At 32.5% G+C, this 72,089-nt stretch overlaps 5 protein-coding genes across 7 annotated transcripts; 2 read left to right on the top strand and 3 right to left on the bottom strand.

The window, feature by feature from the left end:
* Nucleotides 1-6,769: 6,769 nt before the first annotated feature.
* Nucleotides 6,770-7,210, bottom strand: LOC129918175 (acanthoscurrin-1-like). Its single transcript, XM_055998549.1, has one exon. The coding sequence runs from the start codon at nucleotides 7,208-7,210 to the stop codon at nucleotides 6,770-6,772; it is 441 nt and encodes a 146-aa protein (XP_055854524.1).
* Nucleotides 7,211-15,261: 8,051 nt separating this feature from the next.
* LOC129918174 (shematrin-like protein 2) lies at nucleotides 15,262-15,591 on the top strand. Its single transcript, XM_055998548.1, has one exon. It carries the CDS (start codon nucleotides 15,262-15,264, stop codon nucleotides 15,589-15,591), a length of 330 nt encoding a protein of 109 aa, XP_055854523.1.
* A 39,636-nt stretch (nucleotides 15,592-55,227) lies between these two features.
* LOC129918373 (FAM172 family protein homolog CG10038) lies at nucleotides 55,228-56,771 on the bottom strand. Its single transcript, XM_055998861.1, has 7 exons — nucleotides 56,627-56,771; nucleotides 56,471-56,549; nucleotides 56,281-56,396; nucleotides 56,032-56,219; nucleotides 55,706-55,967; nucleotides 55,455-55,644; nucleotides 55,228-55,388 (listed from the first exon to the last, which is right to left on the bottom strand). The coding sequence occupies exons 1-7, from the start codon at nucleotides 56,729-56,731 to the stop codon at nucleotides 55,276-55,278; spliced, it is 1,053 nt and encodes a 350-aa protein (XP_055854836.1). The 5' UTR covers nucleotides 56,732-56,771; the 3' UTR covers nucleotides 55,228-55,275.
* A 1,455-nt stretch (nucleotides 56,772-58,226) lies between these two features.
* Nucleotides 58,227-62,444, top strand: LOC129918400 (uncharacterized). The gene is made up of 7 exons (XM_055998905.1): nucleotides 58,227-58,357; nucleotides 58,420-58,525; nucleotides 58,598-61,036; nucleotides 61,094-61,267; nucleotides 61,331-61,452; nucleotides 61,509-62,167; nucleotides 62,229-62,444. The coding sequence occupies exons 1-7, from the start codon at nucleotides 58,322-58,324 to the stop codon at nucleotides 62,398-62,400; spliced, it is 3,708 nt and encodes a 1,235-aa protein (XP_055854880.1). The 5' UTR covers nucleotides 58,227-58,321; the 3' UTR covers nucleotides 62,401-62,444.
* A 392-nt stretch (nucleotides 62,445-62,836) lies between these two features.
* Nucleotides 62,837-71,040, bottom strand: LOC129918399 (uncharacterized). 3 transcript variants are annotated; one of them, XM_055998902.1, is made up of 2 exons: nucleotides 70,535-71,040; nucleotides 62,837-63,484 (listed from the first exon to the last, which is right to left on the bottom strand). In XM_055998902.1, exons 1-2 carry the CDS (start codon nucleotides 70,592-70,594, stop codon nucleotides 62,927-62,929), a joined length of 618 nt encoding a protein of 205 aa, XP_055854877.1. In that variant the 5' UTR covers nucleotides 70,595-71,040; the 3' UTR covers nucleotides 62,837-62,926. The 3 variants fall into 3 exon arrangements, with proteins under 3 accessions (XP_055854877.1, XP_055854878.1, XP_055854879.1); XM_055998903.1 differs by lacking the exon at nucleotides 62,837-63,484 and adding an exon at nucleotides 63,919-64,782 and having other exon boundaries at nucleotides 70,535-70,840; XM_055998904.1 differs by lacking the exon at nucleotides 62,837-63,484 and adding an exon at nucleotides 67,374-67,949 and having other exon boundaries at nucleotides 70,535-70,821.
* Between the last annotated feature and the right edge of the window lie 1,049 nt (nucleotides 71,041-72,089).

Here is a 72,089-nt window from a genome sequence, read left to right as displayed (position 1 = left end):
ATATATCTTGCAAAAAATAGTTTTCTGACTTTTGTATGAAAATCGCTATTTCGCGAATCTTCAAGGACGTCTGGCAAGGGTAATGCCGCGAATAAAACGTCTGGGACCGAACTTTTTGCAATCAAGGTATCGCCCTCTATCAGCTCTATATGAATTAAAGTGGTTATATACTCGACACAAAAATCGGAAAAAATGCATTTTTCAACTCCCCATAAACCATAGAATGCCGTGAAATAAACCTGCCAGACTTTCGAATTCTTCATCAGGACGCTATTACCTACACATACATATGACTCGTTTTCGGTTATCCAAAAACTCCCAAAATCTGCTCTGGGCTCTCGGTCTAATAACATTGAAACGGGAGAAGCTATCAAAAAAGGATATAAATGACTTGCAGGTTTTTGTAATTCCCTAAAAAAAATGTTTTGACATTTTTTTTTCTACGAGATATCGTTTAGAAGATATCGTGGTTTTAAAACGCGTCAAATCGTCGCCCTAGTATTGAAGTGCCGTATATGCCATTTTTACATTTTTGGGAAATCGCATTTAAGATAATTGCGAAAGAACTAACCGCTGGTATTTTTTGATATTTTAGTATGATATATAATTAAAATGTGTCTTTTATATACATGTTATTGAACATCTGCAATTCGTTTAGTTTTCAAAATATTTAAATTTTTGTCCAAAATGAGTTTGCCGTATGCGCCATGAAAATCAGAAGTTTCTTTTCATATTACACGTACGTCAAAAAAAAAAACATAACGTACGTCTAAACAATTCTCAAAATTTTCTTACATTGCATGAAAAATTTGACGTAAATGCCAAAATTTCTTGTTTTTGTCAAAACAATAGTGAATATCTCGGCAAACGGATAGCAGATTTGAAAAGAGCAACTTCGAAAACATAAGACTGCATACTTAGTTCAAAAAATGCAATTTGGCGTATACGATACGCGACGAAATGTTGAAAATATCGGTTTTATTTTCTATAACTCTTAAACTATGAGTCCTGTCAAAATACCTATATTTTTAACTCGTATCATATTCTACAACGCATTCCAGAAAATAGCTGAAGATATGCTTTAGGGGACTTTTGACATTTTGCTTTAATCGACATTTAAATGCTCTGTACCAATTTTCAGTCCTATGCGAATTATTTCTGGGTTTGCCCTTTTTTATGTTTATTTTGTCTGGACTATGATTTTTCAATCGTAAGTTAAATTATGAGAAAAATAATATCAAAATAAAATAAAATATACGACTAGGTCGCACGTACTTGCTCTTATAATAACAAATACGTTAATATAAGCTTACCAATGGATTTGGTAAAAAATTAAAATTAAAAAAATAATGTAGGTACAAACTAATTTTTTTTTTTTTTGAAAATTTTATCTTTAAACGAGATATGCGTAAATAGCCAAAATGTCCGTTTTCGCAAAAAAAAAATGACAACCCCATATTTTCACTATCCGAGTTGAACTAAAACGTAGTATACATATGTACACAAAATTTAATCGAAATCCGTAGAGCAGTTTTCGAGAAAATTGCAATAACTCAAAAATTTTTTATGGGAAGTACCTACACTTTTTAAGTGAGATATTCAAAAAAAATGTACGACAGGGGTCGCACGTACTTGCTCTTATGGTAAAAGTAACTTTAACATTAAATATTTTTTGTTTAGCAATATGAGCTTTTATAACACTGTGTTACAAAAACAAGGTTTCAAAAAATACGCGGGCGGAGACCTATCAGGTTTTGTAGAGCTAGTCGCACTGATTATGAAACGGTATTTAAAAAGTCCCTCAAACCCCCAAAATCTGGAGTTAGGGGTAAAAAACGTTTTTTTGGACCTTCACCCATTGAAAAAATTCTAGCTTCGTCAAATTTGTCTCCGCTCGCGTATATTTTGAGTGTTACACATTGTAATTAATTAAACACCGTTTTAAATGATCTTTTACACAATAAAAGAGTCCTTCGAAAAAAATTTCGAAAATCGTTAGAGCCGTTTAAAAAAAAAAATAATTAGTAAAATAAAAAAGTTAGTATTCCATTTTTAAGGAAATATTATTTAACACATAAAAACAAAGTTTTAATAAAATTCATCAACCCGTTTAAAAAAAAAATGATTTTTCAAAAAAAAATTTCAAATATTTTTAAAAATCCAAAAATGTGTCTTTTGTAAATTTTATAAAATTTTTGTATTACGTATATTTTAATGTTTCTCTATACAAATTTTGACTAAAATCTGATTTGTTATTTTAGAGAAATTCATAAATAAAAAATAACGGTACAATAAATATTTTTTTCTATGTGTAGGTAACACTAAAAAGAAAAATTTAACCAAAATCGTAAGAGCTGTTTTTGAAATAAATTAACTTTTCTATGTCCGTTATATGACAGATACCGTTAGTTTTCGTACAAAAAAAAATTTCAATTTGTTGTTTAGGGAATCACCCAAAACTATTTACTACCAAGTTTAAAGCCAATAGCTCCAGTAGTTTAGGCCGTAGCTCGAGGTGCAGCAAGACAGAATTGCCGGGCCCACTTTTTGGCATTCTCAATCATCGAAATGGTATGGAAAATTGTTAGCTCGAGTTCGAGCACCTATATCGCAAGTAAAAACTGTTCAATTCTATGGCACACCGCGCATTTGCGCGCTTTGACTTTTTTTCTTACAAAAATAATTTTTTTTTATTTCCTATTTTTGTTTTAATCGAAACGAATAAAAGTTATTGCTTATTACACATCAATATAGTAATTCTTGTAGTAGAACATTAAGAATATCCTTCAAGGCCATAAACTTAAGATGAACGAAGAGAAAACAGAAAACCAGTTTCTAGACAAAATTTTGCTAGCAAGAATGTATGAATGAAAACAAAGCTCAAAAACTAAAATTTTAGAAAGGATGGGAATCAATATTTTTAAAGTACCTATTTTTTTTTTAATTTAAATTCTCTTGGAGTTAACATTTTTTAGTAAAATACAAATTGAAACGCTGCTATAGCTTAAAACAATTTTGTTGTATTTTTCATGACTTTGCATGTAGAAACCATACAACAAATACACAGTCTTTAAAGAGCGAACGCTTCCAACAAAAAAGCACTTTGTCAAATTTAATGATAAGTAGTTTAGTACTCGTAGGTGTGAAGTAGCGAATGTACATTTCAAACCTGATAATTAATTCTTTTTACACACTGCCATAGCACAAGCTTTAGCTGAGATGAAAATATATATAAATATCATTTCCGGTGCACACTTTTCTGCAATACACTTATTTCTTCTTTTTTATTGAAAGAAAACACCATTTTAAAATTATATAATTGATTCTTATATTTATCAGTTCAATGTGAACATTTTGTTGATTTTTCTATTTATAACAATTTAACGACCATATCCAAATCCTGGTCCACCAAAACCACCACCTCCATATCCAGGTTGAACACCATAGCCGCCATATCCTTGGCCAAAACCTGGACCACCGAAACCTTGACCACCAATACCTGGTGCTCCGTAACCACTGCCAAAACCAGGTCCAATACCACCGAAACCACCTGGTCTGCCGAAACCACCGCCAAACAATTGTCTCCGAACTCTTCTTGAAATTTCTGATTGGATTTGATCTTCACTAGCAGCAAAGACAGCTGCCATTAAGACAGCAAAAATTGACAATATCACAAAGGTACGCATTTTTTTCTTATAAATTATGCTCGAGAACTAAACACTACGAAGTTTACTATGAAACTAATAAGAATTCCACGATTCTGGTTTTATTTATATAAGAAATTAGCAATTCGGAAAAAAATTGTAATGAGTCAGAAAAAAAAATACTGGTAAAATGTAAACAAAAATTCATGGTTAAGAGATGGGTTTTTTGTATTTTATTAACCAGGTATAGGGCCAGACTATATACATAATTTTATTTAAACAATCTAGACAAGAATTGTAGGTACTTATATTACTTACAAAAACTGGGTTTTACATTTTTAATCGACGTGCCATTGATGAGTTAAATACTATTTTTTTTTTTAATTATAGTTAAAGCTCATCTTGAAGATATTAATGTTTACTAAACACTTGATTGACGTACGAATCATAGTATACAAATTATTTTGTTTTTTCTTCGATGATTGATAGAGTCGCAGTTAGAAGTACCTACCTATTTGCATCAAAAAAAACCTTACCATACACATCACTACTTCTGTTTAAAATTAGTAATTATTCAATAAAGTACAGTTTCTAATTGATTTCTATTTATTTTGGCGTATGCTTACTTTTAGACACAAAACACATTCGCGCTATGAACACATTAAAATGCGTAACTTAACTTTTTGCTTTGCTTTTCACCTTCTGAACCCTTACCAGCTCACATTTTTGCTGCATATTCCAATATCATAAATGTATTTATCTCGAAAATAAAAAAACATTTACAACAGTATAATAACGTTGTAATAACACATGAAAAACCGTTGTATGGCGTATGAGTGATTTTTTTTTTAACGAAATCGAAAAACTAAAACTTTCATAAGATTTCGTTCAGCGACTAGTAGCGGCCAATTTTTTTTGTTTTACAGAAACAAATATCCAGTTTAATTAAGTGCAAACCATTATTGAATAACATGTTATACTATATTAAAACCATTAAAACTTTAAAAAATCAAAGAAATAGGAAATAGCTATGCGCTGACCTACATACATATGTATTTGTTGGGGTGGATGTCAAAAATCGTGTTTTTTTACGATTTCTGTCAAAAGTAGATTTCCTATCGAAAAAAAGTTAAATACAAAAGTTGTAGGTAGTAAAAATGTCTACAACTTTTACTCACCCCAATTTTATATACGATTTTTTGAAGTTTTTTTAATTACCTTTTACAAAAAATGTTAAAAACTAATTTGTTATGTTTTCTATTTTTTTGAGCAAAAAGTTAATTTTTGGATTATTTTTTGGATTATTTTTGAATCAAAAAAGTTACCGAAAAAATTTTTTGTTTGTGGGCAATTTATTTTTCCCCTTTCATATACCATTTATCCTAAATTTTAACACCGCCCATATGCTGCTAATATTTTTTTTTTTTTTTTCAAAAATTATTGACACTGGTCTAAATTGAATCTTGTTGTTAAAGATGAAAACTCGACGTAATTGTTTTTTGTAATTGCAAAATAAACAATGAATAAACTGAGCCTATTTTCAAAAAAGGACAGCGATCACTTGGTTGCGACAAAATCTCGGTTATTATTTTTTAATTTTTTTTTATTTACAATTATAATAGAGTTTCGGCAAAAAGAGTCAAAAATATGGATGAAATGGTAAAAAAAAAGAGTAATGAGATTTTCAGAATCATCATTCTTTTGAATATCGGTTAATTTTTTCCATCGACAGTACTTTAAGAGCATTTCTGACAATTTTAGCTTCATTTAATTTTTTTTCGAATTCCAAAGTTATAGGCAGCGAAAAAAACTGAAAATTAGCGATCGACATACTTTTATTTTGATAAAAGTTTCAGTTCTACATCGTCGCGTCGGCAGCGAGCAGTTGGAGAGGTCTAAAGTCTAAAAGACTTTCTATTTCTTCCGAAAATTTGCTATAACGGTATTTGTAAAAAAAAATTAAAATGGCGTTTCGATATTTCTCGCAAAACGAAACGATTGCCAGAATTTTTTTCTGAAAATCGGTTCATTTCCCTGGCGCTGACTGAAGTCCAAAGTTTCAGACAAAATTTTTTAAAGGCCCGAAATACCCATATTATATAACAAATAACTTATCGGGAATTTGTTGGGAAGAAGCAATTGCCGATGGAAGAAGCGATTGTCTTGTCCGAAATTTAGCTAAACTAAAAAATGGACTACCTATATACTTTTTAACACAACTATCGTCGTTCTTTTTCTTTGAAAATCGGCTCAGTTTTAGGGCGTTGGTGGCCGTGGTAAAAATCTAGAGTTTCAGACGATTTAAGGGTATTTCTGACTGTTTTGGCCGATTTGTGACGGTTAATGAAAAAAAAAAAAAAAAAACTAAAAAATATCGTGACAATATTTTTTCAAGACGGAAACGATTGCCTTACTTTTTTTTTACAACAGGCAAATTGTCTGCAAATTTCAGGTCATACAAATGTCTATTTTTGAACTGTCTGTCAAGTAAAAAGTTATTTCACCTTCTTTTGATTGTTATAATTCGCATATGCATACATTTAAGATGGAGAAATGACCACCAGTAAATCAGTTGGAAGATCAAATAATAAGCATGATAGATAGTTTTAAGTTTCATAGGTAATCTTCCATATAAAAGATTCGAATAATTTTTTTACAGGATAAAAACGAAAACTGGCCAAAAAAGGAAAAATAAAGTTCAAATCTGAAATGTTAGAGAAGTTAAATTTAAATGATTTTGGAGTGACGATTTTGTCATAAAGTATTTACAAAGCTGCAGCTTTCTTTTATTTTGTTCGAGAATTTTGCTTCTATAGGGTAATATTTTCAATTTATTGAAACCTACATATAACTAGTGAACGAGCAAGACGCTTCAACAATACACCACTTTTTCATATTATGATAAGTAGTTTTCAAGCAGTGATGGAATAGATGAACATTTAAAACCATTATTTTTACATTGACCAAAACACAAGCCCTAGCTGCGGTGAAAAATAAATACCGCTTTTTTGTCTCACACACACTTTTTCTAATTTTTGTTGAATGAAAACACATTTTTTTAAATTAAATAATTGACTCTTATATTTATCAGTTCAATATGAACATTTTTTTTGGTATTGTTATATTTAACGGCCATATGCATTGCCATATCCTGGTCCAAAACCACCACCTCCATATCCTGGTTGCACACCATAGCCTCCTTGACCAAAACCTGGACCACCGAAACCTTGACCACCAATACCTGGTGCGCCATAACCACTGCCAAAACCAGTGCCAACACCTGGTGCACCGAAACCACCGCCAAGTCCTTGTCCACCGAAACCACTGCCAAGTCCTTGTCCTCCAAAGCCACTGTTAAGACCACCAAGAGGTCTTGCTCCACCGCCAATAACATTTGCAGCAGCTTGAGCTCCAGCGACAAGAGCTTGTCCTAATCCACCACCTCCACCGCCAATCAACTGTCTTCGGACTCTTCTTGAAATTTCCGATTGAATTTGATCTTCACTAGCAGCAAAGACGGTTGCCACTAAGACAGCAAAAATTGACAATATCACAAAAGTACGCATTTTAATCGTCGTCGTCTGTCTACTCGAGAAATGAACACTACGAAGTTAACTATGAAACTAATAAAAATTTCATGGTTTTTATTTTATTTATATAAGAAATTAACAAATTCTTAAAAAATGGTAATGAGTTCAAATAATACTGGTAAAAATATGTGGTTAAGAGATGGGTTTTATTTATTTTATTAACCAGGTAGGGCCAGATTATTTAATTTAATTTCCGTATATATAATGTTTATAGAACATCTATACGAGAACTAGTTTCAGTATTGTTATGGAAAAACACTGTAAAATTTAGAAGAATATTAATTATTTATTTTATTTTATTTGTTTATAATAATACGACATTGGCATTGAGTCTATCTTTGGATCAATTTGTCGCATCATTACGTCAGAGGTTAAAAAAAAACTAGTTTTTTTTTTTTTTTTAATAAGTCTATGAACTATTTTTTAGAGCAAATATTTAGCTTAAATATCGGTGAAAAAAACATTTTGAGATCACTTAGTTTTAGAACCTTTAAAGAATCTAATATAGTTCAAAAAGAAACGTAGAACTTCGGGGCTTGAGAAGTCGTGGTCAATAATGAACTAACATTATTTGTTGGTTCAAAATTTTGCACCAATACCAACTGGAGTATTACTTGAAATCTTGAAAGTTTCTGCAAATCTACTTTTTTTTTTTCAATATATAAAATGTCACGTTCTTTCGGTGGTTATAAGCTATAAAACGTTGTCTGAGATGTCACTTTCTAGTGGCAAATATTTTTTTTTTTTAATTATTTTAAATTTTATAAAGTGCTTGCAAAATGTAAGCATCAAGATGGTACCATATAAGAGAAAATGGCATAGGTTATACCCAGAGGTCAACTAATACACTGTTAAAAATGCATCATTTGACAGATTTTGTTAAGTAGTTCAGAAGTTATGAGGGAACATACACGAACCCATACATATTAGGGTGGGTCAAAAGAATCAAATTTCTTTTTTTTGATTCGGTACTCCGAAAAATCGATAGAACGTTTTAGCCCCTACAAGAATACGTCTTGCTAATTTGAAAATAATGAATTTTCAGTGAATTGGAAAATTTTTAAAAGTATAAAATGTTTTTATAATTTTTTTTTAACTTTGACCTCAAATATCTTTAGAATAGTTAGATGAATGAAAAAAGTTATCAAGACCTTTTTTGTGGAGCAATGAATTTCCTACAAGAATAGGTCTTGCGCGTTTGATTATTATAATTTTTCAATTTGTTACAAAATTAAGAACAAAAAATGAATTTTTAAAGATTTTCTCGATTTTTGGACCTCAAATATCTACTAAACGGTTAGATAAACGAAAAAAGTGTGCAAGGCCTTTTTTGTAGAGCGTTCAATTTCCTACAAGAATATGAAAAGAAACTTGCAAAAAAGTAAATTAATAAAAAAATGATTTTTTTTAGTAGAAGCTTGATGTAAAAATGGAAAATTGCGAAGCGGAGGACTTTCCCATTAATATAAAGATATATATTTGGTGTGTATATTCTAGAGGTGTCGATTTTTTGGAGTACCAAATCAAAAAAAAAAAGAATTTCGATTTTTTGACCCACCCTAATACAAATGTACTTTTGGTGATCACACTTAGAACTACTAACAACACAGTTCTACAACATACTAAGATTTCATCAAATCTGCTTGTACCTAACCACTTTTCATATACTACAGTTAATAGGTCTTTTGAGCTTATTTGACTCAACGACTAAACATTTTATGAGTGGAGAGCTTTTCAAGAGTACCTACAGTATCTAATCTATACTTCTTCTTGAAATAAGTTTCTGAAAGAGTAGTCCTCGGCACAGAAATGGTGTTTATTAAAACTGATAATCTACCAAAAAATTAACCGATCCACTAGAAATTGTGGCTGCCATGGCTCGTACCACCAAAGAGCACTTAAGAATCTGAAGATCGCCCAGAGTTCTCATGTCGTTCTACAGGCCACCAGAGGCCTTAAATAAATCTGATTTATTAGAGCATTTTCCTAATTTCTGATTTACCAGATCTCTTTCCTGCACTGCTAAGCACCACTAGACGCCACGTCAGGGGCGGACTGGCCCACCGGGCATTCTGGATTTTTCCCGGTAGGCCCTCGGGCAAGAAAACATTTCTTAAAAGCACTTGAAATTCCATTTTTAAATTCACTCACGTCATGCTTCAAATCGGTTTCTGGCCTTTTTAGTCAGTATAAATCTATTGTGCCCCTTATGGATCTTTCGAGACCTATAGAATTATGTTTGTGAGCCCCCTATGTATGTTTCGAGGCCCACAGAATTATGTTCGCGGCATTTAAGTCAACGTAGGCCTCCTATGGATCTTAATGGGCCTACCGAATTCTGTTTGTGGGCCCCCTATGGATTTTCAAAGGGCCCCATATGGATATTTCGAGGCCCACAAAATCATGTTTATGGCGTTTAAGTCAATGAAGGCCTCCTATGGATCTTTAGGGGCCCACCGAATTCTGTTTGTGGGTCCCCTATGGATTTTCAGGGGGCACCATATGGATCTTTCGAGGCCCACAGAATTATCTTTGTGACCTTTAAGTCAATGAAGGCCACCTATGGATCTTAATGGGCCTACCGAATTCTGTTTGTGGGCCCCCTATGGATTTTCAAAGGGTCCCATATGGATATTTCGAGGCCCACAAAATCATGTTTATGGCGTTTAAGTCAATGAAGGCCTCCTATGGATCTTTAGGGGCCTACCGAATTCTGTTTGTGGGCCCCCTATGGATTTTCAGGGGGCCATATATGGATCTTTCGAGGCCCACAGAATCATGTTTATGGCGTTTAAGTCAATGAAGGCCTCCTATGGATCTTTAGGGGCATACCGAATTCTGTTTGTGGGTCCCCTATGGATTTTCAGGGGGCCCCATATGGATCTTTCGAGGCACACAGAATCATGTTTATGGCGTTTAAGTCAATGAAGGCCTCCTATGGATCTTTAGGGGCCTACCGAATTCTGTTTGTGGGCCCCCTATGGATTTTCAGGGGGCCATATATGGATCTTTCGAGGCCCACAGAATCATGTTTATGGCGTTTAAGTCAATGAAGGCCTCCTATGGATCTTTAGGGGCCTACCGAATTCTGTTTGTGGGCCCCCTATAGATTTTCAGGGGGCCATATATGGATCTTTCGAGGCCCACAGAATCATGTTTATGGCGTTTAAGTCAATGAAGGCCTCCTATGGATCTTTAGGGGCATACCGAATTCTGTTTGTGGGTCCCCTATGGATTTTCAGGGGGCCTCCTATGGATCTTAATGGGCCTACCGAATTCTAATTGTGGGCCCCCTATGGATTTTCAGGGGGCCCCATATGGATCTTGCGAGGCCCACAGAATCATGTTTACGGCGTTTAAGTCAATGAAGGCCTCCTATGGATCTTTAGGGGCCTACCGTATTCTGTTTGTGGGCCCCCTATGGATTTTCAGGGGGCCCCATATGGATCTTGCGAGGCCCACAGAATCATGTTTATGGCGTTTAAGTCAATGAAGGCCTCCTATGGATATTTAGGGGCCTACCGAATTCTGTTTGTGGGCCCCCTATGGATTTTCAGGGGGCCCCATATAGATCTTGCTAGGCCCACAGAATCATGTTAATGGCGTTTAAGTCAATGAAGGCCTCCTATGGATCTTTAGGGGCCTACCGAATTCTGTTTGTGGGCCCCCTATGGATTTTCAGGGGGCCCCATATGGATCTTGCGAGGCCCACAGAATCATGTTTATGGCGTTTAAGTCAATGAAGGCCTCCTATGGATCTTTAGGGGCCTACCGAATTCTGTTTGTGGGCCCCATATGGATCTTTCGAGGCCCATGCAATTATCTTTATGGCCTTTAAGTCAATGAAGGCCTCCTATGGATCTTTGAAGGCCTACCGAATTCTGTTTGGGGGCCCTATATGAATCTTTCGAGGCAAAAAACAAAAAACAACAAAAACTTTATCTGTATAGATTTTTGAAAAATCCAGATAATTATCCAGATTTTACTCGATAAAAACAGTGGTGCCAAGGTACTTTATTTGTTGTGTTAAGCCTGAACTACATCAAAACACAAAGTCAAAAAAGTTCAAAAAAGTAAACACGATGTTTTTTCTTCTTCCCCCTAGTAGCTTGTTTGTATATCTCTCTTTCATTTTAAAAAAGTATTCGGTTCAAAAAGCTTGAACAAGACCAAGCTTTCGATTTTCACAAAGTTTTAAAAACAAATACACTGAAACAATATTTTATATCCTTTCCGTAAGCTCTTCGATCACATTGTTCCTGTCATTTTCCGAAAAAAAAAGCTCTTTTGACAAACGGGAAACCTACACTATCTCCAAAAAAAAATCTCAATCGGATAAAATCTCCAGAAAATTTTTGACCCCATGGACAAAATCTCCATGGGGAAAGGCATCCAATGGCCAAAATCTCCAATAAATAATTTTTTCTCCCATTTTCTCCGAATCCCCAAAAATCTCCAATTAGCAAAAACAAAAACGTAATAGAATGATAGAACAACCCTGTAAGTCAAAGTAAAATCAGAACTTAACACGACAATTTTAAAATCATAAAGGTTGCTCTATTACAACGGAACAGAAATTATGTAAACAACCGTGACTTGACAATGATTCTAATATACTGGAACAATGATTCTAATATACTGGAAGGATACAGCAAGTTGAACTTAGCATAATCTTTTGAAGCAAGTTATCACAGCTTACAAATAAATATGTGTAAAAATATGTCTTTCCAAAATGAAGATGCGCAAGTTGTGTATCAAGCAATCAAATCGCACGCGCGATTAAAACGTCCTTAAGTTACTTATTTTTTTTTCAAAATTATTTTTTTCTAGAAGATATTGAAAAAAGAAATTTATGATAAATATCTCCAAATCTTGCTTGTTTTTTCCAAAGTAATGAACGGTTTTTGAACCAAATTCCAGTTTGCGTCTTCTGTTTTTGACTTAAAAAAACCAACATATTACATATTATATTAAATTTAAAATTACTTTTTGGGAGTTTATAGCGAAAATAGTGATGAGTGTAGCTCAAAAACTAGACGTGATAGAATAAATCTGTAAACATGTCGCCTTGTCGCCTTGTCGCCATGTCGCCATGTCGCCTTGTCGCCATGTCGCCTGGTCGCCATGTCGCCTTGTCGCCATGTCGCCATGTCGCCATGTCGCCATGTCGCCATGTCGCCTTGTCGCCTTGTCGCCTTGTCGCCCTGTCGCCCTGTCGCCTTGTCGCCTTGCCGCCATGTCGCCTTGTCGCCATGTCGCCTTGTCGCCATGTCGCCTTGTCGCCATGTAGCCTTGTCGCCATGTCGCCTTGTCGCCATGTCGCCATGTAGCCTTGTCGCCATGTCGCCTTGTCGCCATGTCGCCTTGTCGCCATGTAGCCTTGTCGCCATGTCGCCTTGTCGCGCGCGCGATTTGATTGCTTGATACACAACTTACGCATCTGAAATTTTGGGATTTTCGCTCGGAGATTTTTTTTTTGAGATTTTTTCCTGGAGATTTTGTCTATACCCAGGTCTGTCTTGGGGATTTTGGCTTTGGGGATTTTCTCTTTGGGATTATGGGTTTTGGTCATTCATCACCAACCCTTGACAAACAATTGAAATTTCAAATACATTCGATTCCCTATAAGTCGTACTGTATCACTAACGATTCTCGAGCTACTTGTATTGTTTCAACCGTCCTTTGCTTCAACAGTACCTAATCTCCCCTAATTAGAGATTTAGGTGACAAAATATGAAATAAAAGTAACAAATTGAGTTTTTAAAAAATATTGAACTCTTAATTGATTTGCAGCAACAAATATTTTGATTTATTAATTATTTCTTATTATTAAGAAATTTTTTAGTGAAAGAATTGTAATAAACAAAAATCTATTATGAGCGGAGGGAACAAAATACAGTTGCAAAGTCGGGACTTTTCGAAATTTCGCAAAAACTGCATTAAATCGAAAACCGTAAGAATTTGATCCATTACTTATGGGACACCCTGTGTATACAAAATACATATTTAACAAATTTTTAGCAAACACGAGTTGTGGTATAATTACGGTGACCATATTTCTGGGAGCATAACCCGGGACAAAAACATTATAAAATCGTAATAGAATGCATAGATAAAGTTGCTTAGAATATCAAAGCTTTTTATGTACCTGATAACTCACAAAAATATTTTTAATTTAATTTTATAAGAATTTTAATATCAATTTAAAAAATGATATAAAATTTAATTAATTTGTCGAAGTACCTAATTTACTGAACCGGTCAGTAAAAGGTACTGTTAGTAACTGTTAAAAATATTATTTTTTTTTTTTTGTGAAAATCTTGAAGTGTTGTTTTTTAACATTATCATTTTATTTTAAAAGATTTTGAAATTGTGAAATCTTAAATTTTAATTTAACTTTTAACATGTAATTAAAAGTTTTGAAATTTTAAAAGCTTTAACATGACAAACAAAAGCACTGGATAAATTCACGAAAACTTTTAAAAACAAATGCTTTTATTTGAAAAAATAAATGATTTTTAGCATTTACATTTTCCAAACTTGGTCAATTAATTAAAAGTAGGTACAATTAATAAAAAGGACTATCACCGACTAATTTCTATAAGTCGGTTAATGTGGTTGCAGTCCTCGTAAAATGCCACATGTTCCGAAAAAATAGATAAAACGTCCTTAACAATTATTCCTGACAGACCAACCCCTTATATTTTAGAAAAAGAAGGTGCAATAAAGACGAGATCGTTAATAAAACATCAAGCTCTTCAAATGTCTCTGTTAAAAAATATTTCTAATATTTTTTATTTATATTAAGAACATACATACATTTTGAAAAAAAGAGCTTGTTTCTAATTATTTTTCGACCACTGTATATAAAAAAACAATTTCTGCATATCAACTTTTATTTTTAAATATTTCGAGTAAGTAAATAATTATGTAAGTATTTTGTGGCCCTTTTCCTAAAAGTCCCGGAAGGCTCTTTGACTCCCAGTCCGCCCCTGCGCCACGTTAATAAACCTTTCAATCTACCTCTACGTGAGCTTTTGCTTACCGTGTTGCGTGCAAGTGCAAGGAGAAGCCGCCATTAAATTTTCATGTTTTCTGAGAAAAATTTTGACGAGGAGAAGAAAACTATAATTATTTAAAAAAATTACTTGAAAATAGATCAAAGCTCTTGACGTATAACATCAGGCCTATGGGCCATATTAGCCGCAACTTTTTTTCCAAAACTGATTTTTTTAAAGTTTTTAAAATTGTTGTATGTTTGTTTTATGACTAATTAAACAAACTTAAATAAAATTTATTTTTATTAAGACTTAACTGTTTAACTTAGAAATTGTTAGAGATGGGCCATATTTGGCGCACTTATTTTATAATTTATTTTGTAAAATTGCAACTGACGAATAGGTATTTAGTTCTGGTTGTTTACTCAAATGAAAATAATTGTCATAATCGTATGTCAATATTTGACGTTTCTCTGCATAGTTTCACCTCATTAGTGTCACAAATAGACTTTGGATTAAATTCAGCGGAATTTACATTCAAGTGGACTGTTGTCGTCACTGATAAATTTAAATTAGTAAATGAATAGACAAAAATTGACCAAAAAAACCAAAACAACTAACATCAATATCATCAGTGTTAGAAATAAAAATTAGCACTTTATTCATCGTTCTTTCTCCAATAACCTTATCATATCATTCACCTGACAAACAAAAAACGAAACTTCCCAAAAAAAAAAAAAAAACGTGATGTTCATTTCATTTTTAGCTTCAAATTTTTGTTTATCTGAATTAATAGCTATATTCCAACGATCGGCATAGGTACCCAAAGAAACTTTAACAAGTAAACAAATCAATAAGCTGGTACATGCTAATTGAATGCGGGAAACTTTTTGTCTATACTTATTAATCATTATTTTGGCTGTCAGAATTCATATAAAAAGCTCATGAACTTGAAAATCATCTCAAAACGTTCTAAATCGTGTTGTTCTTTAGTTGTCGGTAGTTCAAAATAAAAAAAATTCTTAAAAAATGAATTTCTCTGTGATATTTTTAATACTCGCTGTTTCAAAAGTTTGTGTTTTTGCTGACGAACTACCTGATATCGAGTCAATTCAACCTGAGCCACTAAGTAGATTCAAAAGACAACTTGGTTTTGGTCTAATCGGTGGTGGCATTGGATTGGGAAGTATTGGAGTCTATCCTGGTTATGGAGGAGGCTATGGTGGATATGGAGGAGGTTATGGTGGATATAGCAACTATGGTGGATATGGTTATGGTGGTGGATACGGAGGAGGCTATGGTGGATATGGAAGACCTTTCCACCATCATCATCATGGAGGATTTGGTGGATTTTATTAATAAATTATTCAAAACAAAAAAAAAAGTGAAAGGTGTTTCTTTTTAACTGTCAAACGTCATTAACTACTGTTAAACGTCAAATTTTGTTAAAAGTGAGAGTGAATCTTTAATTTTCGAAACAAAACAAGTCATCTGTCAAAAAGTCACTGCGTCAAACTTTTTTGTAGGTTAATTGTCATAATTGAAGACAAATAGAGATCAATTTTGACAGAAGCTGTTCAAGTATGCCTTAAAACTATTCAATTAGTTAACAAGTTAGTGCAAAAAGTGAATTAATTTCCACCCAAACGATGATTTGAATTATTCATGATTAGAAATTATTTAGACTTTAATGGAATTTAATTTGATTTTTATGTTAATTCTGTAACGTAAACAGTCAAAGTGTAAACGTGACTTTTTCACCACAGTTTTCAAACTTCCCACACAAAGGCACCTTTTCCAATTTATTGGCGCCTATTTCCATGTCGTATAACTCCTCTCTCAAACACTTCATAGACCACCCAATTTATAGATTCTATACAACAACTCACAACCTATCAAACTAAAATTAGCAATTCAATCTGTCAGACATTTTAACTCAATCAAAAATACATCAAACTAAATGGGTGGTAGGCATCAGTAGAGATCCCCCAAAGAGTTTGCACACCACCGATCCGAAACCATGTTACCTCCTAGATTCATCGCCCATTCATCAACCAGGACAAAATGCCTCTCATAGAGCTAATCCTCTACGAAGAAATACATTTAACCCGAAAGAGAAACGCGCATGCATAAAAGATGCGCGCAATTTCGGTCAATTTGTTAAAGGATCTCCTATTAGCAAATAAATAAGCCCACCGCGAGCTGTGCGCTGCGCTGCGCTTAACTATCTCTCCATTCTCCATTGTTGTGTAGGATTAGGATGCAGGAAGCTGCTGTGAGTGATGGGTGCAATAAAAATGGCTTCTCCCGCTCCATACAATCCACTAGGTATGCGATATTTACACAGCGCAGTGCACACAAAAAATAGAGGTGCTAGCTCTATTGATAGTTAAATCCGCGTTTTTCTTACCTCAAGCCTCTTTACCTCTTTGCCTCAAAGAGTTCTTTTTTGCGAGGTGCCTCCAAGAGCATGTAGGTATGTAGGTATATCTGGAGTGTGGTAAATTATTACAACTGCAATGTTATTCATTTTGTGCATGGTGCAGTGCATGGTGCTGCATGCTGCTGCATATTAACATAGAGCCGAGTGTTATGCACTGCAGCAATATCAATTTGCATATAAAATCGTTAAAAATTGATATTCGCGCAACATTTTTTCTATGGGGCAATTTTTTGGAATCGGAAACGAGAATGGCATGTACTGCACATTCCATGTGTGCCATTTTAGTTGAAAATGTGGTTTTTGGGGCGATCGACGACGACAATAACGAAGGTGGAAATATGTTTATATATGACCCCCAGTAGGCGAGATTATATTGTTTGAAGATAGTTTGCACACAATCGAATACAAAAAATGGTAATGAGTTTACAGATCTTTTTGATAATATTTTGGGAGAGTTTAACTGTTTTTTTTTTTTTTTTACAATATTGGTCGCTTTTGATTGATTAATGCTGTTATGAAAATAAAATGCACTACTGGGTCGCACGAACTTGCTTTTAGGGTTAAAGTTGCTAAAATGTTTAAAAGTTTTTAAATAGAAATTAAGAAAATTTATATAAAAAAAAATCCAAAGTTAAAAAACAACATCTGAAAACAAATTGGGCTCCAAAACAAGTATGCAATTTGATTTTTTTCATTAGGATACGATTCTGAAAAAATAGGCATGATGTGGCGGTTTAACATGGAAGGCGATTTTTTAAAAATCTGACAATGTGCAAAGCGTAGGCCCATGACACAAGCTATTATTTGGCATCACTCCCAAAAATTGTTCTCAAGTGGTTTAGCTTCCAGCAGCGATCAAAGATTCGGGGATTTTTCGAAAAAAAAAATTACCCCAACTTTCAAACGCGATTTTCTCGGAATTTTGAAAAAAATCCAAAAACCCGATTACACCACTATCGGGTAGCTGAGAATATAAGCTTTCATACGGCACCACTCCCCTGTCTCTAAGAATTGATACATTTGCAGATGAGATTTATTTTTTTTTCTCATCGATAAATCTCACTGGTTGACCGAAACATAAAAAAATACAAAATAAAGGTTTCTCTCAGACCTTGACCGAAATTTTTCTTTTTTAAAAATAAAGGTTATTTTATGACCTTTATTGAAAATGGCGACAAATAAGAGTTATTAAGGAACCTTTCAAAAGGTTGAGATTTATTTCTGATCTCTGCTAAAAACTAACATTTGAATTTTTAAAACAAAATCGTTGCAGCAGTTTTTGAGAAAATTAGACTTTTCCGAAATTGGTATACCTACCATGGAAAATTGTGATCTCAACTTTTTTTTTTACAAATGCATAACTTGATATATGTATAGTACTTATATCGCAAGTAAAAAGTGTAACCATAACTACTTGCTGTCTTATATTAAATATTTGATAACAAAGATGTGACACGTCTTCTTGAATAAGTGTTTTTATTATCAATCTATTTATTCACTTTCAAATATTGCTGTTGCACTGTTTACTAAAGAGTCGAGAAGCCTTGAAATGTATTACTAACTCATTTTTAATTAGCTATGTACTTCACTGCCCGCTATAAAATTTTACTGATCAGAAAATAGTCTATAAACATCATCTTGTTTAACCCAGGAAGCTAAATTTTTTTGTTAAACACAATTAAAAAAAAAAAGTTAAGTATTCGCCATAGTGACCATTCTGATTTAAAAATATATATTTGCTTTGTTGTCTTTCTTCACCCTTCTTTCTTTCGGCGAAAATGCAATTCAATCACTAAAATTTCAAGACAATATGAAAACTGTGGAGTGTCGAACTTAGCAATCTAGTGTTGATCCAATACCTTGTTAGAAGCAAAAATCCGTTTGAGTAACTATATAAATAAATTAAAGCTGTCAGAAAAGTGGAGTTATTTGTCTATAGACTATTGGAAAATTCAGAACATTAAGGATAGTAACAATAATCATTCAAAGAAGTTCCAAACAAAATGACAACTTTGTGATCAGCTGACTTTTTATTGGCAATCTTCCTTTAAATGACTGAAACAGTACTGGAACAGATATTGTCGGAAATCAGTGCAATAGCAGAACTGTTCTTTTTGTTCTTTTTTTTTTTTTGGACTGATAAATTTTTTCATTTAACCCAGTTCTTCCTGGTTCCTCTTTTTCCTGGTTCTGTTTTTACTTGAGCTCGTATTTTCCTTGCCTTGGTTTTCTCAGAATTAATTTTTCTGGGTCTCCTATTTCTTGTGATTTTTTAACTTGATTTTTTTTTTCTGGACCTATTGTTCTCTAGTTGTGTTCTTCCCTGAACTTGTTTTTCTCTAGTATTTTTATTCTCTGGGCCTGTTTAGATTTTAAATGTTAAATCACCGACTCAAGTATCTTAAGGAACGCATTGCTCGAGATGTACGAGAGATATTGAACAGGTTTAGAAGGAAGAGTAAAAATACATTCCGGAAAGCAGAAAAATTAGTAAGCTACTTGTATTCATAGCTTCATAGCTCTAAGGTGAACTTAAGAACCTAGGAACTTTAGAAGTTTTTTTTGTAATATTTTGAGTTTCATTTTGGTGTATTTTGAGAAACTATTTCTGGCACTCATCTGAAATTCGGTACTAGGAGTATAATTATTTCTTTTTAAAATTATAAATAACAGAAGCAGTTCCCTGATTCCAAAATTTTAAATGTATAAACCCTTTTTGTTGTAGACTTCCAAAAATTCCATCCAGTACGGAAATTCCACAAAACCCACCTATATCTTTTTAAAAACACCTCAATTCCTAACGCAAACTAAAGTTTTTCTTCTTCGTTATCTTTTTAACTTAAATTACGATCCCTTTGTCTATCCTAATAGTTTTACACCTCGCTCTAAAGCAATAGGTATCCATAAAACCTGCATTCGCATCTTCACATACCAGACATTAACATCCTCTTTTGTACTAAGACCATAACCCCCCAAAAAAAAAGCATACCACATGTGGCCTCGCCCATTCAATGTCTCCAACAAACAAAACAAACAAAACACCCAGGATAACATTTATATAAAAGTTAAATAACTTTGAGACTTACAAATTTACACAAATATACTTATCAGCCGGAACCCGAATATTCCTTTTGCCCAAAATCCACCTTTTTCTTTGAGAGACTGGTGCTGCCGTAACTTTAGGAAAAATTATGAGTCTACTTTAGGTATTGCAAATTCAATGGATGCTCCAAGGCACGAATTTCAACACCCAACAATGTTTTTTGGTAACCACTCACGACCTTTTTCTTCTCCCAGCTCCAGCTTTAGTTTCCAGGGAGCGATTAAATCCGCAGATAATCACCAAAAAGTGTGTGTGCCTTTTGTTTCAAAACCCTTTCTCTATCTCTTTTAGTATTCATGGGAAGTGTGGGGGAGACGAACTCCAAAAGATTGCCATAAAGGACATCCAATAATAAAGTTGACTCCTGATGGCAAATACACCGCATCGCATTCGTTTGTTCGTTTTTTTTTTTTTTGGCTGTGTTCAATTTTTGGGCTTTACGGTGGCGATGGTGTTTAACGCGCAGCAAAATACAACAATGTTCAACCCGCGATAAGAGGCTAATAGAATTCAACTTATCCGTTAAGAGGGCACCACATGTGTGTTATAGAGCGGCGCTTTACTAAAAGTCAAGGCTGCAAACACAATATAATGATCCATTTGGTTAGATTAAAATTCATATGCAAATCCTTAGGGGTTCAAATTGGATGGGTAACGTGCACTAAAAACACTGGATGGAGCTTGCTTGATTACGGAAAGGGTAAACCGACAAAAAAAGAACAAAAATCAAATTGAAATCATCCTCAAGAGAGTGTAGAGTAGAGGGTGACCTTTTGGGAAAACCAACACACAGTATACTCTTAAAAGTCCTCGCCTAATAGGGGTTTGAGGTTAATTACAACATTTGGCCAGGTCGTTGTAGATAAAACTTAATCGCTAATAAATTTGGAATATGTCATGCTCTACGCTCTTCATGCCCATTTCGAAGGAGGCAATGGGGCAGTTGTGGAATTAAAATTAACAAATTTCTTCAAACACAGAGTGAGGGCTTGAAAGTATGCAATTAAAAAGATACCAAAGGTTTTTTGACTTTTTGGTCATATGACTGTAAAAATTATAATTGTTGGGTGTAGGTTATTGGACGAATTATAATTAAGACATCTATGGTTGGTAACTGTAAAATGGATTTATTAGTCTTCAAATTAAGGCCTGAGGAGACGAGAGTATTTAAGGAGACGAGAGTGGAAAACGACTTCAAATAGGGACGTTTCTTTTTGAAATGTTTGGTGCTGAATTTTCTACTATTAAGACTTTGATAAATAAATTTTCATCAACGGCTGAATAGAGAATAACTTCAACACTAAATATGTATATTTTTTTATTCTGTGCTGAATACCTCTTGATTTAATCATTATCTGCTATAGAATCAAGGCTAGAAAGTATTATCTATTCAGCACTATGCTTATACAATATGATGACCAAAACCAAGGTTTATTCAGCGTTAAAAAAGCAAATATCCTAGAGTTCTGGTTACCCAAAAAACCTGTATTCAGCACTTTTAGGCCAAATGAGTCTCAAAAACCTAGTTACAAAAAAAACATAACTAAATAATTACACTGGTCGGCAACGGATATATAGCAAGAACCAAACCTACCTACATTTCGAGAGGAATTTTGTGTGCTGAGTCCGAATCTGAAGTCAAAATTTCACTGGCACGTCACGTTTTTGAAATAATTGAATATTAATAGGTCAAAAACGCGTTTTTTTTGGGTACATTTGACATCGAATTACATCACCGTTAATTTTTTTTTTTGTAAAACTACTTATGCAATCTCAAAACGCCATATTAAAACGTCCTAAAAGTATTTATATTTTTTTCAAAAATTATTTTTTTTTCTCAAAGATATTGAAAAAAGAAATTTATGATAGATATCTCAAAATCTTGATTATTTTTTTTTCAAAGTAATCAATGGTTTTTTGAATTAAATTCCATCTTGCGTCTTCTGATTTGGACTTATAAAGAGCAACATATAACGGAAAATATATATTTTTGACTAAACATAAAAAAAAAACTCAATTAAAAATTAGTTTTTGAAGCTTTATAGCGAAAATAGTGATGAGTATAGCTCAAAAACTAGACGTGATAGAAAAAATCTGTAAACAGTTTTGAATTCAGCACACTAAAGTCAATCAAAATCATCTTGCTCCCGATTTTTTAGTTTTTTGCCGACCAGTGTTATCAGCTCAAAAGTGTGGTAGACAAGTTTTGTGTACTAATATGAAGAGTTATTAGTGCTCTATTGAGCACATGAGAGCCAAATTCATCTAAAGAACTTATTTGCAACACAATGTCTATTCAACGCTAAATAACTTATATTTTTTGGAATGTATAACCAAAAACGCTCTGGCAACATTAAAAATCTATTCAGCGCTTAGAACTGTATTCAGCACTTGAAAGCCATATTTATCTAAAGAACATCTTTGAACTCAATGTCTATTCAGCGCTAATAACGTGCAAAAGAGAATAAGCTCCAAAAGAAGCTTTCTATGGAATTAATCCCCGGAGAATTACCAAACCGGTCCAATACTTAAATTTTTGTATCGAGGAATAACGTGACATTCTTAACATTATGGCAAAAGCCCAATCTTGCATAAAAATAGAAGCTCTGATCGTCTGGTTATTACGTAATGTTCTTAGATTTGGGGCAGTTTTTTTTTTTCTTTCGTAGAAGACCAGAAGAGCAGAGCTATTCACAGTATGTTCCCAACTTTTTTTAAGTCAATCCGTATCTACATGATAATTGTAAGTAAATGAGACAAAAAAATTTAAGATATTTCGACAAAAACTTTAATAAATTCAGCAACATGAAAAATTGTATTTTTTTTTTCGCTTGGGCCTAATAACAGTGGTCAACAAGGTTTTTGCCACAAGAACCAAAATATACTTTTCTAGTATTTTTTGGGGTGCTGAATCCGAATCTGAAGTCAGAAAAATTTGGTTGGCCTTCGTTTTTGAAAAATGTAATTTTGGCTGTTTTCGAGGTTATGTTTTTATGTGAAGTAATTCATTATGAATAAATTTGTAACGGTGCCTATAAGAGCAAGTTTTATTCTTTCAAAAAATGTTTTAATCTTTCCGATATCTCTTTTATTGCCCGAGATATTTAAAATTTAAGTAGTGGTCTTTGAATCAGAAACAACAGTGGTCAAATAAATTAAACTTTTTTTGCCACAAGAATCAAAATATACTTTTCTGAAGGTTTTTGGGATGTTGAATTCGAATCCACAATCAGAAAAATTCTATTAGCCTTCGTTCTTGAAATATTACCGTTATATAATGCAAAAAAAGGGTTTTTTTTATAACGGTTATATTTCAAGAACGGAGGCTAATAGAATTTTTCCGATTGCAGATTTGAGTTCAGCAACTCAAAAACCTTCAGAAAAGTATATTTTGGTTCTTGTGGCAAAAATTCTGTGACCAGTGACTTGAACTTTAGATTAAGTTTTGTTTCTCTTTGGCTTATTAAATGAAACTTAAGATATCTCGAGCAATAAAAGAGATATCGGGAAAATTTAAACACTTTTTAAAAGAAGAATATATGTTCTTATAATAACCGTTACAAATTTGTTTGTAATGAATTACCCTACATGAAAACAGAACCTGGAAAACAGCCAAAATGACGTTTTTTAGCATTTTATAACGGTAATATTTCAAAAACGGAGGCCAATCAAATTTTTCTGACTTCAGATTCAGCACCCCAAAAACTACTAGAAAAGTATATTTTGGTTCTTGTGACAAAAAAAAAGTTAAATTTTGTTGACCAGTGTAATATAGCAAGGTACTGTAAATTCAATTCAGAGTAACGAACTGTATTGAGCAGTTGGAAGTCATATTTATCTTGGAACATAATGTCTATTCAGCGCTAAATAAATCAAACTTTTAAGGATATGTCACCCAAAAATCAACGGCAAAAGTAAGATTTATTCAGCGCTCAGAATTGTATTCAGCATTTGAATGCCAAATTAATTTAAAGAACTTTTGATTGGAACGTAGTCTATTTTATTTATAATCGTTGTTTAACTTTAAACAACTACATAAATTTGGAAAATGTGTTCAAAAACCTTGTTTGTAGTTGTTTTATAGCTGTCAAACTTGTGTCTAAGTATAGATTGTCTTAACTTTGAATATTGTGATAATTATTATTATTAAATGAAGCATATTTCATACAAGTTAAACAGTGTTTAAGTAGGCAAAAATCTAATAAATATGCCTGTTAATGTACATATATTCAGCGTTTAATAACTTAAACTTTTTGGGATGTCTTAACAAAAACGTATTGAAGGCTTAAAATTCAGTGTTGGACCTACATAAGAAACATAGGGTTTTGATGCTAATATCTATCAACCGAACAACTTGTATTCGAAGCAGTACTTAGTTGTGGAGCAAAATACCGACAATGATTTTTTATGAATATTAAATTTCTAATCGAACTGAATTGATATTAAGCAAAAATAAGTTGAACAAGTCATAGAACTCAAGTGTTTACTATCGACTGATGACATAGACAACTTTACGACATAAGTCTAATTAATATTCCATCTTCTACGTAGTGTTTTTCTATTTTTAAGATAAACTCGCACAAAGACCTTTTGAAAATCTGTTTTTTATTGAAATTTTTTTTTCAACTTTTTACTCTATGTAAATAATTCTTTGGGGAATCACCAAATCTCTTAATATTTTAATTTAAAATACAAACTCTTTCTACCAACAAAAAATGATTCACCAAAAAAAAGTTTGTATCTTTACTAAAAACTTGTAGCAATCTGTTGTCCAAACAATGGGTGTGCTCTGACTTTTGAGTATAAAATAACAACAACAACAAAAGAAGAAGCAACCAAACCCGTTCAGATTTCATCTCATGAATATTCCAATGGACCATGATATAAACCACCAACTTCATACCCAAAAAAACAAGACAAAAAAAAATCAGAAAATTAAAACCAAAGACGACTCTTCGATTATTCTCACCCCGAGGACAAATTTACAATCGTCATATGAGTAGATATAAGTTCGAACTTCACAATTCTCTACACGATACGCACCATAATCGTTCGCTGTGTGCAGTTCCAAAGTGAAAATTAATCATTTGAACAACCCTCTTTTTGGTTTTTGTGGTTTGCTCCAGATCCCAGAAATTCCAATCCACAAATGGCAAAATCCATTGGATTCACATACCTTACCCATTCTACACATACACGAGTGTACTAATAATTCAATTAGATTCACAAATCCCACTTGGAATCCTTCTCATACTCTCGCATGTGGCATGTATGTAGTTCTGGTTATGGCCCTGGCCCAGTATAGTGATGGTAATGGTATAAAGACGATACCCCTGGAGGCTGAATCCGACAATCGAAGTTGTTCCACACATCGTCGTTTCTGGACTCAATTCGGGGCTATTGAAATAATGTAACTGTGCTGTGCGGTTCAAGTGTGGTTTTGTATGAGATTTCGATTCACATTTCTCACCCAGATGGGTGGAAACTTATAATTTGAACAGATTTATGCAAATAGTCCTGCGGATTTCGATTCTATACAAAGTGTATAGTGCACTTTGTGTACTATATGCGAGTGTAGGAAGGGAGGGAATGAAGAGAGGTGAAGTACCTAGGTACAAGGTATATGATAAGTGTGTGTAGATGAGATAACATTTGGCCATAATAAGGGAGGAACGTTTCAAAATTGAAAAATTGACTATAACCTCGAGGCATTTTAGAAAGGCCAATTGAAAGTCAGGTTTTTAAAACCGGGGTGTGAGGTTATGAATGAGTATAATTCAATTAAATGGGTATAAGGACAAAACTCATGTCATTATTGAAATTCTAGATCTAAAAATCATGACTTCTTATATCTTCTCTCTCTTTTATATTTCGAACATAGAAAAATGACGCTTCAGAGCTTGGTAGTTACTCAAAATTCGAAGATTGAACTTCGAAATAGTAATAATCAGGGGCGGATCCAGGATTTTTTTCTGGGGGGGGCACAAGGGCTGGATTGGCAAAAAAAACAGCAATAACAGTTAGAAATAAAGTGAAGTGCCATACGACTGACTAACAAGCAGAAAATTTTAACGACCCACAGTGGTCTTAAACCTGGCCAAAAATATTAGGCACATTTCCCACATCAAATAGGTACCAAATGACCAAAAAGTTATTCGGAAGGCAAAATTTTCATTTTCTTGTTACAGTAAAAGCCACTTAAGTGCTAACCCTCTTACTCCTGGATTAGCCGGAAGAAAAAAAATATAAAAAATCAGAAAATGAACGTACAATTCTGTGCTATATTAAAGTTAGTAATCTATTCTTTATTTCATTTTTTGACTTAAGTTGTTTCACCAAATAGTTTTTGAGAAATTAAGTTTTAAAGATGAAATTTTGAAAAAAAAAATGTTTACGTTTTTTAATTGATTTTGTATAAAATTTTGCAATATTATGGACATAATTATACCATTAGTTAATGACCTAGTAGTTTTTAGTCAAATACTAAAGACTTCATTCTAATAAATATTAAAGTTCCTAAGAATAACAAAAAAAAACTGAATCATACTTTTTTTGCCGGGAAACCCAGTTTTGTTTTTTTTTTATTTGCATTAACCTTTTGTAACCCAAGGTCGTAAATTTAAAAATTAATAAGTCAATCGATTGGCCTTTATATTTAATAAAATACGTATTTTTTAAAAATTCAATAAAGTCATTATTAACTTAGTTATTTCGATATTTTGGGAGTAAAAAAAAATTTAAATAATTTATTTTTATATAAAAATGCAAAAATGTAAGCAAAAAACTATCTAATATTAATAATTTTTAGGCACTTTCCCAAAATCCAAAAATAAAACCCCGTGGGGTTTACTAACAAAAACTATTTTTTTTTTCTGAATTTCGTAGTTTTTACACAAATTTGCTTATTTTCAAAAAAAGCCCAACTTTCAACATTAACTGTCAATAAAAACTATTGGTGCTATTTATTAGAAATTTGAAGTATTATTTCGATAAAGCAATACTTAAAGATTATAATATTAGAAGCTTCAAAAGAAAAAAAAAAAATTGTTTGTAGAGCTTTTATGCAATCTTTTTCGGTTTGTTACAGAAATGTCACATGGAGCTACAAGGGGTTAAATTGTTTTATATCTCAAGAATATTGTGTTCAAATTGTAGGTCTCTTGGAGCCAAACTGACCAAGTTATGAGTATTTTAATACTTCCCTTAGGAACGTTTTAGTCTTTTAGTCCAGAGTTCAAAACTTTAAATTGTTATCCCCACAACTAATGTTTTCAACGCCGGTACTCCTCATAACTTCAAAACTACTGCACCGATTCTTTTGAAATTTGGAACACTATTTTTTTTTTACATATTTTTAAAGGTATCCCTGGAGAAATTTTCTAAATAAAATAATATTTATAAAAATCTATAAGTAAGGGTCGCTTTTGAGGAGTTTTTTTTCAAGGGGTCTTTATTTTCGGGGTGGAAACTTGGGCAAACTTCTGAAATGCAAGTTTGTTCTACATATCCAGCAGTTCTATAATATATAGTTTATGAAATTGTGTGACGTGTTCAGCTATTTTAAAAACACTAATGTTAAAAAAAAAACAACGAAAAAAGTGCAAATTTTTTAACCCCTCTGTATGAAAAAATAGAGTTGCATATACAATTATTTTATTTATATCATTCAATGTCATTCGATGTCCATATCAAAATTTTTCACCAAAATCACTTTGAAAATTCACTTTTTTTTTAAATCGAAAAAAAAATTCGTGTGTACCCAACAAATAGCCGTTTATTTATTTGTGAGGTGGAGCTTTTCATGGGAAAGGGATGCAACAATCAACAAAATTCGCATTTTCAGCCAGAAATAGACAAGAGTTTCACTCAAGTTCTTTCTGTTATTATTCATATATTTTTAAAACTCTTATAGTTTGATTTCCTTTAAGTATGAACTTTAAGTTCTGGGGGGGGCACGTGCCCCCGTGCCCCCCCCCCCTGGATCCGCCTATGGTAATAATTATACGAACAACAGGTAAGACAGTGCGTTAATTGAGATACAACAAACCAGTTTATATCATCCAGCTACAATTTTTAATATTATTTTCGATATTCAAAGTTTTTACTTCGAAAACATGATAAAACTGTCCATTGACAGTCCATTGTCCATTGATATGAAAAATCAATATCTATCAACACACTTCGAAAAATCATTTTCCTAAAAAAGGTAAGACAGTTTTTTTTTTTTGTTGCAAAACAAATTTGTTGTTTTTTTTTTATAAAATACATATAACAGCTTGCGTCGATGGCCCTAAATTATAATCTTTGAAACTGGAAAACTGATTTTCGAAAAAGTGATAATTTTAGATAGGTAATAATAATAAAACAGTCTTTCAATTGCGACAAAATGTGTCAATTTCTATCAACCAAATGAAAATTGTATTATTGCCTTTGAAATTCGAAATTAAACCTCGAAAGAGTGATAATTGTAACCAGTTGTTATTTCTATAATTATTATTTTCTAAGATCGAGAAAATTTTGATATTTGTGATAATTTTGGAAAAACAAAAAAAAATTTACAAGACAAAGTGTCAATTGCAATGAAGTTAATCAATTTCTATCGATAAGCAGTAATTATCATTGTAATCTTCGAAATTTGAAGATTCAGTCTTTCAATAACATAATTTTAGATAAAATAGATAAGAAACTGTGTCAGCTACCAACTGCTTTTTTAATTGTTTTCGAAATTCGAAAACTTAGCTTCGAAAAAGTGGTAATAGTGACCAGAAGCAATTGTTTTAATTGTAAAGATTGAACTTCAAAAACAAAATTTAACTTTGAAAATCTGGTACACATTTAAAACTATTTGCCATTACCGATCAATTTCTGTCATGATTTAAAGCATTTTCTATTTTCTACTCTTGTCTTCGAAAAGTGTACTTCGAAAAAATTTAAAATTGTTCAATTTAAATTTGAAAATATCAACAATTTATATCAAACATCATTCATTTGTAGTTGTGTTTTCAAAATTCGGAAACGGATCTTCGAAAAAGTGATATTTGAAAGTTGATTAAAAAAAATGAAAAAAATACCTTAAAAGAGATAAATGAATTTCGCTCAGTCAACAGCAACTTCTAATATGATCTTCGAAATTATAAAATTAAACTTTAAAAAAATGTTATTTACATTTAAAAAAGTTCAGACTGTATTTCTTGCAAAAAAAAAAATAGTAAATATCAGCAGTTTTTTTCCAATTTTTATCAGCGAATTTCGAAAATTAAACTTCGAAAACGTTACAATTTCTACAGAAAAGTTAACCTTGTGCTACCTCTCTTTTCTTGTTAAGTTTTTTTCAAACAACAAAGAACAACGTTCTTCGAATACAAATTGGTTTTGATAAATTTATTGAAACAAAAGTCCCAATTCCAATACTCCCACTACACCATCAGGGCGGCATTCAATTAGAAATTGAAATATTTCCAGTATAGCTAATGTTGTAAGTTGTAATGCACACTAACCAAAATAGTAGTGATTAATGTGAAATCCTTCAGATAAAATTTATATTGTTAAAAAGGATACACTACACACTCTCCTGACCGCAGGTTATAGAAACAAAACAACATTCCTTAAAAAAGATTTATTAGGCAATTTTTTATGAATTTCCTTCTTCATTTTGTTTCTATTTTTTTTTTTTTTATTCAAGATAAATTACACTTTATCGAAGTATTAGTTAAAAGATAAAAGGAAGTAAAACAATATCCTTAACACTAAATAAAAATAAAGAAGAAGAAAAACAATACAAAACTGTTGTCCTATCCCTTAGGGAGCAAACATAAATTTCAACACCCATCTCGTTACAAGTCCATAAACCAGCGAAACTATACGAGTGTTTATCGAGAATTATTACTGCCTCTTGGTTATGTTTTGGGGGCTCTTTTATGTCATAAAGGATAGTATATGGTCTTAGTTAATCTTCATCAGTATCATTTTTAGAAGTCCAGAAAAAAAAAAACAACAAAAACACGACACCATTAAGAGTATGAAGGAGTGCGACAATAAGTAACAAATAAAAAAAAAAAAGTCAAGACATTAAATCATTTTGCATGACTTGAGCTTGTGATCCTGGGGGCAGGATAAGTGCATGTTTTTTTTCTAAGCACACGAACTAATTGTTTATTCGTTAAGTCTGTGAGCACATCTGTTTGGATGGCACTTTGGTCATTAAGTTAAGTGGCGACAGTAATTATCACCCGCACATTCTGTCAACCAAAAGATATTTTGGTCCTGGCGTATTTAAATTTCTTTCCTTAATGTCAATAAGGTGTTACAAAAAGAAAAGTCCTTAACTTCTTTACTTTTTTGTCAAGAGAATTTCTTCCCTCATGCTCAGGTTTTTTTTTTATTTTTATTTTTTTTTTTGTCGGAAGGACAATAGACCGCGATTGATGAGATTTTTTTCTAACCTGACTTTTGTGCTTTTGTTCTTTTATATTCGAACACAAAAAAAAAAATAGGGAATTTTCTTCCCGTAGGCCAAGTTGATTAAACAACCAGGCCTTCCAGTTTCCACCACACCAAAACACAATAACAGCTGTCAACCACTAATATCCATGTTGAACTGTATTCAAATGTATTTTCACTTGAATGGGTGGGTTTTTGATGTCGGCTTGTAGGAAGGTTGTCATTAGAATATAGAAGAAGGAAGACGAGGAGGACGACAACGACGTCATCTTTGGCGTGAACTAAAAAGCCACAATTCGTTCGGGGGTCACAGTTGGGATGTTTGGTTTGATATTAAGTAAAAATATGAATTTCTTTGCCAAGCAGAAGGGGATTTTTTTTTTTGTTAATTTACAAGAAAAATGTCAAACGTCATTGTGACATTTTGCATGTTCGAAATTACTACACTGCTAACAGAGATATGTATGGTGATTGAAAAGGAGGGTAAAAAGGATTGAATTGTAGAAGGTTGTGCATCGTTAAAAAAGAAAAGCATGTAATATTCTTGTTAGAATTTCTAAATCTTATAAGGGTAGGTACAGCAATTTCTATCATAATTATCAAATTTCGAAGATTTTACTTCGAAAAAGTGATAGGCATTTTAATAACAACATTTATTTTTTTTTTTTTATAAGATTTAGATTTCTATATAATTCCAACAATTTACGTAATTGTCTTCGAAATTCGAAAATCTATCTTCGAAAAAGTTACATTTTTACAATAACAAAATCAGGATTGGGTTTTAATAGCGTTAAACTCAACAGTTTGTATGAATTTATCAATAATTCCTTTTTCTTTGAAAAATTGAAAATCTTACTTCGAAAAAATGAAATTTTACTAAATTTTCTTAAGGAAACTTTTAACCACTTTACGATTTGGCAAGTATTGTACTTCGAATAAATAACTTTCTGCACAAAAACATACAAGAAGTCAGAATGGACCTCTATTTTCATCTGCGAAATTCAAAAATGCAACTTGGAAAAGCTAAAATTAATCTCAGAAACATAAATTTTTTCCTTCGAACTTCGGAAAATTTAATTTCGAAAAAGCTAAATCTTAAATAAAACTTTAAAAATTATATTTTTTTGCTATAAAATATATATCAACTATATCAACTATATCAACTTCTGTCATCCATTAACAATTTATAAAATTATCTTCGAAAGTCGAATATTAAACAACAAAGAAATGAACAAACAAATAGTTGAGACGTGACAACACTAAAAAATCACTTGAGAAGATAAAATCTTCAAAACTCGAATCGAAAATCACACTTTCGACCAGTTACATTCTTTTTAAAAATGTGAAATTTTTCACGACACAACAGTAGATACGTCTATTACAAATCAGTAGGATATTCAAGATATTAAAATTCGATATTTCGAAATAGTTACATCTTTGTTTATAATTGTGCATTAATGCATTCATTTTATGAATCAGAAGCAGTTTTTCTTATTATTTTCCACATTCGAAAATTTGACTTCGAAAAAAAGATTTTTCAAAAAAGGTTTTAACAATATTTCAATTGCAACAAAATTTATTAATTTGTATCAAGCAGCAGGATAATTTACAAAATAAAAAAAATTAATTCAACCAGATGGATTCAGAATATAAATGTAATTAGAAATTCGAAAATTGAACTTCAAAAAGAGATTTATTTTGTTGTTCTAGATAACATCAACTAAATACAGTCAAAAACTTAATTTTACAAAAAAGCATCGTTTTTAAGTTCCATCTTGTGAAGTTTGTTATTTTTTTATATTTTTTTTTTTTTTGTTGCAAAAGATCCAAAAAAGAATCGTCTCTTGTGAAAAAGTGTCCTTACCTCTCACCTGTCACAAAAGATTTCACACCTTTGACAAATAAAGAGATTTTTCTCGTTTAACTCTACAAAAGGGAATTCTTTAACGAAAACGAAAATAAAGAATAAACACAAAAAAGTCCTTAAAGTTGAGATGTTTCAACACAAAAAAGAAGCAAAAAAGAAATAAATCGACAATCCCATGGGCAAAATCAAGATGTCATCTATTTTAACAAAAAAAAGAACAACTGGATGACGTTTAAATGTCAAGATTGTCACTTAAGATTCCCAACTAAACAAAACCACAGAATATATAAAAAAAAAAACCTTGAGAGGGAGAAAAGAAAAAAAAAATCAGACAAAAAAAAGAAAAGAAATTCGCACTTAACCCAGGAGCTGGGGGTAGATTACAAAGATACACGTCGGGCATCTAGAGTGGCACACAGCACACGCCTCCCCTACCCTCTTTATTTCAGTGACTGTGCGGTTTCGATGGAAAATAAAGGACACGTTTAACCAATTTGTTTAAAAATGTGATGTCATTTCGAGGACTTCCTTTCTGTACCTATAACAAGGCATGCAAATTTTTATAACTCATTTTTTTTTTGGTTTTTTTCTAGCACGTTTGAAATTTGCATTTGCCACTTAACCAGGGGCAAACAGATTGTCAGATATTGCGCGCATCAATTCCATAGAGAATTATGAGAGTGAAAATTGAGTTGAAGGTTTTTTTTTGCTGTGAAAGTGGGCCATGGGAATAATGAAGCTATCAATCACTTAGGAGGTTAGTTGTCTCAATTTTTTGTGAAACTTAATGTGTCAGAAGTTCGAGATAGAAAATATCGAAGAATGCTAAATGTGTACCAGATCATATTATACCATATAAATTAAATGCTAAAGAAGCTTTTTTAAGTGAGAATAATTGGAACGAGTCTATTTTAGAGATGCCAGATGTCTGTTGAACGTCAAGCTTATTTAAAGACTCATTACAAGAATGAACATTAAGAATTCTGTCAAATATCTGCCAGACGAACTCAAATTTGCAAAAATCAAAACTTATTGCTTTAAGTTGTTCAAAATACTTTTGTTTGAGTCTGTTTTATCATGAAGACAAATGTGACAGTTAGTTTTTAAAAGAAATTTTTCTGCCAGATGTATGTATTCGAAATAAGATGTTTAAAAGTTTTAAGCTCACTTAAGCTTAGTTCTTTCATAGTTTTTTTTTTTAACTATTTTTAAGTCTCCTTGTTTGAAAAGCACAGATGCCAGACTTATTTTGCCATACCAATTGACTGCCAAACTCAATATTAATTGATTTCCTAGAATTGTCTAGTAGTTATTTAACATTTTTCATTGAAAGTTATCTTAAGTCTCCTTGGATATAAAATAAAATGGATGCCATACGGTTTGAAAAAGAACTGTCAGACATTCTTAAAAATCAAGTCCTAATTTAACACATTTGGTATAACACACTGTCAGAAAATTTTGCATTTTAGACAGTTTATTGGTTTTTTTTTTTTTTGCCAGACAAAAATATATGTATGTACATTTCATAAAAGCTGACACATCTGCCAGATGCTCAAAAACTGTGCACAGAATTTAAAATTTTAATGATTTTAGCTTAGCGTCTATCAAATTTTCTAAAAAAAAACTATTTTGAATGCGTTTGCAAATAAAAAAATTAAGAGACAGACATTTTTTTTGTCAGACGCATTCTAGAAACCTAAAATACCTTCCAGAAGTTTTTGATTTGATGGATTTAAGCTAAATTTTTTGAATATTTTGTCTCCAAAAACAACCTTAAGTTGCCTCGAAGATGGAAATATTAGTGTCAGGCGCTTTATAGAATCTTACGTATGTATGCATTTATCTGCCAGATGTTTTTAAAATATGCACAAGACTTTATTTTTCATATTTTTAGTTTAACTATTAAACATTTTTCATCAAAAATAGTCTTGAGAGTCTTCGAAGATGAAAATATATGTAATTGCCAGACTATTTCTTGAACCCTAAATATTTGCCAGATGATTTTGGCCTAGTTATCGAACACTATTTCTTTTAAAATAATCTTAAGGTGGCTTGGAAATGAAAATAAAAGTGCCAGATACATCCTAGAAATCTACATATCTGTGTCTTTAAAAAGCACAAAATTTAGGATTTAAGGTTAGTTATCTTACGAAAATATAAGATCCACTTGTTTTTTAGAATATCTATATCTGGCAATTTTTTTGTATTATGCGCAAAACTTTAGTTAATTTTCTATTTAAGTTTAATCGAACACTTTTTCTTTAAAATCAGTCAAGATTTTTCTTGAAAATATTAATGCCAGATAGTTTTGAAAGTTTTTAATTGACTTTTAGTTTTTTTTTTGTATCGAATACTTTTTCTTCAAAAACCGTCCTGAGCTGCCATCATCTGTGCCAAATGATTTCTAGAACCCTACACATCTACACAGATGTCTTTGAAATATGCACAAAACTTTACTTATTAGGATTTATGCTAAATTATCAAGCACTTTTTCTTCAAAAATAGTTTTGAGTTGCCTTGGAACAAAAAAAATACTAGTGCCAGAAGCTTCCTATAACCCCAAACATCTGCCAGATGTGTTAGAAATAAGTACAAAACTGTACTTTCTATAATTCAAGCTTCTTTTTCGAAAACATATTCTTCAAAAACAGTTTTGAGTCCCGTAGAGTCTTTTTTCAAAGATGCCAAACGCCTACCAGACAAAAAAAATCTGACTTTTTGAATTTGACCCAACTCTTATCGCCAAAGCTATTTAAAACGCCCTTCACAGAAAAAAGGTGTACATCACGTATGTATAATGTGGGTGTCCTCTTCAACCCAAATTAAATTCAACATCTTGCTCCTGCCATGAAGCAGGGACAGGGATGGACCCATACTTTATCTTCTTCTTTGAGAGAAGATATCCTTTTTCCAAAAACCTCTTGCCACCACTAAAATTTCAAAATTATTCCAAAAAATTATATATCAATTGAATTTTGTTTTATGTTTTGTCCTTTTAACAAATTATACAATGGGCAATAGTTGATATTTCTTTTTTTTATAAGCCTAACATCAAAAAATGATGTCACAGAAAAAAATTTGCTATGTATAATAGGGTGGGTCAAAAAAATAGAAATTTTTTTTTTTGAATTGGTACTCCGAAAAATCGATTGCTAGACCCCTCTAGAATATACACACCAAATATGGGCTCTTTATATTAATGGGAAGGTCCTCCGCTTTGCAATTTTCCATTTTTACATCAAGCTTCTACTAAAAAAAAATAATTTTTTTTATTAATTGACTTTTTAGCAAATTTCTTTTCATATTCTTGTAGGAAATTGAACGCTCTAAAAAAAAGGCCTTATACACTTTTTTCGTTTATCTAACCGTTGAATAGATATTTGAGGTCCAAATATCGAGAAAATCTTTAAAAATTCGTTTTTTGTTCTTAATTTTGTAACAAATTGAAAAATTATAATGATCAAACGCGCAAGACATATTCTTGTTGGAAATTGATTGTTCCACAAAAAAGGTCTTATTAACTTTTTTCATTAATCTAACCATTCTAAAGATATTCGAGGGCAAAGTTAAAAAAAAATATAAAAACATTTTATATTTTTAAAAAATTTCTAATTCACTGAAACTTCATTTTTTTCAAACTAGCAAGATATATTCTTGTAGGGGCTTAAACGTTCTACAAAAAATTCCTTGGAATGAAATTGATTGCTTTAACCGTTTAGAAGATATTCGTATCCAAATCGCAATGCATACGGGTCATAAGAAAACTATTGAAATCAGTGAGCATTGGTTTGGATACGAATATCTTCTAAACGGTTAAAGTAATCAATTTGATTCTGAGGAATTTTTTATAGAAAGTTTAAGCCCCTACAAGAATATATCTTGATAATTTGAAAATAATGTATTTTCAGTGAATTAGAAAATTTTGAAAAGAAAAAAATGTTTTTATAATTTTTTTAAATTTTGACCTCGAATACCTTTAGAATGGTTAGATTAATGAAAAAAGTTAATAAGACATTTTTTGTGGAGCAATTAATTTCCTACAAGAATAGGTCTTGCGCATTTGATTATTATAATTTCTCAATTTGTTACAAAATTAAGAACAAAAAACGAATTTTTAAAGATTTTCTCGATTTTTGGACCTCAAATATCTATTAAGAACAAAAATAGATAAACGAAAAAAGTGTACAAGGCCTTTTTTGTAGAGCGTTCAATTTCCCACAAGAAAATGTAAAGAAATTTGCTAAAAAGTCGATTTAAAAAAAATTGATTTTTTTTTAGTAGAAGCTTGATGTAAAAATGGAAAATTGCGAAGCGGAGGACCTTCCCGTTAATATAAAGAGTTCATATTTGGTGTCTATATTCTAGAGGTGTCTAGCAATCGATTTTTTGGAGTACCAAATCAAAAAAAAAGAATTTTGATTTTTTTTTACCCACCCTAATATACATTGTATATTCTGTATTTTGGAAAAAAAAAGGACTTTTAATTCCAAGTGACCCTCTTTCTATTTATTTATATTCCGACAAGAGGATTCACATGAAAATATATATATTTTATACAAAAACAAAGACCAACCCCCACCCGCCCGTTCCATGACCTTAAATTAATCTACAAAAACCGTCTATGTCGTTTAACCATTTGAAACTAGCTTTTTCCACAGGATACACCTTCTCTCGAATAATACCACCCTTGACAAGTATTATAGGAATATGGTGTAAGAGAGTTTTGCCACAAGGATGTGGTGAAATATGTCGTTTGTGGTTTTGCATCATGTCAATGCGTTTGTCGTTGGCGATGTTTGTAGTATTTTTTTTTTTGTTCATAATGAAAATAAAACAAGGGTAGAAAAAGTTGAATCCTGGAATAAGGACATTTTCATTTATATTTTGCATTTCGCGTGAGTTACACCAGAAAAAGTTTAGATTGCAGGGTTTTATAGGATGAAGAGATGAATTTATTAATATCCTGTGCTGCCTTGACTTTTGTTCTGGTTAATCTTTGAACAAAAAAAAATTAAAACAGCTTTCATGTCAATTTTTATCACTAACGACAACAAAAAACATTATCTACTCTCTGAGAGCAATATTAAATCCATAAAAAGTCAGGAGAAAGAATTAAATATGAAAAGAATTTTGTATTTTACTAACCTTAAATTCATACATAAATTTTTCATAAATTCTCCAAAAAGTCTGTTCTGAATTTGTTGCATTGTTCCTCTTCACAAAGTTTGTAATCTTGCTTTTTCCCATGGTTTTTATATAGCTTTTCTTAAGGCTTGGTTTTTTTAAAAATTTTCGTCGCGAACTTAAAAAAAAATTATAAATCTCAAAACTTTTATTTTGAAGAAAATTAAAATGACTAATTAAATAGATTGCTAGATTTTTGCTTTAACTTTATAGCACAGTAGACAAAACAAATACTCTGTAGTAACTGATTAAGCTTAGTTCCTGAAATTCTTTAAAGTTGACCGGTTATCTCGATTAAATAATGGAGAGCCCAGGTAAAATTGAAGGGATTCCCTGGTTAAATCAAAGGGTTGATCTACTAAAATCCGCGGGATTCCCTGATAAAAATCAACGGACGTATCTTCCAAGTAAAATCAATGCACATTGAATTGGCCTATTGCCCCTACCAAATAAACGGGTTGTCCTGTAAAAATTGAAGAGATTCCCTGGCAAAATCAACAGATGGATCGGGTAAAATCAACTGGATTCCCTGATAAAAACTAACGGACGGGTTTCTCCAGTAAAATCAACATACCCTAAATTTTCCAACTGCCCCAATCAAATCAAAGGATTTTCCTGTTGAAATTGAAAAGATTCCTGATAAAATCAAGGGATTGCTCTGGTAAACGGGTTTCTCTGTTAAAATCCAACGGATGAATTTACCCAGTAAAATCTACATACTCTGAATCAAACTGTAACCTGGATAAAATTTACGGATTGTCCTGGAAAAATGGAAGGGGTTCCATGGTTAAACAACAGTTTGCTTTGGTAGAAACGAATAAAAATTGAAGGACGGGTTTCTCCAGTAAAACCAACATATTGTTGTCTGGAATTGACCTATTAACATTCCCTGATAAAATCAACGGAATGATCTGGTAATATTGAAGAGATTTCCTGGTAAAATAATAGATAGCTCCGGTAAAGTTGATAAACTTCGCCCGTTAAAAACATGCATTATTTCGATGAAATTTATGAGTTTCTCTGGTAAAATGAAAAGATCGATCTGATTGATCGAGGGGATTCTCCGGTTAAATCAAACAATCAGAGACGCCAAACTTGACTGAATCTTTAGTCAATAAAGTTTCTGAACTTCCCAGTAACAAATTATGGCGTAGGCTTGTGACAACTTTACCTCGAAAAATTTAAGTTCTTGCATTGGTAATTTTGTTACTTTCTATAAAAAACCAGCATGGAAATGGAACCTTTTCCTTTCTATCGTATATAAATCCTTTAAAATACTAAAGTAACCCTCCAATTTTATTGCAAATTGTTAGCAATTTATTTAACACAATCAACTAGAATCTCATCTTGCAATAATTCTTCTTCGAAGAAAAAAAAACCTTCTTAAACCAAAAAGCATCATCACAATCGCAACAATCAACCTCATTACCCGTTAAGAGTTGTCGTCATTGCGGTCTTTTCTTAACTGATTTTACATTTATTTTCTTTTATAACCCAAAAAATCTTAACCCCTTCTGCATCTACTTTTTTGAGAGAAAGAAACACGCCTGTCCTCGATAAAAAGGACAAAGTACAAGAAATAGAACCTCAATTTAGGTAAAGACACGACAATAAGTATAGAAGCAAAAGGGTTGTAGTTGGTTTGCAATTGCTTTTGCTAACCCTCTCTTTTACTACCTACTTGGCCAATAAATTGTTCGTATACAATTTGTATTCCTAGAGAAAATTATCTTGGCAACTTTAAACAAAATCACACTTTTGTTGGTCGTAAATCGATTTCTTTCATTTTAAATCTTGATAAGACACAAACTAAAGATGGAGTAGTACTTGGAATAAATAGAACAGAGGATTCTATAAATAGGACAAATTAAGTTTGGATTTGAAATATTTTCATTTCATTGAAATTATTTTCAAATCATTTGGAAATATAGAGGTTTTAAATCGGTTTTAAATTGGTTTTAAAATAACTTTTAACCCAAGAAAAAATAATTTCGTTCAAATTCTCAACTTTTGTTTGTCGGCTTATGTCGATGCGATATAAAACAGACTCTTAACTTTAAAAAAATTACAAACTTTGTACAAAACTAAAAAGTGGACAGTATAGGTAACTTCTTAACTTATTTAAAACTTTTTTGAAACCAGCTAGAAACAAGTTAAGAAACATTTTTAAAGAAAAAAATTTAAGCATTATTGCATTTATGTGTCTCTAAGTGGTGACAGTGAAATACAGTAATTTTGTAACCTATTTCAAACTAGTTGAAAACCCAGAGATTCATTCTGAAGGGAGAAATATTATTTTATAATCGATTTCTGAGATATGTATAGATAAATATTTGTTAAATATAGTTATTTTGTAACCGACTTGAAACCAGTTTGAAACCTAGAGATCCATTGAGCAGTATTAGGTTAATATCGATTTCAAAGCTAAATAAATAGTTTTATATTCAATTTAAAAGTTTGTAGTTGTGGTAATGCAATATAGTAATTTTGTAACCTATCTGAAACTAGTTTGAAACCCAGAGGTACATTCTGCGGGAGGAAATATTTTTTATCATCGATTTCTGAGATAAATAAATCGTTTCATCTTCATTTTTTTAAGTCTGAGTAATGAGAAATACAGTTAAGTAATTTTGTAACTTATTTGAAACTAGTTTGAAACCTAGGAATATATCGATTTCAGAGCCAAATTAATACTTTTATCGTCAATTTTAAGGCTCTAAGTTGTGACAATGCAATAAAGTAATTTTGTAACCGCCTTGAAACCCATTTAAAACCGCATGATGAACAATGAATTCACTGCATGCCTAAAAATTTAAGAAATTTTTCAATAGATTAGTGCCGAGTTTAATTCCATAAGCTCACAATTTATCAAAAATAAAAATAAAAAAAACTTCTTCTTGAAGGTCATTTAAACCCCTCAAAACTTTAACAAATTCCCATAACTTTTTGAAACTTTTTCATGCCCTTGTAAATATTTCATTTTTCATTTGATAATAATAATAAAAAAAAAAAAACACCAAACCAAATGGTCAACCTGGAACGAATCGTAATTTTGATTTATTGTTTTGCAATTTACACAAAATAATAAAAAATACATTTCTCGATATCGTTCACTTCCCTTAACTTTTTGATTTGAACTTTTCCCCTTGTCAACATGCGAAAACGAATAAAAAAAAGCAAATAAAATTAGGAAATCATTATGTTCTGGCCAATTCAACTTAAAAGTATAAAATTCCATCCAACCAACCCTCTTTTCGAGAAATGAATTTTTACTTTAAATCGAACTATAAAATGTCAAAAATCCTGTAACCATTACCCTTATAAGAAATTGTCTAAAGGGGGATGTTATCGCTTATTTAAAATAAAAAAAATACATTTTCTTGTTTGCGTATCACATTTAAAGAGGATTTACATTTTTGAAAAGGACCTTAGAGCAAGGATTCTGGGACAACAGAGAAAAAAAAAACAACAAGTAAGATAGACAAGAGTAATTGTGAAACCTTTTAAAAAAATATTACAATCTTATCAGGCGTTAAGACTTTTCGCATTGTTGTGTGCGGTTTTGTTGAAGAGAAAGAAAAACAAGTAGACGAAGGACACCATAACGACATTTTCACACTAAATTTTGTGCGGGCGTTTTATCCTTGCAATCCTGCAAGTCTTCTTAAAGGGATGACAATACCAAGAAAAAAAATAACAAGAACTGAAAATAAACAAATACGGATAAAGATTAGATAAGAATTTGAAAATATTCAAGTAACTTGCACCCCTTTTTATGGTGCTCTAGAAAATGAAGAAAGAAAACACAGCCACTTTTAGAATTATATGTTTGTACTAGTCGAGTATTTGTGTTATCAAATGTGTTTTTGTGTTGTGCGGTTAATCGGGGGAGAATTTTATTAGATATTTTAGGAGAAAAGTAAAAGGGTTTCTGATGAATTAAGTACAAATTAAATGGTTGAAGAAAGTCTGAAATAGAATGAGAAGCATCTTAAGATAAAATAGAAATCGGGATCAACGACTTTCAAGAATAAAAAGGTGGATTTTTTTGAGAACCCAGGTAGTCGAAAACTTGGCGTCTAGGTCAAGTCTTGGTCCCGTCTTGCCCAACTAACAATTTTGCTTCTATAAAGCTTTATAGAAGCAACAGAAGCATCTGTAAAGCTTTATAGAAGCAAAATTGTTAGTCAGGTGGTCCCGTCTAGGTCGTGCCTAGTCGCGACAATGCGACAAGGCGACATGGCGACATGGCGACTTGGTGACATGGGGACATGGCGACTTGGCGACATGGCGACAAGGCGACATGGCGACAAGGCGACAGTGCGACAAGGCGATATGACGGTAAAAGAACTTTAAAACTATTTTTTAGTTAGCAAGATCTCTAATTAGTTGTTAATTTCTTTTAATCACTTGTTTTTTCACAGGTTTTAGCCAAATGTTAAGGAATGCTTTATTTTACGAAAAATTAGATTCCTCCAAAGTTTTCTATAACCTTTGTCTTTAATCAAATGACATTCCGACCCTCAACTTTGTTTAAATAAAAATAACCCTCAACTCAATTCCCAATGGTCCGAGACATGGTCATACATCATAAATTTGAAAAAAAAAAAAAAAAAAATATTTCCTGGAAACCTCCCAAAGCTTAGCACCATTAAACTTGACATTCCATTAGAAATGCTTGACGATTGCAAGGACATGTGGAATGTACCTACTCTATGGCCTTATCTTTAATGTCTATACTCTTATTCAAGCAATCGATATGGCAGTTCGCAGTGTTAACGATATGGGTTTGTTGTTATGATGGCTCTCCCTATGGAATATATTCTACTTTTTATTATGGCACTATAATGATATGGTATTATTTTTTATGGCGATAAAAAATAATCGAACTTCACCCCTGAGGGTTTTTTTATTTCTACTATGTCGCTCGTCATTTTTTATATAACTTCTGTCAGATTTTATTTGGTCACTCGTTTCGTCAAAGTATCCCCAAAGGAAGTTTGAAGACAAAAAAAAATTATCGTAGGTCGATTATATTGTGGGTGAGTGTGAGTGTCAGGGGGATGACCATCGGAAAGTCGTCTAGTCTTTTAATACATAACCCACTTAAGTAGATTTGATGTAAGTGATAGTGACATATTTGCCTACTTACAGACAGAAGTTATACTTTCGAAAATATGATAAAACTAATGCAATGTGATTTACACATAGCCATTCGAAGTTTGAACAAAGTTTTTTGTAGATGACTTTTATAAATGACAATTTGATTGCACACAGAGGCGTGAATTTTGGTCTTGAATTTTTATTGTTGAAAATAAAAATTAATTCAAAATAAAAACAAAGTGTCAAGCTTGTTTTGTTTCAAAGTGGGAACACATTTGTATTAAATCTGGGTTTACATTCGACGATTTTTCAAATGGCGATTTTAGTTTGTTAACTTAACTTTGAGTAATTTCATTCCACTAGAAAGCTCTGTCTTTTTTCTTGTCAAACGATTACCTACAACAACAAAAAAAGAAAAATATTCAATGGAAAAATAGTGGAATTTAAACAAAATCTTCACAAAACATACCTTGAAACAAACAAAAACAGCTCCTTTTCAAAAAGTACACTTTTGAATTTTGAATCGAACGGATCGCAAACAACGAACGAATGTAACGAATCGGAATAGAACAGAAACGAAACAAACTGAATTTTAAGGCGAAAATAGAAACACACCAAACACTTTGAACATTATTTTATGAAAAATTACACTTTTTTGCAATAAAAAATGAATTACACTTTGAAGAAAAACATTCTACACTCACTTAAAAACAATTATATCAACAATTTGAGACAGAAAATTAAGAAATTATACCGAAAACTAATATTTTTAATGACCGATCGTGGAGATAGAAAATACACGGACACGAACTTGAATGTTGAATTTGAACTTTTAAAAGCGAGCGAAAAAAAATTGTGGGCGAATTCAGAGATGTTAAGATGGATAAATGTTGACCTTGTTTGTGGGTGGGTTCAGTGACCATTCATGATCATGACAGGTGAATTTGAATTTTGGAAAATGCTTTCATTGGGTTGTGAGAGTTGAGCCAGAACTATAATTGGCGGATGGAGTCGGAAGCTACTGTCAATTGTTGTTGTTTTCCATAAGTTTTCATCCGACGAGTGCGCTCGCAACCGCAATCGACGGATGAAAACTTATGGAAAACAACAACAATTGACATTAGCATCCGACTCCATCCGCCAATTATAGTTCTGGCTTTGGTGAATTTGGGGATGTTTGACTCAGAGTATGGTAAATTATGTAGGTAAACGACAAAGGTGATCTTGAAGAATTTGCGCTGCTTGATGTGAGTGATGCCACTTTGAATTATTAATAAGTTACGGCCATATTATTCACTAGTTTAAAAAATACATCTGGATGTAAAATTGTCAAATTTCAAAAATAAATCCAAATCCAGAATACACTCCGCGAAATAATTATAAGGACAAATTTATTTTATTCGTCTCAAGATATGTAAAGGATATTATTTTTTATTTCTTTTATGAATAGGGAGACATGTATATGGGGGATGTTTCCCACTATTTGTTTTTATTTAATTCATTCGAATACAATATAATACAGTTTTTTTTCCGGGTCTGGAGCTAAATAATTATAGGGACACATCTGATTTTTGCACTAAAAGTGAGGTTTAGCGGAATAATATGTAACCAAAAGTAAGTGAATCAGTTGGAAAATTAATTTTAAGCTATTATATCGATTTCATAAGTAAAAGTTTTTAGAAATTTCAAAATACGACCTGGAAAATCGATGAAATAGATTGAACTGCGCAAACTTAAGGCTTACCATGAAAAGAGGCTGTCTACCCGGGAAATATCTACAGAATTGGAAAGGTCAGATTGTGTAATTAATAATTTAATTTACAAAGATGGCAAGTATGGTTACTTAAACGATCAGGAAACAAGCCTTTGGTCGAGGAGATAGCCAAAAGCGACAAAAAATTAAGTATTTTTCCTGAGAATTTGACAGAAAGAGAAGTTTTCGAGAAAATGGACTTGGAAGTGGGAGTACGACGGTTTCACTAAATAATGGAGGTGGATTTAGGTCATTTCTACCAAGGCAAATGTTGAAAATCGGCGCTCTTGCCAAGGCATAAACTTGCCCGCCTTCGCTTTAGTAAAAAGCATAGATTTTGGGATGAAAAATGGAGAAACCGACGTGTACACTGTTTAGGTCATCCAAAATAAACTTTTTTTTCAATGGCAACCGTAAAGTTTTCTCCATTCTTGATCCTTAAATCTATGCTTTTTACTAAAGCGAAGGCGAGCAAGTTTATGCCTTGGCATAACACAGTTTTCAAAAAGGTATAAACTATTTTTCTAGGGCCAGAGGCTTAGGCATGCATGTTTTATTGTAATTTGTATTAAGTACACGTTGTTGTTGCTTTTTTATCGTAGAAATCATCAGTTTTATCATAAATTCTAGACTACTTATTGTTATTCGACAAATTATGTATTATTGGAAAGCTTCTTGTTTGTTGGCTAAAATTATAGACAGTGAGACGTAGCGTGAATATGGAGCCATCTTGGGATTTTTAAAATCTTTTAAAGATGTAGATTCTCATTCACCTTAGTATTTTATTAAATGATACCTAGTTCTTCCAATTTTTGATATTTGATATTTGAGTTTTAGACTCCAATTAAATTCTTTTATCAAAGCTCGAAGTGGTTTACTACCCACTTCAAAAATTGAAGGCAAATTTTCGAGGTAACAAAAACTTCAAAAATTGAAGGCAAATTTTCGAGGTAACAAAACCTTTGCTTAATCATTCTCTCTCCCTCACTAAAGCACTAAGAACTTTAAAGTACAATATAAAAATGTCTTGAAAATGAGGTTGTAAAAATCCACACAAGGAAATACAAACTAAGCAGAAAAAAAATGGGAGTGCCTCTATGAGTAGCATCTTCTACTACACATCACCATCCGAACTACGAAAGCTTTTTCCCACAGCTGCACATACAAATTTTCCAAAGGAAAAGAGGTTTCTAGAGTGCTAGGTACTACCTATCTACAAGTACCTATATCTACATCTAAGCCCAACTTATAGCTAGCTATATGTGTAACACTTCTTATATCTCATTCCAAGTTAGGTATATATAGATACCACTACGAACCTACATAATAAGTTTGAATATACAAAAGGTTCACCCTCGGAGAGGGCGTGCGATGTTAAGTCCAGTGCACCACCTTGGAATAGAAACTTGTTCTTCTTCTTGGACGACTATGCGACTCTCTGATGCTGTTATAGCATGTGATCCCTACCAACCCCTACGAAAGTGCGGAGGTTGAATCCCCAAGTGGCAGCAATGGATGTGCCATATCGACATTCAAAATCGTGCTGGAGCGCATGACCCATTTGCCTCTTCTGTTGGTCGCACTAACACCATTACAGTGGGGGTGACAAAAAGCCAACACATATAAAAGCAACCTCTTGTTAATGATGGAGCAGCAGCAGACAAAGCTGGAAGCTTTTTGCTTTTTGCGGCACCTTTTCCATATAGCTATTATGTATATATGTGGCATCTCTATGAATATTAGCGAGGTTTATGGAACTTTCTCTCTTATAGCGGATGCTCGCCCTGGTCCATGCCCTTTACTCCCTGGGGGGCAAATGTGTGCCAGTCATTGGATCGAAGTCCGGAACTGGTTTGTATCATTTTTTTTGTGTTGGTTTGTGTGTTTGTAAGCTTCATTCTGGGTGATATGATGGAGGGTGATGAGATGGTGTGTGGTCGTCACTCATTTAGCAAGGGCGTGGGCTTTGACTCTGGGGCGAAGGAACTTTGTGTGCGCGGTGTGCACTAGAGGTGATGGGGAATGAACTAGGGATATACCTAGAAATTTGGTCGGGTAGAGAGTAGAGCATAGGTAGATTGGTAATGGTGGCGGTGGTGGTTTGGTAGTGACTATAGTGATTAATTTGAGAGCAGTTGTTGGTCTTGGCTTGGTAGATATAGTCTTTCTATAGGATCAGTTTTCTTTTTCAGTGTTTTTTGTTGACAGTAGTTTTTTTTTTCTTTGATAGATTAACATGGGAAAAGGATTGGCAATCCAGAAAAAAATTCTTGATGTTGGATTGAGTTAAAGTTGATAAAGTTCTTGAAATGTAGATTCCAAAATTGCATAATCTTTTCAGAAATAGTAGTTCATATTGGGCACTTTCAAAAAGAGTCTTCAATAAGGGCCTTGATTAATAGGGCCTCGATTTTTAAGGCAACATCACTGGGCAGACTTAAGAGTTAGTCAAGTTCTGTGTTTATGATTGTTTGTAAGAAATTCTTCTAATTAAGAAAATTTCTTTTTGAAAAATTGATTGGAAAGTTAGTCAAGAAAAATTTCCATAACTTGTTTTACAAGTCATACACTTACTTTACTTTTATTAAAAAAATGACACTGACAAAATATCTAGTCCCTTGCTTTCTGAGCGCAAGTGACAGCTATACAATTAGCAGCAGTCGTTTTGACTTTCCGGATTTTTATAAATATTAAAAATAAAACTTTATTTAAGAGAAGAACAAGTTGATCATTGTGAAAATCATAACAAACAAATTTCTGAGCTCAACGAGGAAATCTAAAGAGTCATTGGTGAGATCTTAGAATATGAAGAACTTCTTCTTCTGAGGGTGAAATCTTTTTATTCAAAAGTCATGAAAAATTGGATGAAAAAATTAATCCAGAGTATTTCATTCCATACTCAACGTATAACATTAATGTCACTCTTTGCAAAAATGACAAAAGGAAAATAATTCGTGTTCTTTCTTGTCTCATTTTTGTTGTTGCAGAAAAGAAAAATTATTTGTTTTTGAAACCAATATCGTCGGCCTCGTAACTCCACCTTTTTTCGAAAATGACTTTTGAATGCCATTTTTTAGAAAATATGTCGGGAGCAGTCCAGAAAATTTGAAGTCATTCCGAAAGTTCTAAATAGACTTAAATTCAAATTTTGCACAGCACGTTACTCCCCATATACTCCGTTGTCTCTCTACTCTTTCGTCTCTCCTGTAAAATTTTGAGTTTAGGAGTTACGAAGTCTCCTTATGCCTCCTTAGGCCGACGATATCTAAAATTTCTGGGTACACCATTTTTGTAAGTTTTTTTTTCAATGAAAAGCTGAGTTTTAACATGTTTGTTTAACAATGCTGTACAAATGTATCCCTAAACATATAGCAAAGTAATTTTTTATTTAAAATTGTAAAGTGTCCTCTTATTGGAGCACAATATCAAGGGGCAACGGTAGTACCCAGCCAAGTTCTCTAACAACTTTGGCACTACATTTTTATTTACAGGAAACAACTCAGGCCGTTTTCTAAACATCTCTAACTTCCATAACAAAGACGCCAGAAATTTCAAACTAGCTTCATTTGTTACTTCTTCCTGTATCGTAGAAACTTGTTACTTGACACGGAGATGCGTCTTGTGAATTGTGATGTATACAAAGAAAGAATTTGAAAATTTGAGATTTTCAGTTCAGGAGGCGTGGCAACCGCCCATTTTCGCTGATTTTTCATGAAATATTAGGTAAAGAGCACTTCTGACTATTGTAGAATCTTGAAACTTTTTAGAATTGGTAGAGCTTTTAGTTTGTACTAAGCAAAAAATTTAAAATTTTATAATTTTAGGTAGGAGGCGTGGTAACAGCCCATTTTTGCAGAATTTTCACAAAATATTAAAGAGATTTTAAATTCTACAGCAATACCTTACAAAAATTAGTGAAATCACAAAAAACATTACTGTTGAAATAAGAGTCAACCCTACTAACAATTTTGCTTCTATAATGCTTTACAGAAGCAACAATTGCATCTGTAAAGCTTTATAACACCAAAATTGTTTGTTGGGAAGTTCTCTTATGTTGGGATTATGCTGGCACAAAAAGTACTGATATGTAAAAGTTAGTCATACCAAGTTAAAGTTTGGTTTCAAATTTGTATCAATAAAATTTTGATTTTTTAACTTGCCAATTTTTCAAATAACTTAAAAATCATTAATTAAAAAAAAACAAACAGTAAAACTTGGTACGCAGATCGAGCTTAATTTCAACAGAGATAAAATTCCCATACAAGTTATCGATAATTTGTATGGGATCCATTTTAACTCGGCTAAAATATTTCGATAATTTGTATGGGAGCTGAAATTTAGTGCGAACTGCATTGATTATTGATACAAATTTGAAACCAAACTGGAAATTGGAACAATTTTACGTTTCAGTACTTTTTTTGCCAGCAAAATTTCAACATAGGAGAACTGGGCTCTTTTTTTTAACAGTAAAACCTGGTACGCAGATCGAGCTAAATTTTAACAGAGATAAAGTTCCCATACAAGTTATCGATAATTTGTATGGAATCCATTTTAACTCGGCTAAAATTTTTCGATAATTTGTATGGGAGCTAAAATTTAGTGCGAACTGCAAACCAGGGGTCGAATTACGGCATACGTTCGTTAACGAATGGTTGCTATGTGTCCACATCTTTTTCTAAAATTTAACAGAGGCAGAAATAGTCAAAATGTTAAGGTATGATCGTATTCGTGTGCCGTAATTCGACCACAGGCTTAATAGCGCAAAATTTTAAACGATTTAGTAAATTACTAAAGTCATTTAATAAGTTACACAGTTAAAAAACAGGCCGATTTTTGGCTTAGTAACTTACTAAAATGGGTTTAGCAATTTACTTGATCATTTAAAATTTTGCGCTATTGTTTTTGTTGTTATTATATAATTTCAAGAAACTTTTTCATTCTTTCCACAAAATAGGTAATTTAAAAAAAACATCTACTCATATACATAAATAAAGTGGCATCACTGTCGCCAAGCAGCGAATTCACCTGTCATGATCATGAATGGTTGCTGAACCCACCCACCCACATCACATACATACATGGTATGTAAAAAAAGACAAGGCATAAACAAAAAATACCAAGACTGGAAAATTTCCTACGTCTTCCCCCCCAAAACAATTTTGTGTTCAATGTTGTCTGTGAATATATGTGAAAGCCACCACGTTGGTAAATGACGTTAACACGCACACATTTATAGATTCACGACATTCACCACACATCCAACACGAACACAACGATAGGTTCACGACATTCACCACACCTCGCAGCTTGTAGGCAAACGTCAGTTGACCGCCGAGTTTCCAGTCTTGGTATTTTTTGTTTATGGTTTCCAGTCTTGGTATTTTTTGTTTATGAGACAAGGTATGATCATTAGAGCCGCCATCTTACAAAATGGGGTAATAAGGTTTTGACGTTTGGCATTTGGCAAAGTCAAAAGCAACAACAATTTCCAAGACAAATTTGTTTACAACAACAATTTCAATGGGCTGGGCTGTCAAAACCTTAAGTAGCCATAAGTTTTGACAGTTCTCGATACTGAGTTTTTTCTAATGATCATACCTTCTCTTTTTATACCATGACATACATATACCAACAAGGTCAACATACATTTTACCCATGGTATAAAAAGAGAAGGTTTGATCATTAGAAAAAACTCGCTGTATTGAGAACTGTCAAAACTAAAGAATGGCTTCTTAAGTTTTTGACAGCTGCCCATTGAAATTGTTGTTGTAAACAAATTTGTCTTGGAAATTGTTGTTGCTTTTGACTTTGCCAAATTTAACGTCAAAAACTTATTACTCCATTTTGTAAAATGGCGACTCTAATGATCATACCAATACCATGCATTTTACCATCTCTGTTTTCTGAATTCGCCCACAATTTAAATACAAGCTCATGATTCAGATTCATGTTCGCCTGTTCATGCTTTATAATTTTTGCTCCGCGATCGGTCAATTAAATTATTAATTTTCGGTATTATTTCTAATTGTCTCTTCTTAAATTGTTAATATTTGTTTTTTTTTTAGTGAGTGTAGTATATTTTACTTGAAAGTTTCATTCATATTTATTGTAGTGTAGTGTAGTTTTTCATCAAATAAAGCCAAAGTGTTTTTTGTTTTTCTATTTTTTCTGCCGTTATTTCATTCTTGTTCTGTTCCGATACGTTATTCGTTCGTTTTTTTGTGGTTCGTTTGATTTAAAATTCAAAAGTGTATTTTGTTAAAAATGTGGTGTTTTTGCTTTTTGCAAGGTAAGTTTTGGGAAAAAAAGAATAACAACAATTTTAATGTCTTTATTTTTTTTTTCTAGGTAAGCTTTTCTTGAATGCAATTATTTCTGATTCATTATTTTGTAATTTTAAACACTATTTTGGTAAGTAACCGTTATTTAATTTATCTGTACATGCAATATCTTATTTATAACAATTAACTAAAACATGGGTTCATGAATCATCTGTGATCGATGGGCAAATATCAATTCGCAAATATTCGAAATTACTTAACTTGAGGTAAAGGTTTTGGGAGTTTGGGTTCCTCAGGCCAAGTTTGATCACAAAATGTACTAATAAGTCCCAATATATCTCTCCCTTAGTTGCCCAAATCAAGTTTATCGAGGTTGTTCTTCACTTGAGTGTAGAGGTACAACCTTAAAAGAGGTCTTCCTCTCCCAATCTTGTTTTTTTTTTTTTTTTTTTTTTTTTTACAAGTATTAATTAATTAATTAACGAGAGAATTCTCCCAATTTATTTAGCTAAATTTGCTATTAATAATTACAATAAATATTATAATAGGTATATAAAAATATAATATGTTATTTACAATGGCATTGGCAATTAAATATATTGTTTAACAAAACTTATTACTTCTTTTTTAAATTCAAACTTATTATTTAGTTGTTTAACATTATTTGGAAGATCATTGAAAAGTTTAAACCCTTTATAAATAAGACTGTTTTGAGATCTTGCATTTCTAAAAGCTTGCAGTCTTATATCCTCTCTATTTCTTAACATATATGGTTGAACATCTCTGACGTAACGAATATATTTTGACAAGTATGTTGGTAATAAATTATTTTTGATTTTAAACACAAAAAATATAACATTGAAATAAATACGCTGTTTAACAGACATCCACATCAAAGTATTTAACATATTTACAATAGAATTATATTTACTACATCGAAGTATTGCACGCATTGCTTTATTTTGAAGTTTTTGTAAGTTGCACATAGAGCTTTGGTTAATTAAATACAAAACAGTAGAACAGTATTCAAAATGTGGTTTGATAATTACATTATAAATATTTATAGCAGTAATAGTATTTACTTTATTTCGAATTCTTCTAAGGAAACCAACTTTCTTCGAAATTTTTTTTGAAATATATTGCACATGTTGCTCAAAACTTAATTTATAATCAATAATTACACCTAAGTACTTTATTTGCAAAACTTGTTCAACAGTTTCTTGATCTATAGATACGTTAACATTAACATTATCGTTTAAAACCATACATTTAGTTTTTGATACATTAAGTTTCAGTTTATTAGCCTTAAGCCATACATTTAACATATCAAGATCTTCTTTTAATAATCGTTCACATTCCTGAGTTGATTCTGCTTCGACAAACAATAAAGAATCGTCTGCAAACAGAGCAAGCTCACAGTTCTTAATAGCTTTGTTCATATCATTGATGTAGCAGTTAAAAAGGATTGGACCAAGTATGGATCCTTGCGGAACTCCAAGATCAATTGGTTCAGGATCAGACAAAACTCCATTGATTTTGGTTTGTTGAGAACGACCCAATAAATAACTTTGAAACCAATCAAACTCAACACCACTTATTCCATACATTAATAACTTCTCCATCATAATATTAGGATCGATCGTCTCAAAGGCTCGTTTTAGGTCAAGAAAAACACAGACAACTTTCTTAAAAATACCTTTGGAGATAGATTCTTTCCACCTTATCAGCACCATGTTTACTGCAGATTCACAAGAGTGTGATTGACGGAACCCAGATTGATTTTCAATTAAAATTTTGTTATCTGACAGATATTTTGCGAACTGTTTATAGACAACTTTTTCTATAACTTTTTCGTATACAGGCAATGAGTTAATGGGCCTAAACTCTTCACAATTGATAGTATTTTTAATTTTTTCAATAGGTGTTACAATTGAATTTTTCCAAGTGCATGGAAAGCAACCCTCTGTTAACGATGTATTTATTATTTTTAGCAATGCTGGACCAACTACATCAAAAGCATCAATGAGAAGTTTCGGGGAGAGAAGGTCACTGTCTTTTTTATTATTTAGTTCTTTAATGGTTTTTATTAAATCATTTATATTTATGAGATTAAATTTAAACGGATTTTGAACTACATGATTTATTTGGTTGATAAATGGGACAGTGTCAATTGCATTATTTATGGTTTTTACACTATTTATAAAGAATGTATTAAAACGCTGTGCTAATTCGTTGTCATCTGTGATAACTTCACCACCAAACTCAACTTTTTTTATGTCACTTTTTATTTCTTGCAGCACTAATGATTTAAGGGTTCTCCACATATCTTTCTGTCTTGTCTACCCAATGTTTGATACAAAAACTCTTTGGCCTGATGTGTAGGTGTTAATATGTACCAGCCATCCTAATCACTTAATTTTCAGCTTTCTGAATAGGTAGTAGTGGTAGTAGGTAGGTTCTCCTCCACTTTTCTCCGATTCAAACTGGTCTGAACATTATTTGAAAATCTTTTTCTTAAAGCAATCCAGACTGTTTCCATCCGCTCTTGTCACCTCATCATAGAGCAGTATCGGGATGATCAAGGCCTTGTACAGGGATTCTGTCTCGTTGGTTCCTTGAGAGAAAACTTTGCCGCTTAGATGCCTTTTTAACCTGAAGAACCAGCAGTTTGGAAGAATAGATTCTTTATTTGATCTTTGCACTGATGCAAGTTTTTTTCATATAGGTATATAAAACAATTCTTCCTTCCGCCTTCCGAACTGAATTCTTTGAATTAGTCTCCTTAAACTCTATATCATCAGTCCTTAATTGTCGATGGCCCCTTAAATGGATATTGCAAAACAGCCAAACCTATCATAAAAGCTTGCTAGAATTGGACAAGTATTGATAACCTTGTCCAAGCAGGTAAATATAGTTACCACACCTTTTTATACTTGTAAAAGCTTAATTGTTATGTTATGGAAATATAAAATAAAAGATGATTGAATAGCACCTGGCTAAAAACGGTCCAAGTGTATACTTTTATACTGTATGTTGAATTAGCTCCGAAATATGTAGCTCGTATCCTTTCTGGACGGATAACATCCTACACGGATCGATGTACTATCGAATGATTTCTACAGGAGTTGTATAAATAAAAGGAAAACCTACTTCGCATTGCATCTGGTCATGATTTATCCTCTTCTTTAGAAAAAATCTACATTTAAAAAATTACAAAAAATTATACTTTTTTCGTGGGCTATAGGTCTTTACTTCAATATACTCAATTCGTACTAGCCCACAAAAAAAAAGTATAATTTTTTGTTATCAAAAAGGTCACGAAAGAAGGAACTAATTAATTTAGGAAATTACTTTACTTTTTATAGCGATATTAGCTGTGTTTTATTTTCCTTGTGATCCGAATCAGATCATTTTATTAGCTTTACAACAAAAGCAGGATTTTGTTTTCTTATTGTTTCGCAAATAAATAAGTGATCTGAAACGGATCACGAGGAAAATAAAACACAGCTATTGTAAACATTGCTATTAAAATAAAAAGTATATCTCTGGCTTCATTAGAAGTTTTTATTTAAATTAAATATGTCCTCCTTTTCGTTTCGTGCTATTAAAATGTTGGCTTTTACTGATCTAAGCCTGTCTTTAACTGGTATATAATATTTTCAATCTAAACTTATCTACCATATTCCTTTTTTTTTTTTTTTTTTGCTATCCTTCTGAGCAGATTATTGGATTTAAGCATTTTAAAAGTGCCTTCAAATCAATGCACTTACAAGTTGATAAACCATAAACTCATTCCCGTCCGGTTCATCTGCAGTTACGCTGACTCGCTTCCTCGACTGTTCTTTGTCGAGTGTTTGTCAATCGTCCAACTCGTTTTTCTTCTCGAAATGGCTTCCATTTAACATGGAATGCAATCGTTGCCTATTCAAAGTTTTTCCAATCTAATAGCATTTTTATCCAATTCAATATCAAAATGTTTCTGATGCATTCTTTTAAAAAGATATACCTACCTACCATTAAGATAAAAAAAAACCTTAAGATGCTTATTATTCCTCATTATTTTTCAAAAATTGGTGACAGTATAGCATTTTAGCTGACTCCACCTTGAATATTAAATTAGTTTCATAATCTTCTTCTATGCAAGAAGGCCAACGTAACTCCCTATTGACGCGGTCGAAAGTAATTTCAAAACCAATGAATAGGATCACTCAACGCACTCCTCAATTATGATTTTACGCGAGTTAATGTGATCAATATAGGAGGCTCCAGCGCGGAATCCTGACTTTCAAAACAATTTTTTGCTATCATTTTGGAAACTGCAAACAAATATCGTACTTCAACAGGTCTACTTTTATGGAAACTTGACGGTAATCTCCTTTTTCCGCTTTAGGTGACCTCAATGAGCGGTTTCAATAATTCGCTGGATGTTATTGATGCTGCTTTTAAGAGTTGTTTTTTTTTATTGATTTGATTGCGTTGAAAATCTCATTCCTAATGAGGAGGAGTAGACACGCAACTGCGAATTTGTTGCTTCGAATAGATCAAGAAATTTAAACGAATCTGTATCTCTCAGTAGTACTAATAATGGTTTATGTAAAAAACGGATTGAAATGGTTCAAGATTAACGTATCATGAGTCTTTTCTAAAAAAACGGCAAGAAACCAACAGGTTTTCAAAACAAAAGTTGACACTTGAGCAAAATCTCTGCTTAAACGTTCTGGCACTACATAGCACTACAGTCTACACATTTCATTCCAACCATTATGGGAAAAATATATTTTCCGATAGGTTCATAGGTAAAATCAGGCATAAAAAAAACTATTTATCTGTAATCACATTATTTTTAATCTTCTCCCTTAAAATATTATCTTACAACTCAGTTTTAGACTTGGAACTTGCTAAAAATTCTTCATAACGTTGTTCAATAAATTCAAAAACTGCTGACATTGCTGAATAAGATGTCCATTCGTGTTTTGTATGACCTAGATATCGAAACAAACAATACTTTCAACTTTAGTCGGAAAGACAACTTAAATCATTTGACATACCTGCTGACACCTGTGGCAAGTCATCACTTGGTGTTTTAATAACTGTTCCCAATGGCTTATCACTTGAAACAAAATTCCTAGTAATGGGTCGTAGGTTCTTTACAACTGAATGTCCGCCAGAAAAGTGTGCTGAATCTGTCAATGCAACGGCAAAGACTTTGTGCTTGAAAAATTGTTCAAATTGTTTGGCCTAGGGAATAAAAAAGAATCTTAAGTATTTGATTAGAAGACCCTTTCTTCATTTCTTTTACCAATGCTAAAGTAACAGATCCACCATAGCTATGAGCCACTATGGCAACACTTTCAGGACTCGATCCTGCCACATATTTCTCCCACACAGTGACTGCATGATTTATTGGATTATTATGTCCAGGAATAACTTTCATAGTTCCATCTTCCGATTCACGATAGTTATCATTTGTATTTGTAACTAAAATGTCATAGCCCAATTCTCGAGCTTTTTTAATATAAGGAAGAACTGTACCATGATCCAAGGAGTTGTTGATAATTAAACTTAATTCAAAAAAATGAATGATACTAAACATCCAAAAGGATTCAAAGAGGACAAATGACTTACCTCCTAGCCCATTGACCAGCTCTCACATAGCCACTACCATGAATTAAAACCAATAACTTTTTTGGTTTATCTAGTTTCTCTCGACTTGTGAAGATGAATGTTGCCTGTTCTTTGGGTACATTTTCAGGTGTGTACACACGAACCATACCATTTTGTTCTAAAAGTTCATAAATAATCTCTGGAATACACTAAAAAGACAAATGACCTTTAAACGAAAGATACAGATATTGAGAGAAAGTTAACACCTACATTAGCTAGTTCTTCATAGTGTCGTTGATTTTGTCCATAATCTGGATAGACATCGAATTGAAATGGTTCATTACCAGGTTCACCAGTTGATGAATCAACTTTTCGAAGTTTTCCTTCTACACAAAACAAAAACAATTGTTATTTTAATCTCAAGTGGGTAGATAGAAAAAAAAAGAGAAATGCTGTTAACCTTTGTTGAATGCATAGCCAAATTCACGTAGTTTTCTTGTTGCTTCTCCAGACATTGTTGTTGTGGTTAGGTGTAAATACTTTAAGAAAATACAAATTAATGTTAACAAATGCATCAAATTATTTGATTTGTTTATCTTTAATTTTTGAGGAGAACCTTTGATATGAAATTGTTTTTCCTGGAAATTTTAGACAACAGAGAGCCAGCAGAACCACCGGCTAGGAATTTTGTTAATTTGACAGATGATGATGATAGCAACATTTTTTTCTTTTTTGTTGAACTTTTGAAGAGGCTGGAAGAAGAAGAAGAAGAAACATGCGCTGTGATTTTTATTTCTTTTGTATTCATGTGAAAGTTTGAAGAGCTGTGGTAGTGAAGTTGTATGTTTTTGGTGCATAGATGGCAGTGCGTAGTAGTACGTTACTTTTTGAAATCCCATTTTAGTGAAGCTTATAGCAATCTGCTTCAGTTAAGGAACGATCTCAAGTTGAAGATTTTAGGCTTTAACTGCAACTGGGCAAAGATTCAATTCAGAATTGTAAGAACCTTTCACCAAGTAGGGAATAATGAAAGACCTCAGCCTTCTATTAGTGAGAGAGAGAGAGTTTTTGTGGTATAACATAAACATCTTAGTCTGCTTCTACACGAAGACGCAAAAGATCAAGATGCACATAGAAGCAAAGGAAAAATCGATCTTTCTTTCTCCATTGCTTCTATGTGCATCTTGAAATTTGCGTCTTCGTGTAGAAGACGACTTAGGGCTTAGGCAAGTGCATTGGTTGGAATCGAACAAGAATAAGACACCAACTGGCAACACTGTACTACTCTAATTGGAAAAATACTTGGATGAGCTCTGGAAGCTGGAGTTGGATAAGAGCCATGGGATTAAACGGATACTCAATCCTCGCTTCTGACGAAAAGGAAGACCTTTTACAGTCCTTTTTGGGTATCGCCTAAAACAATACACCCCGAAGAGACATCATTACGATAATGGAAGACTTGAATTCTATCTATGATTGGCCATGATAACGAAGACGTTTCATGAAAAAGCATAAAGTTAGCAATTGTCATGACAACGCGAAAAGATTGGTTGATGTCCACACAGATCGAATGAAGACAAACTCTGTACGTTGAAGAAGGGCTTTGCTTTAGTTTTAAACCGCGATTTTGATAGTTTGCATCCATTGTTTGCAAAATATTCCTATTGTGTACCGCCACCTAAGGTAAAAATGAAATCACGATTAAAGCACTAATGAACAACAATCCGTTATTATTTGACGGCGTTCACTGTTACATGCTGCACCAATAACATCGAGTGGATTACTACTCAAAGACAGCCTGATTCGTCGAAAGGTTTCCGGAAAAATTCAGCTGTGCGTTGGCTTTACGAAAGCTTTCGACAACGTCAACAGTGAGTTGGGAAAGAGTAGGTATCACATTAATATCTACGACACATCTTTAGGGTTTTTTACTTCAACGTTATATTTTAGTAAGAACTTCTTAGGATACCGGGTTAGAATCCTTTGAGCTTTGAATCTTTTCTACGAAGACGTAGTTGGCAGTGAATTGGATAAACTTAAAGCTTTGAAAAGGTAACGATTTCATTGTGCAATGAAATGCACTCACTCAAGAAGCCTGAAGAGTCAGAAGTATTCTCCACAAACGATTCTTATGATTTGGTATGACTTTGAACCCACTTTAAATATTAAAAAAACTTGAACATTTTCAAATAAATTTTTAGCGTAGAATTTAAAGTCTTGTAAAAATAATTAATTTTTTCATATTTTTTATTTCAACTTTCGTATCAACTAAATTTAAGTGAAAAAAAAATCAAATAAAATTAAAAAAAGGATGCGATTTCTAAACCGTTTGAGAAATGCATATAAGGTTTTATTTAAACTAATTAAAGTCTATAATTTGAAGCCATAATTTTTTGAATTTATTTTTAGCTAACAAATTTAACATATCCTCAAAAGCATTCCCTTAATTATGCTTCTGTTGCTATTGGTAAGGAGAAAAAACCTCAAAAGTGCTGCTTAGCATCTAAAGTTTTAGGTAATTTTTCAATAAATAAAATTATTCTAAAAAAAGGAATATTTTCTACTTCGAAATTTTTTTTTATTAAAGGACGCAAACTTGATGGTGATGAAGCTTTTCAAGAAGCCTTTGCAATCTTATCTTTATTGAGAGACAATACTCAACAGGTCGAAATGTTTTCCGCTAGTTTGAAGAACCTCGATAATAAAAAAGAAGATTTGAATGAAAAAACGAAAGTTGAGGGTGGGAATATTGCAACAGTAAATACTAAAAACAAAGCAACTCCATCTTCTACCAAGGATTTATCCTTCGATAGGGAAATGTTAGATTTGAACAAAGTCTTACTGAATCCAGGCAATTTGTTAAAGGCAAATGGTTTGAAAGACCCGGGTCTTTCTCTATCTACAAATTCTCGTTTAGATCTCTATGATACAACAACAATTCCATTACATTTGAATACTCTTATAAACGGAGCTGTGAGCATGGAACCTAAACATGGTTTGATAGTTCCAGAATTCAATGAGTATTTGACTTCATTGGTAGCGAGTCTCTGTAGTGCTGCATTGGTAAAGGATCGAAAATATTACAGCACAGAAAATACTATAAATTCACATACAATCCAAAAGTATGATGGCGAGAAAAAATATGAGAAAGTAAATAAAATTGATCCTTCAAAAAACAAAATCATTCAAGATTTGCTAAAAAATTATGATAAATTTCAGAATGAAGTCAGTGCTGTGGCATCAGGCAAGAAGAAAGATGGAGAAATTGGATCTCTTCCGCCAGGACCTATAGATAATCCTTTGTATAATACAAAGAGCCCAATAGATAAGCCCCAAGAAAGTAGTCTTGGTCTTCTTGATTCACAACTTTATAAGAAATCTCTTAAAGAAGCTGAAATTAAACGCAAAAAAATGGCTAAAAATTCAGCAGCTTGTAAGGAAACAAGACCATGTCAACCAAAGAAGCCAGAGGGCAACAAAGGCCCATGTAAATCAAAGGTTTCAAAATGTAGCCAAGAAAGAGAATCTGGAAAAAATTTTGAATCCGTAACTGAGCCATCATCGTCGTTTAAATGTGGTTCCAAACTAAAGTCGACAAATTCATCCAGATCGTGTGGATCTGGCAAAGATGATTCAAACGATCCTTGCAAAGTTCCTGAAATCATGCCACCAAAGAAACCATGTAAAGTATCAGATATCAAGGATACAAAGTGTGCCTCCAAGGAAAAGACTACTTGTGGACCTGCAAAGTTTACCTCCAAAGAGAAGCTTCCTTCTGAGCGTAAGTTTACATGTGGATCCGGCAAAGAAGAATCAAACGATCCTTGTAAAGTACCTGCAGTGATGCCACCAAAGAACCTCTGTGGATCTGCAAAGTCAGCCGAATCTAAAAAATCACATCAAAAGAAGTTAAAATGCATCCCTGAAGCTAAAACCGAACCTAAACCCAAACAACCTTCCAAATGTGGTACGGATACTTCAGCTGAAAAGAAAACAGAGGCAAAAAGTTGTTCTGGATCTCAAAAGCCTCTAAAAGTTTCAAAATGTGCTGCCAAATCGGAGTCTAAGTCTGAATCATCTATAAAATGCAGCTCCAACTCTGATTCAAAGTTGGAAAATCCATGTGAAATTCCACCAATTACCAAGTTAAAATCACCTTCAAAGCCCAAAAGGTGTACCAAGCCATCTAAACCAAAATGTAGCACCCCATCGAAATGCTCCATCAAGTCAGAAGATTCTTGTCAAAAATTATCTGAAAGCAAAGATTCGAAATGTTTTCCAAAATGTTCAAGTAATTCTTCAATGAAGTCTCAAAACGAAAAGGATCCTGATTCTCAAAATGCTTGCAAAAGAGCTGCAAAGCTTAAATGTAGTTCAGAGACATCTTGTGGTTCTGAACCTAAAAATCCTTGCAAATCATCATGTGACGGAATGAACCAAACAAAGAAGGTTAAATGCGGAAGACCACCCAAAGGTGATACAAGACCAAGATGTAAAAAAGGCTCAAAGTGTGGTTCAAAGACGACTTCTCCAAAGAAACCATCAGAGACGAAATGTGGTTCAGAAATTAAGCCATCTGAATGTGAAAAACCTAAGTGTGGAGCAAAAACTTGTGCTCCATCTCCTAAAGCCTCAGAAGCTGAAATAAAACCGAAGTCAAGATGTAACTCTAACCACAACAAACCAAACACCGCTCCATCATCAAAACCTCCAGAAAGAAAAATTCATACCCTTTCCAACTTTTCGATGCCAAACCTTATCTTCAGGCGAAACTATTCCGATGAATGTCCTGACAAACCAAAAAGTGATTACAAGCCCAAATCCAAGAGGTCTAACGAATACCGTTTAGAGACTTGTGACAATTTCTCATGGAAAGCCACAAAAGCCAGAAAGAAGAGAGTCCAGAAACCAAAAAATTGTTACCCCGAAGAAACTCTAGAATTCTGCCCAGATACAGCTTGCTATAAGGTTTATGCTGAGACTTCGGGAAAAGTCGATAAGAAAAGGTCCAAAAAGAAGCCAAAAGGTAGGTAAAACTTTTTTTAAATAAGAGTGATAACAGCTTTTGATGTATCTAAGGAAGCAACTAAAATAAAAAAGAACGAAGCACTTTGTACAGGAAAAAGTATTGGTAACCCGTTTAACCTTCAAAAGGTCAAATTTTCAACGACACCTAGAGAAAATGAAGAAGCTTTGATCAAAAGACCACATTCCATTTGTACGAGGAAGCTTGTTTTACCTGAACTTTCTGATAATGGTAGGTGTGAATTATAATGAGGGACTTGAAAGAATTTAAGGAAACGGTATATCTTTTTTCCAGATGCCTTGATTTGTGTAGACTCTGTTGCCTTATCCGACACCGATATTCATGTTTTCGAAACTGGAGCAAGAAATGTTCCCGGTCTTTCAATTGGAAACGAAGCAGCTGGAGTTGTGACTGAGGTGGCTTCACTTTGACTTTTTTTTCATTTCCATATAAATCCAACTTAAATTTTTAGGTGGGTTGCAATATATGTAATCTCAAACCGGGAGATCATGTTGTCCTTGAATCGGGTGTTCCTTGTTTCCATTGTGATCTCTGCAAAATGGGTCGCTATAATATTTGCAATAACCTAAGCTTCAAGGGATTCCTGAAAAATCACTGCTCCCATCCAGCATCGTTTTGTCATAAAATTTGTCCAGCTATTCCACTTGAACAAGCAGCTTTGGTTCCACAATTGGCCTTGGGCTGTAATGCCTGTTATCAAGCTGGAATCAAGCCCAATTCCAATGTGGTCATTATTGGATCATGCGCCATGACTGTATGTGCAGCCATCTGCGCTTTATCAATGGGAGCCGAAAATGTCTGTGTTATTTGTGGAATGCCTGAGACTCGAGTTCTCGTTGAACAATACATAACCCAAAAAGTTGATAGCTTTGATGCAAACACAATCGAAAAGGGTATTGTTAGAACGATTCTATCTACTTTGGGGACATTTCCAGATATTGTCATCAACTGCTCTGTTTGTACGAGAACCATGAATGCAGCTATCATAGCTTTGAAACCAACTGGAGTGTGTGTTGTTGCTGGATTTTTGTCGGAATGTGCATCTTTCAATATTATGGATGCTTTAATGAAGGAAATTCAAATAATACCAAGTTTTAGATCAAAGAATATGTAAGTTCTTGAGAAACTTCCTCATAAGAATTTTTTTAATTTGAAATTTTATGTTGAATAGGTTTCCAATAGCAATAAATCTCTTAGAATCTGGTCGTGCACCTTTGGACTGCTTAATTGCCAATTGTGAATTTTGCAAATGGAATGAACTTGAAGGTGCTTTTAAGCTGGCTTTGTCTGAGGGCAATAATGGACCTAGAAAAGCCATTGTTAAGTGTCAATTATTTGATTGAGGATTTTAAATTGAATAAGTACCAATAAATTTTTGTATAAAGTGCGTTGTACAAGCTTTTAATTTACTTAAATCGTTAAAGCAAAAAATCTCGGAAGTAGCTCTTAAACCCTCTTGAGAAACAGGTGGATGACTAGTTTTGGTAGATTGTATCGACTGTTCTTTCTCTATATTACCAAGCTATTAATTTCTATGAAAATTTATTGAATTTATTGGTTTTTGGACAAATTACAGTGTGTCTTACGTTGGGCGCCATTTGTACAACTTTTTGTTTAATAGAAATTTTTTCTTCTCAAGAGTCATCACAGTAAAAGTTTTAGTTCGCTCCAGGAAAGTAAATACTCTTAACGAATGTAAATACGGCTTTCGGACAAATAACAGTGACCCATGTTGGACGCCATTTGTATGAATTTTCGTTAAATTAAAAAATTGTTCTAAAGATTCAACAAACTGAAGCCTTTATTACGTCTAAGAAATTTTACAAGTTTCTTTCACTAGTTTCTTATTGCTATCTATTAATTTCATAATTATTGCCCTCTTCCTCCCGAACTATTACTACTACTTCCAAGTACCGCTGGTATATTCGATAAGAAACCCCAAATTTGTGCAAAAAGAGTTCCCAAAAACTCCAAAACATGTAATCCGGTACTAGAATTTGATGATGTTCGATCTTTTTCCGTTTCAATTGGTGACTCGTGAGTTGTTGCTTCATGACGAGCACCAAGAATACTTGTAATGGCTCCAATGCGTCCCAATGGACCACCACCGTTTCCATGAAAACGTTCTCGAACTGTATTCAAAAGATGCTTAACAGGTCCCAATGGGCCATGTGATCCGTGCTCATGGTGATTTGAAGGTGGTGGAGTTGTTTCTTCGGAAGTGTCCTTTGGGGGTTTTTCTGTGACTTTTTCATCATCTTTGTTTAAAGTGTTTTCAGTGTCGTCATCTGCAGATCTTGAAACGAGATTTTTATGTGAGTTCGAAAGTCCAAAGGATTCATCTAGAGGTAGGGAAATTTTCAGAGGTTCTGTCGAGTGGGAAGTAACTTCTGATGCGAATGACGTAGCTCCAATTTTTGAAGAAATCTATAATAAATTAAAAAGGATTCATATTTTGTTTTAAAGAACTCAAAAGAAAAAGGAAACAAATTTGGAAAAAAATTTAGAATTCAAGGTTTTTCAAAAATTTCCCACAAATATCCCAAACAGTTAAGATTAATTTCCCTGAAATGTAGCATGTTCTTTTAAAAATATTGTTTTTAACTCAATGCATGTCTGCGCAGTTAATCAAAGGACAAGTCATCACGGACAACTCATCAAAGATAACATTTTGTTAAGAGAAACATTAAAATAAAAAACAAATACAAAAGATTGTCCCTTCCCAAAAATTGAACTGAAAATAAATTTGTTCCGAACTTTGTGATGAATTTTTCATAATGAATTGTCCATGTTGAGTTGTCCTATGATGATATGTGCTGTGATTTTTAGGTTGATTCTTATGTGAGGGAAAAAATGTCTCCTTAAATTTTCTTTCATACTTTTATTTATTTATTTAAAATTATAAAAAATGTGCATAAAAATAAAAATTTTGTTCAAAAAAATTTATATTGTTAGTTGAAGTTCCAGCTTCAAATTAAAAAATAAATGAAATCAAAACAAAATTTTGAATATATTTTACGATCCACATTGTGGATTGTAAAACTAAAAAAAAAATCAAGTCACTCCCATCACAACAAGCCTCGAATTTGAATTAAAATCCACTGCAAATATGGATTCCATTCCATTCTGTTTTAGTCGTTATTCCGTTTTATTTTCATTTTTGGGATCATCTTAAACACCTATTGCCTTCCTCCACTAGCACTTGCACTACTACTTCCAAATAAAGCTGGTATATTTGATAAAAATCCCCAAACTAAACCAAATATTGTTCCAAGAAACTCAAGAACTTGCAAGCCTGTCCCAGCATTGGTCATTGTTCGATCTTTTTCTGTTTCGATTGCAGATTCATGATGTGTATTTGGCATGAGTTGATGATGAGTTCCGATAGTATTTCCCAAAGCATGAATACCACCACCTTGTTGGACATGATTCAAAAGAATCTTAACATGACCTAATGGACCATGTGAACCATGAGGGTGAGGCGATTGAGAGTTTTCATCTTCCGAATCGGTTTTTTCTTTGTCTTCTTTGTCCTTGTTTTCATTTTCATCATCATCATCAACATAATTATCATCGGCATCAGCTGAACGGACTAGAATTTTCTTTTGATTTAAATCGATCATTTCTTTAACGTCATCGTTAGCGATGTCGGGGAGTATTTCTGCAGGTTGTGAGCTATGAAGTGGTGATTTTGAAAGAGTTGAAGCTTCGATATTTGAACAGATCTGAAAGAAGTAAAATGATTTCTTCAAAAATCTTTAAAAAGAACATCATATATTCAAGATTCAACAGAAAATTTATCGAAATTGATTATCGATAAATAGTATATATTTGTAGAATTTATTAGTGTTTTACGTTTAATTTCATCTTATAACTTTAAACGAGCTAAAATTGTTTATATATATGTATATATATATATAAATATATATAAAATTGGGATCTCGGAAACGGCTCTAACGATTTCGATGAAATTTTCAGGGTTTGTTCATCTAAGCGAGTAAAAAATTTTGGAAGTATTTTTGGAAAAATCCGCCCACTGCCACGCCCACTTTTTTAACATATAAGTTTTTTCAGAAACGGCTCTAACGATTTCGATGAAATTTTCAGGGTTTGTTTATCTTAGCGAGTCAAAAGTTTTGCAAGTTTTTTTTGGAAAAATCCGCCCACTGCCACGCCCACTTTTTTAACATATAAGTTTTTTCAGTAACGGCTCTAACGATTTCGATGAAATTTTCAGGGTTTGTTTATCTTAGCGAGTCAAAAGTTTTGGAAGTTTTTTTTGGAAAATCCGCCCACTGCCACGCCCACTTTTTTAACATACCTACATATAAGTTTTTTCAGAAACGGCTCTAACGATTTCGATGAAATTTTCAGGGTTTGTTTATCTTAGCGAGTCAAAAGTTTTGGAAGTTTTTTTTGGAAAAATCCGCCCACTGCCACGCCCACTTTTTTAACATATAAGTTTTTTCAGAAACGGCTCTAACGATTTCGATGAAATTTTCAGGGTTTGTTTATCTTAGCGAGTCAAAAGTTTTGGAAGTTTTTTTTGGAAAATCCGCCCACTGCCACGCCCACTTTTTTAACATATAAGTTTTTTCAGAAACGGCTCTAACGATTTCGATGAAATTTTCAGGGTTTGTTTATCTTAGCGAGTCAAAAGTTTTGGAAGTTTTTTTGGAAAAATCCGCCCACTGCCACGCCCACTTTTTTAACATATAAGTTTTTTCGGGAACGGCTCTAACGATTTCGATGAAATTTTCAGGGTTTGTTTATCTAAGTGAGTAAAAAGTTTGGAAGTATTTTTGGAAAAATCCGCCCACTGCCACGCCCACTTTTTTAACATGGAATTTTTTTTTGGTAACCACTTTAAGGATTTCGATGAAATTTTCGGAGTTTGTTTATCTAAGTGAGTAAAAAGTTTGGAAGTATTTTTGGAAAAATCCGCCCACCTCCACGCCCACTTTTTTAACATGGAATTTTTTTTGGTAACAACTTTAAGGATTTCGATGAAATTTTAAGGGTTTGGTCCCCTAGCCGAATAAAATGTTTTGGAAGTACTTTTAGAAACATCCGCTCACAGCTACGCTTATTTTTCTCACATATTAGTTTTTTGGTAATTGCTTTAAAGATTTCGATAAAATTTTGAGGGTTTTTTCCTCTAGGCAAATACAACATTTTGAAAGTATTTTCTCTTACATTAGTTTTTTTTCGCGGAGACAGATTCAACGATTTCAATAAAATTTTGAAGGATGGTTCCATATTTTACGCATTGTTCTTTTTCTTTTTGTTACAATAACTAAACAAAAATTTTTCGATCATGACTTTTTTGATCATGTATTGAAACTTTTAAGTAATTTGTTAATTAGGTATCACACATTACCTTTGTCTTACGTTTTTCTTTTGATTAAATGCAACTATTGTTAACGTATAAAAATAAAATAACTCACAACAAGCCGACAAGGCTAAACTTGAAAAAAAGATTAACTTTATGTACACTATCCAAAACTTTCTGACCCGTAAATTAAAATTTGAACAAAAAGGGATCTCATTGCTGTAGGCATTTTCGATAATGCAGATTCCTGTAACCCTTCTATCCATTACTGATCGTCGTATGTGTATTCAAACGTAAATAAACTGGATTATAAAGTGGGAATGTGGTGTTTTGTAACCCGCGAAAAAACTGGTCATTGCAAACTCAAACCCACTCCAATAAATTGCTGTTTACATTTGACTTTTTTCACTGAAGGTTATGACATTTAAAGATACCGAGCAAAGCTCGGTCACCCAGGTACTTAAAAATAAGATCAGTAACTTTTTGCTCTAAAATGAATTTTAATTGATATCGATTACTTACTTCTTTTGAATTATTCCAAACTATCGAAATTATGATATCGATACGGAGTATATAATTTATAGGGAAATTATCAAGTTAAAAAAACTATTGAGGCTTGAAACTTTGTCTTAAATTATTCTCATCAACTTTTAGGTTTGTTCTTTCGCTCTTTAGGTAGCTTAAATCGATTTTATCGATTTATAAAGAAAGATGTTTTAGTCGATGACTTAAGAAAAATATTTAAGAAGTCCCCCTTAAACTTTCATCTAAGGCAAGGCTTTCCTCGGAGACTTTAATTATTTACTTCCAACAAAATTTGTTTATTCTTTTTATCGATATCGATTATTTATCGATAAATTCAACCTTAAAAATTTAAAAGTCTTTCAGATTTCGGCAAAAGCATTTTTATTAAAAAATTAATTTACAAATAAAAACAATATAGGATTTTAGTTTAAATTCGTTATAAAATTCGGCGTTTTCAAAAAAAAAAAAAAAAAATTGTTAATATTTTGTCCCATCACTATCCCCTCATCATCATAATCATTTTCATATCATATTTGGAAAAGTACAAAAAATAATCCCGATAAATCACTGTCCCCCACTAGAGCTGGAACTACTGCTCCCAAATAATAATGCTGGAATATTTGAAACAAATCCCCAAACCAAACGAAAGATTGTTCCGAAAAATTCCAAAATATTAAAACCTCCTGATCCAGAATTATTATTTCGATTATCATCATCATCTTCATTATGGCCATGATGTGATGAATGAGTTGGTTTCAAAACTGTATGACCATGTCCATGACCATGATCGCCATGATGAAAACCACTATCGGTTGGTTTTTCTGATGTGGTAGTGCTGCTACTTTCTTTCTTTTCATCATCGCTAACTTCATTATCGTCATCATCTGGTGATCTCTTGATGATTGTTTTTGAAACTGATGGAATTTCGAAAGCATCATCAAAATCAAGGAATGTATCAACAAGAGGTTGGGAACTTTGTTGAACTGATGTTGTTGATTTGGAAGAAAGTGGTATAGCATCGGTTTTTAAATAAATCTGGAAAACGAAAAAAAGAAGCCAATGTGAGTATTAAGAAAGAAGCAGCAAAATTCATGCAAATATTGGGGTTAAAGTTACTTAACTTAATTAAATTGTGTTATATTAGATATAAATAATTTGAGAGTAAATGAAGATCATCCAATGCTTGCTTTCTTAATACTCCATGGGCTTAACTTTTTTTTTTTGTTTTTCTAATAGAGTCTAGTTCCTCTGAAAATAAGTGCTTTAGGGTGGTGGAGGTCTGGATTCGAACCCAGCCCTCTGTTGTCATAGTCCATTGCACTTTCAATTGCGACACGGGGTAAAACAGAATTGTCGAGTTTTTGCTTGTTTTTTTTTTAGAGAGAAAGCAACCGACATTATTTTTTTTAGATAAATGAGAGTTTGAGTAAAAATTAAATTTGACCAACCAATTTATTCATTTAAAGCCTCCATTAAAAATTAGATAACTATCAAATCGCATACAAAATTTAAATTTAGTACTTTTTGTTTAGTTTTTTTTTTTAAATTGTTGCTCAACACTTTGATATCTATGTATATTTCCAACTTGCTTACGAGTTAATTTAAAAGAAGATTTAATTAAAATGCTTGTTCTGCCCGCCATTTTATAAAAAAAAAAAACAACAAATTGATTCAACACACTGATGTCTTTTAATGGGCCAATTTTTTTTTTATTTTCGGCATGGCCTAATACCTACTTCTTTTTAGTATTCAAATTTTGTATTGTAATTAATCAAAGAGCAACTAAAAGGATACTTTTTACATATAATACTATTGTATACTCTAAAAATATTCACTTGAAGTCTGATGTCGATTTTGCGTGATTTAATTTTTGCCGCACACCTATGTCGCACGACAAAAGTCGACTAGGACTCTACTATGGGCATTGAAAATTTAGACGCAGCTGTCTTACATCTGCACGAGTCGATTTACGCAATAGGCTTGATTAATGATAACAATTCTGTATTAACTACTATGTAAAAAAAAAAGACTGTAGTAAAAAATGTTACACATACACCATAGTGACTAAATCAAATCGTTCGATTTGTCACTCAAATGGAACACATCCAAGATACAGGTACATATACAAAATGAATGATAATACAGAGACTCAACTGTCGGTTAATTAAAAAAAATACCTCTACATGATATTTTGAAGCACTTGATTTTGATGATTAAAAATTTAACGCCAAATTTTATTATTTTACAATGGTCTTAAAAAAGGTAAGGTACATTTATTTTAAATAAATATAACTTTTCTTGGTTTTTGTATTTCAAGTTTTGAGTTTTTGCATTAATGTTCTGTATTAAATTTGTGTATCAAAATTAACTTTAATTGGCTCAACGAATCTCCTTTGATTGCTTGGAGAGATTTCACAAATTTCTCACTCAAAAAAATGGTTTATTAATGGTTTTTGGAGTTTTTTTTTTCGTTTAATTTTTTTTTTCTTCATAGAATTTTCGATGCAATCTTTATTCTCAAAAAATAATAATTATCCTCCATCGTTATGTGGATCGTGTAAGCATTTAAATATCCTCTTTACAGAGTGTAGGTATAATTTGTTTTTTTTTTTCATTTTTAACTTTTATAATTTTTAAACTGAGATTGATTGAAACAAGATGATATTCCCATTTTTCTTTTACCGACTTTTTTACCACAGATCTTAAAATATATATTTCTTGAGGTTTAGAATAAAATTGAAAACACAACTTTTCTTTTACGGTGACTTTTTTTAAATACCAAGAATATATTACACCGTGAATACGAAGGGTAATGTAAAAATTTGTTGTACCTTGGAAAATCTTGCTTACTTAATTTTAGGTTTTTGTACATTTTTATAGGAACAAAACATCACCAGGAGAATTTGGTTTCCCCGCGAATATTTTGTTCCTATGGATTTTTTTGTGCGATCGTGAATTGGAATTTATTTCTAGAAAAAATGTATCGCGATACAAAAAAAAAAATCCGAAGGAAACTTTTGAGAATTATTTTCGTTGCCATGTTTAAAATAATGAAATCATTTCTAGGGACATTATTACTCACGATAAACTACCAAATTAAGTCATTCCCAGAAACCTAAGAAACAGCAGGATTTGTACAGTAAACGGATTAAAACGTGGTTAAAAAGTCAGTTTAAAGGAAAGGCAAAAAGCAGTATTAGCCAAATAATAATTAAAAGGCAGAAATTCAAATTTTGGAACAAATACAACTCCTTAAGCTATATCCTTTGTGCTATAAAAACGGAATACAAGAATTTTGCGATTTTAATTTTGTATTCGGTAAAATTCTGTTTTTCATCAGTAAAATTGTTGTCGTTAAATTTTTGAATATGTATATGTTAATCAGTGTCCTTGAAAGTTCTTTGCAACAAAACTTTTAAGTTTATTCTCGCATATTTAACAAAACTGATCAAAGACTTTCCTACTCATAGAATCAACTAAAAATTGTTCCACAAATTTGTGTGGATTTCAGTATAATTCTATTCAGTCAGAAGATTTAATTGAAATCCTTTAAAATAGTTGACAATTGATAGTTGCAATTTTTTTTTTCACAAAAACACTAAATAAAAATCTCCACTCACAAAAATCGAAGCCAGACAAATGACTATCCAAGCGTATTTATTACTCCTTGCAGCGGACATTTTGACAGGATTCGAAAAATTAGACGATGATAAATGTTCGATGGGGTTATTATTTATCAAGAAAATCAAAAAACAAAGTTTACGAAACAATAATTTAAAAAAAAGACCGTATGTAACAAGTTACTTCCACCCGTGAAAAATTCGCGCTAACAACTGATCACTAATCTCGACCGGCATTAACCATTGGCCCCAAAAAATTAACCACCTTACTATTATAGAGCTTCTCTGCTGCTGCTTCCATTCGTTATTTTCACTTTTAATAATTTTACCATTGAAATGCGTAACAGCGCGTCTAGTTTAGTCGCAGTCAATACCTCTCTATTCGATAATCCAAAGCCCCTTGGCTTGATGGCTTAATGGCTTTGAATTGAATTTTTGGTATGTTTAGTAGTTTAAAACGCAACTGTTTAGAATTTTGATGACATGCGATGACGAACTTGCATAGACTAACACAGTAAACGCTGCATAGTCAGTGGTCAATAATACATTTTTTTTTTAAATTTGAATCTTGACAAACGGACGTAGTTTGTTTACACCATTCATGGTCAGCTGAGACTTATATGCCCAGAGTTTCAACTTTAGTTATGTTCTAAGGTATCCATGAATGGATGTGGTGGAAAGAATCCACCAGAGTTATGTGTATTACTCGTTGGTGTTTGCATAACATACCATCACCTAAGGCCCATCAATGTTATATTCCATTGGTTCGCTTTTAGGGAGTGGTGGTGTGTGCTGATCAAAAAACGTGCCATGAATTTATGATTGAAAACTACTTTGGTATGTTTTTGTTTGGAAAAATGGACTTTGCAGACGAACAATGACACTAAAACTTGCAACTTGGTTCAAAATTTAGTTTAAAGGTGCACTGGGTAACCTTGTCTTGACGAATTGACGGATAACGATAATAATATTTTTGTGATGATTTCAATTCGTGTGTTCAATTTAAAAAATGTATTGTAATTTTCTTTGGAAAGCTTGAAAATGAAAAATAGCTTTTGTACCCCTTTAAGAACTTTTTTCTAAAGCCTCTTTTCTAGAATCTAGGATTTTGAAGTTGTAGAAATGACAGTACTGTACTGAGGTAAAAATAAGCTAAGAAATTTCTTGGCATAGCATTCGAATTGATCGGTTCTGCATATTTAAATCTTTTTATTGAGGAACTTTTCATTTGCGTCAATACTCATTAGAACAATAATAAATTCAAAAAGAAGTTCGTAATAAACATTGTATAACCATTTGAAGAATTATTAAGAAATGTTTTTTTTTTTTTTTATCTATAAGCAAAGAATTTTAAATGAGCCTTAAAATAATTTAATTTTAAAAGATCGTTAGGCATACAAAGTGCCAATTATATTTTTCTTAGCTTGCTAAATGAGGCTTGGAGAAGGACAGAAGTATGAATTTTTCATGATCAATGTTTTTTTTATTGTTAATTTGCCAAAAAAAAAATCAATTGTTATATTTCAGTGGTTATTATTTTATTATTTTTCTGAAC

This window comes from Episyrphus balteatus, chromosome 4, assembly GCF_945859705.1.
Source record: "Episyrphus balteatus chromosome 4, idEpiBalt1.1, whole genome shotgun sequence".
NCBI classification, from domain to species: Eukaryota; Metazoa; Arthropoda; class Insecta; order Diptera; family Syrphidae; genus Episyrphus; species Episyrphus balteatus.
Note: the sequence above shows the minus strand (reverse complement) of the source record. Positions and strands in the feature narration are given on the sequence as shown.

Coding starts and splice junctions, on each gene's coding strand:
- LOC129918174 (XM_055998548.1), top strand. CDS start 15,262: ATGAATTTCTCTGTGATATTTTTAATACTCGCTGTTTCAAAAGTTTGT.
- LOC129918400 (XM_055998905.1), top strand. CDS start 58,322: ATGCGATTTCTAAACCGTTTGAGAAATGCATATAAG. Junction 61,037..61,093: donor GTCCAAAAAGAAGCCAAAAG/GTAGGTAAAACT, acceptor TATCTAAGGAAG/CAACTAAAATAAAAAAGAAC. Junction 62,168..62,228: donor AGTTTTAGATCAAAGAATAT/GTAAGTTCTTGA, acceptor TATGTTGAATAG/GTTTCCAATAGCAATAAATC.
- LOC129918175 (XM_055998549.1), bottom strand. CDS start 7,210: ATGCGTACTTTTGTGATATTGTCAATTTTTGCTGTCTTAGTGGCAACC.
- LOC129918399 (XM_055998902.1), bottom strand. CDS start 70,594: ATGTCCGCTGCAAGGAGTAATAAATACGCTTGGATAGTCATTTGTCTG. Junction 63,485..70,534: donor TTTGTCTGGCTTCGATTTTT/GTGAGTGGAGAT, acceptor AATTTATTATAG/ATTTCTTCAAAAATTGGAGC.
- LOC129918373 (XM_055998861.1), bottom strand. CDS start 56,731: ATGTTGCTATCATCATCATCTGTCAAATTAACAAAATTCCTAGCCGGT. Junction 56,220..56,280: donor ACTATGAAGAACTAGCTAAT/GTAGGTGTTAAC, acceptor TTGTCTTTTTAG/TGTATTCCAGAGATTATTTA. Junction 55,645..55,705: donor GATCTGTTACTTTAGCATTG/GTAAAAGAAATG, acceptor TTTATTCCCTAG/GCCAAACAATTTGAACAATT.